At 33.3% G+C, this 72089-nt stretch overlaps 4 protein-coding genes and 1 long non-coding RNA gene across 8 annotated transcripts; all 5 read right to left on the bottom strand.

Moving 5' to 3' along the window:
• Positions 1-19885: 19885 nt before the first annotated feature.
• Positions 19886-26275, bottom strand: LOC114182133. 2 transcript variants are annotated; one of them, XR_003604035.1, is made up of 6 exons: positions 25988-26275; positions 25619-25755; positions 25271-25315; positions 24587-24650; positions 21880-21956; positions 19886-20106 (listed from the first exon to the last, which is right to left on the bottom strand). It is a non-coding gene; the product is annotated as an uncharacterized LOC114182133 (long non-coding RNA). The 2 variants fall into 2 exon arrangements; XR_003604034.1 differs by lacking the exon at positions 25271-25315 and having other exon boundaries at positions 25988-26272.
• Positions 26276-38524: 12249 nt separating this feature from the next.
• LOC114181765 (receptor-like protein EIX2) lies at positions 38525-42522 on the bottom strand. The gene is made up of 2 exons (XM_028068310.1): positions 39036-42522; positions 38525-38856 (listed from the first exon to the last, which is right to left on the bottom strand). The coding sequence occupies exons 1-2, from the start codon at positions 42003-42005 to the stop codon at positions 38842-38844; spliced, it is 2985 nt and encodes a 994-aa protein (XP_027924111.1). The 5' UTR covers positions 42006-42522; the 3' UTR covers positions 38525-38841.
• An 807-nt stretch (positions 42523-43329) lies between these two features.
• LOC114181112 (biogenesis of lysosome-related organelles complex 1 subunit 2) lies at positions 43330-45066 on the bottom strand. 3 transcript variants are annotated; one of them, XM_028067463.1, is made up of 4 exons: positions 44949-45066; positions 43922-44104; positions 43531-43769; positions 43330-43435 (listed from the first exon to the last, which is right to left on the bottom strand). In XM_028067463.1, exons 2-4 carry the CDS (start codon positions 44030-44032, stop codon positions 43432-43434), a joined length of 354 nt encoding a protein of 117 aa, XP_027923264.1. In that variant the 5' UTR covers positions 44033-44104; positions 44949-45066; the 3' UTR covers positions 43330-43431. The 3 variants fall into 3 exon arrangements, with proteins under 3 accessions (XP_027923264.1, XP_027923262.1, XP_027923263.1); XM_028067461.1 differs by having other exon boundaries at positions 43330-43769; XM_028067462.1 differs by having other exon boundaries at positions 43330-43769; positions 43922-44836; positions 44949-45054.
• A 948-nt stretch (positions 45067-46014) lies between these two features.
• Positions 46015-51125, bottom strand: LOC114181394. Its single transcript, XM_028067838.1, has 6 exons — positions 50938-51125; positions 48694-48801; positions 47897-47970; positions 47705-47808; positions 47455-47520; positions 46015-46465 (listed from the first exon to the last, which is right to left on the bottom strand). The coding sequence occupies exons 2-6, from the start codon at positions 48756-48758 to the stop codon at positions 46199-46201; spliced, it is 576 nt and encodes a 191-aa protein (XP_027923639.1). The 5' UTR covers positions 48759-48801; positions 50938-51125; the 3' UTR covers positions 46015-46198.
• A 6729-nt stretch (positions 51126-57854) lies between these two features.
• LOC114181532 (ribosomal RNA-processing protein 8) lies at positions 57855-60487 on the bottom strand. The gene is made up of 9 exons (XM_028068006.1): positions 60274-60487; positions 60124-60185; positions 59958-60009; positions 59223-59337; positions 59033-59127; positions 58540-58646; positions 58337-58451; positions 58178-58222; positions 57855-58068 (listed from the first exon to the last, which is right to left on the bottom strand). Exons 1-9 carry the CDS (start codon positions 60394-60396, stop codon positions 57997-57999), a joined length of 786 nt encoding a protein of 261 aa, XP_027923807.1. The 5' UTR covers positions 60397-60487; the 3' UTR covers positions 57855-57996.
• Positions 60488-72089: the final 11602 nt, after the last annotated feature.

Raw genomic sequence — 72089 nt, 5'->3', positions numbered from 1 at the left:
TTGTGGAAGGACTGAAGCACAATCTTCTCAGCATAAGTCAATTATGTGATAAAGGACTAAAAGTAATATTTGATAGTGACTACTGCACTATTCATCAAAAGGACTCCAAAAAAGTAGCCTTGAAAGGTATCAAACATAATAACATCTACTTGATTGATCTTGATAATGCATCATTTAGTGATATAACTTGCTTAGTTGTTAAAGAAGAAAATCCATGGTTGTGGCATAAACGAGCTACTCATATTCATATGCAACAATTAAACAAACTGATTTCTAAAGAATTAGTAATTGGATTGCCAAAAATAAAGTTTGAGAAAGATAAACTATGTACTGCATGTCAAAAAGGAAAACACGTAAAATCATCGTTTCATTCAAAAAATGTGATCTCCACATCAAAACCATTAGAACTTTTGCATATGAATTTGTTTGGTCCTTCAAGGACAAAAAGTTTTGGGGGAAATTACTATGCTCTTATTATTGTTGATGATGACTCACGATATACTTGGACTTTCTTTCTCACCTTAAAAAGTGAGGTTTTTAAGGCTTTTAAGAAATTTGTAAAAGTAGTTCAAAATGAAAAAGACTTGAAAATTAAAGTTTTGAGAAATGATCATGGTGGAGAATTTTAAAATGAATTGTTTGAAAAATTTTGTGAAGAAAACGGAATTATGCATAATTTTTCTGCACCTAGAACTCCTCAACAAAATGGAGTCGTAGAAAGGAAAAATAAATCCTTAGAGGAACTAGCTCGCACAATGTTGAACGAATATGAAGTGGCTAAATATTTTTGGGCTGATGCTGTAAGCACGGCTTGTTATGTACTAAATAGAATTCTTATTAGACCAATTTTGAAAATTACCCCCTATGAATTGTTTAAAGGAAGAAAGCCTAATGTAGCACATTTAAAAATATTTGGATGCAAACGTTTTGTCCTAAACAATGGAAAAGAAAATTTGGGTAAATTTGACTCTAAAGCAGATGAAGCTATTTTCTTAGGATATTCATTAACTAGTAAAGCCTATAGAGTTTTTAATAGAAGAACCTTGAATGTAGAAGAATCTATGCATGTTGTTTTTGATGAAATTGTGGACCTTGAGGAGAACCCTCTTGAGTCAAATAAAACAAATGCAGGTGATGAAGAATATTTTAAAGAAGCTCTTGATGAGATGTACCTAAATGAGAACCCATTGGCTGAACCTAAGGATCTTGCCAAAAGCTGGAAATCACCTAGAGGATTGTCTCTGGAAAATGTCATTGGAGATATATCAAAGGGAGTAATAACTAGAAATATGTCAAATTTCTGTATGACTGTTGCTTTTGTTTCACAGATGGAACCCAAAAATGTAGAAGAAGCTCTTCAAGATGATCAATGGTGTATAACAATGCAATGAGAGCGGAATCAATTTGAAAGGAATGAAGTTTGGAAACTCATTCCTAGGGATGATTCACACCAAGTCATAGGAACAAAGTGGGTGTTCATAAACAAGTTGGATGAAGATGGAAACATCACTAAAAACAAAGGCAGACTTGTAGCAAAATGATTCAGTCAAGAAGAAGATATAGATTATGATGAGACATATGCTCCAGTTGCCAGGTTAGAAGTTATACGTTTACTTCTTGCTTATGCTTCTCTCATGAAATTCAAACTGTATCAGATGGATGTTAAAAGTGCTTTCTTAAATGGATTTTTTTAAAGAAAATGTGTATGTTGAACAACCACCTGGTTTTGAAGATTATAAGTTTCCTAATCACATTTATAAATTGAAGAAAGCATTGTATGGATTAAAGCAAGCACCTAGATCTTGGTATGAACAATTAAGTACATTTTTGTTAGAAAATAATTTTGAAAGAGGTAAAATTGATTTAACTCTGTTTATTAAAAGAGTAGATGAACATATTTTACTAGTTCATATTTATGTGGATGACATAATATTTGGATCTACTGATAATTCTCTATGTAAGGGCTTTGCAAGTATAATGTAGGGAGAATTTGAAATGTCAATGATGGGAGAATTGACATTCTTTTTGGGTCTACAAATTAAGCAAATGGAAAATGAAACCTTCATTTCTCAATCTAAGTACTAGAAATTTGGAATGGATACTGCTAAGGAAGTAAGTACCCCTATGGGAACCTCCTGCTATTTAGACAAAGATGAATCAGGAATAGAGGTAAATCAGACTATGTTTAGAGGCATGATAGGTTCTTTGTTGTATCTTACTGCAAGTAGACTAGATATTATGCAATCTGTATATGTGTGCTCGATTTCAAGCCAATCCAAAAGAATCACATCTTACTGCCATGAAAAGAATCTTAAAATATTTAAAAGGAACGACATGCTTTGGACTTTGGTACCCTTCAGGAGCATCTCCTAGTTTGATAGGCTATTCAGACGCTGATTATGGTGGTTGTAAAATAGATAGAAAAAGCACCAGTGGTACTTTTCACCTCTTAGGAAGTTCATTAGTTTATTGGCACTCTAAGAAACAAGCTTGTGTGACTTTATCAACTACAAAGGCTGAATACATAGCAGTTGGAAACTATTGTGCTCAAATTCTTTGGATGAAACAACAATTAGAAGACTATAATATTTTTCTAAATCATATACCTCTGAAATGTGATAATACCAGTGCTATTAACTTAACCAAAAATCCCATAATGCACTCTAGGACAAAGTACACTGAAATAAGACACCACTTCTTAAGAGATCACATAAATAAAGGGAACTGTGAGATACAATACGTAGATATAAAGCATCAATTAGCTGATATCTTTACCAAACCATTAGCTAAAGATAGATTTTATGAACTAAGAATAGACTTAGGCATATTAGAGATCTCTTATAAGTGCCAAAACTCAATTTCCTTCAAAAATTTGAAAAACAGCGTCAATAGTCGATTATCAGTGTCAATAATCGATTATCAGCTTCCCTTAAAAATTCCAAACCATTCTGGAATAATCGATTATTGGATGTAATAATCGATTATCATTAATTTTGCGCCAAGTTTCAAAAAAACTCTGGAATAATCGATTATCACTTAGGATAATCGATTATCAGTTCGTCAAGATTCATATTTTACACAGCTTTTGAAACAATAATCGATTATCACTTTCGATTATTACATGTCGTTGGACCAAATTATTTCAAAAACTAGCCGTTGTAACGGCTAGATATCCATTAAACTTCGTGTATATGGCCATTGGAGACATTTCTCTATAAATGTAAGCCATTTTTGTCACTGGTACACTCTTTTCTCACCTCACAAACTCAAGAACCTCTCATTTTCTCAAAAACTTTCAAGTTATCCTCTCCTCAAAATTCGACAATGGCTGAAGCTTCTCGTAGAAAGATTCCTACCCACAGAAGAACTGCATCTCGTGCCACTCAACCCTCAACTACACCTAGGACTGCATCCATTGAAGGCTGGATTTCAGATGAAGAAAGGAGATCTGAATTCATCAATTTATGGAAAAACAAGCCTCTTATCACTCTAAAATTCATCAAATCTCAATGGTTTGTAATTTCTGCCTTTCTTGCTGAACAAAGGGTCCAATTCTTCACAGAGATGCAGGGTACCTACTATCCTGATCTGGTACGAGCCTTATACTTCAACTATAAATTCAGAGATGGAGTGGGGTTTACAAAAGTGAAAGGGGTAGACATCATTCTGGATGATGATATTTGGGAAAATGGTGCTCAATTTCCCATTCATGATGGCACCTCTCCAATCCTCACTGCTGCCATTAAAGGATTTAACAGAATATTTGCCTATAGATCATTTCTGCGAAGACTAGATCAAGAAATAGGCTGACAATTGCTAGCAGGACCTCTAAAAGTTGATGAGCGTCTACTTCACTATCTTATTGTCTGGATTTTATCTCCACATGGTACAAATTATGCACAGTGCAATGAAGTTGATCTCATAATTATCTATGTTATGCTCAATCATATTCCTATTCATTGGCCAAGCATTATTCTTGACACAATGCTCAAAGCCAAGCGACTGCCTCAATATCCACTCCCGTATTCTCTGTTAATCTCTCGCATTTTTTAGTACAAAGGTGTCAATGTCTCTGATGAACAATCTCATAACACCACTGATGCAAACAAAATTGTGGAAAATTCCTTGAAGCAAATGAAATTTATTCCTTTTGGGAATACTTACATTCACAAGGATAATATGCCTCTCTCGGACCATGAAGAAGAAGAGAATCCTCCCACTGCTCCTATCCATCCTGTTGACACCAATATTGGCTCATCAAGTGGGGTTGGTGGCTCATCCTCTTCTTTAGAGGATCACATTTTAAACCTAAACTAGAGACTTGAAGAATTCTTTCTCATCTCCACTACCCGACATGAAGAAGTCACTAGCTTAATTAGAGGACTAGATTCTAGGATTTCTAATCTAGAACATAAGTTTGACAAATATGATGAAGATGATGACATGAGTCCAGAATTTTAAATGTCTGCATCATTGTTCTTATCTTTATTGCTATTGTAAAGTTTTTCATTTCTTAATAAAAGTCCATTTTATTTACGATTGTCTAATTGAGAAGGAGTTTTTCTCTTAAACTTTTTTGAAATGATCAAAACAGGGGGAGAAATAGTTTAAAATTTTAAACCAAACAATGCTACTAACAAATCTACTTGTGAGATTTTTGATTGTAGATACTTTAGACATATTGTTTTGATCATCATCAAAAAGGGGGAGATTATTGGCAAAAGCAAATACAAGTCAAATGCTGAAGCAAGATTTTGATGATGATAAAAGAAGCCTAAAAGCCATTTGGTAGTCAATATGAAGTACATGTGTTTTTATGTTTAAAGCTATCTTGTAAATTGTACTTAGATTAGTTAGAATCAACATGCAAAGATAAAAAAATCTTGTATTTCTTGAAAAATCAATGTAATAATCAATTATCACTTAGGATAATCGATTATCCTAAGCTGAGTCAATTTTTTCAGAAAAGCACTGGAATAATCGATTATCACCTCTGATAATCCATTATTTGCTCAAAATATTGTTTTCAGAAAATAGAGTGGAATAATCGATTATCACTAGTGATAATCGATTATCCTTTTCAGTTTGAGCGCGATTGTTCAGTTTTTGACCTAATTTTTGGAACCCTATTTAAGGAACATCAGAGTTACTTCGAAGTTACCTTTTTTAGAAGCTATAGTGCTAGTGTTGTGACTGCAAAGAGAGTTCTCTGATTGTTCTCAAAAGAAGCTTTGAAAAACCTAGTGTGGGTAGAACAATAACTTTTCCTGAGAGATGTTGGCAAAAATAAATACAAGTCAAATGTTGAAGCAAGATTTTGATGATGACAAAAGAAGCCAAAAAGCCATCTGGAAGTCAATATGAAGAACATGTGTTTCTATGTTTAAAGCTATCTTGTAAAATTGTACTTAGATTAGTTTAAATCAACATGGAAAGATAAAAAATCTGGTATTTCTCAAAAAACCAATGTGATAATCGATTATCACCTCTGATAATGGATTTGCTCAAAATATTTTTTTTAGAAAATACACTATCGATTATCCTTGTCAGTTTGAGCGCGATAGTTTGAGCGCGACTGTTCAGTTTTTGACCTAATTTTTGGAACCCTTATTTAAGGAACATCAGAGTTACTTCGAACTTACCTTTTTGAGAAGCTAGAGTGCTAGTGTTGTGACTGCAAAGAGAGTTCTTTGAGTGTTCTCAAAAGAAGCTTTGAAAAACCTAGTGTGGGTAGAGCGATAACTTTTCCTGACAAATTTTCTAGGAGATTGAGTGTTGTTATTGTTGCTAGGAAAGCTAAGGTCAAGGTTCTCTGTGTGATTTAGAGAAAGGTGTTCATCTCTTGTGTGTTCAAGAGAGGTGTTTTCTTTCCCTACTCTTTTATTATCTGATTGTAATCTTATATTTGTTAGTGATTTAGTTAATCGCTTTATTTGAAGAGATTAACAACTGGACGTAGGATCTTTTGATCTAAACCAGTATAAATACTTGTGTTCAATCTTCTTCTCTATCTCTATATTGAATCTACTGTTGCATATAAAGGAACTAATATCAAATTAATTGGTAAAATTTCTGAAAAATTTTAAAGTATTAATTTTATTACTTAAAACAAATTCACCTCCCTCTTGGTTTTTGTTCGAATGCTAAACATTCCGCTGCGCGATACCAACAATAAGTATAAAATCGCATTTATGATAATTCATTTTTCCAAAATGCGGGAAAATTTAAAACATTTATTATACAACAATAAACCAAAATCCACAAACTATAATTATCGATTACAAATTCCGAGTCTGGTAAGATAAATGTTTACAAAATATTTAAAATGCATAAAACAAGAAAACATTATAAAGGCTTTTCCCCAAGCTAGTCCCTCTTTGAAACTATGCTTCATCAGCAATACCTACAACATCATCTACTCTCGTGTAACGCATATCGTCAACCACAAGTAGATAAGGTGAGCTCAACAGAATAAAAGTGCACTACAAAAAATAATAATAACCATTCAATATTCCAACACTTCTAATACTCCCAAGTCTCATCACATAGTATACTATTCTTTCATAACCAACTAGTTTCCTTTCTTGGGCCCCAACGCCTCTTGGAAAGAACTAGCAACAACCCTTACTTGTTCACCAAAACCTGATAAAAGCATTACTTTTCTTAGGACTTACAAGCAACCACCCTTGCCTGCTTACCAAAACCCGATAAGAGCACAACGCTTACCTGTTCACCAAAACCTAATAAGAGCATTGCTTTTTCTAAGACTCACAAGCCACAACCATTAATCCTTGACCTAAAAATCTTCCTCTAGACACCTCTTGATTCTACACCCTTTGATGATTACATTGATCGATCTTTGTTGCCACGAGTGTCTGCTCGCCCCTCCGACTTCAGGCCACCACCAAATAGTCCACACACGACAATAAATTTATCACAACCATAATCCGTAACACCAAGTGGAGTTCCCCGATACGAACCGCAATCTATATTTGACCCAAGACTACCAAACTCGTTGGATAACACTAAGGAGGGATATCTTCTAGAACCCATCCGTACGAGCCGCGATCTCACACACTCCACTGGACTTTCAAAACCACCAGGCTACAAGCTCGAGTAGCCACGTGTTACCCCAATACAAGTTGCACTCGTAACTAGGCCCCCAGCAAAGCATCGCATCAAAACCTCCATCCAAAGGTATGTAGAATCCTCATTGCAGTCCAATTCAACACCTACAACCTCTTGGCGCCTTGTTCGCATGGCCTGGCGAAAACTGGTTCCAGATCACTTGGCAAGACACTTAGCATTATCGGGCGCCAACCCACTACATTTTGGTCCAAGCCCAATTCTACAACACACTGCTTGCCAGGACCACTTACGTCGCCAAGCACTAACTCTCGGGTTTTGCTTCAAAGTTCACTTTGTAGCCTATCTCCTGGCGGTTTACACCGTTCTGCTAGACACCACACAAGTAACTGGTAATTTACTAGTTTTTGGCACTCTAGAATAGGTTCCAACAAACCTATTTACACAAGACACTCAATTCACGCAAAACATGCATCCATGACAAGTAAATATACTTTAATATCATTAAGTTGAAGTCAACTACACAATATCACATGGTCATACATACAAGAAAACCATATCCTTGTTTTCATACATCTTAGAGAATCACAATAATGCACATAAAACCATCAAAACAAAGTGTTATACACAACACATAATTCTGGACGACCAAACAATATACAAACTAGAAAGAACACATAACCATTGCCCCAAAATACCACACGAGCAATAAAATAGTAATAATGATAATAATAATAATAATAATAATAAAAACAACAAAAACACCAATAATGATAATAATAATAATAATAATAACAACAATATTGATAATAATAATAATAAAATGAAATCATAAAAATAAAAAATAATAATAATAAAAATAATAATAAAACAAAATGAAACAATAATAATAAATCAATAATACCAATAAGATAAAATAATAATAATAATAATAATAATAAAATAATAATAAAACAATAATAATGATAATAAAATCATAAATAAAATACACAACGATAATAATAATAATAATAAAATAAAATAAAATAATAACAATACTAATATTAAAAATAATTATACAATAAAATTAAATTAAAATAATAAGAATAAGAATAATAATTACAATAATAATAAAAAATAATAATAATAATAATAATAATAATAATAATAAAATAGTAATAAAATAATAATAATAATAATAATAGTAAAAATATAAATAATTATAATAATAATAAAGCGAAATTTTAAATATAAATATAATAATAATAAAATAAAATAATAATAAAACGATAATACTAATAAGATAAAATAATAATAGATTAATAATAATGAATAATTATAAAACAATAATAATAATAAAATAATCAATAAAATAAAACAATGATAATAATAACAATAATAATAACAACAATAATAAAATAATAATAAAATGAAATAGTGATAATAATAATTATAAAATAATAATAATAATAATAATATAATTAATTATTATTATTATAATAATAAAATGAAACAATAAAATTAAAAATAATGAAAATGAAAATAATAATAAAATAAAATGAGACAATAATAATAATAATATAAAATAATAATAATAATAATAATAATAACAAATCAATAATAATAAAACAATAATAATGATAATAAAATCATCATTCAAAAAATAATGATAATAATAAAAATAATAATAAAATAAAATAATAATAGTAATAATAAATAATCATAAGTTTGTTGTATATAAATGAAAAATTTTAAACATCACGTCAAACAAAAAGAATAATCATAGATAACGCAATTGCATATAATATCATTCAAACAGGAAATGGTAGCTTCCCTAACCACAAATAATTCATACTGCCCTAGTCTCAAGCATACACATAAACTAATAAAACAATTTAAATTAACAAACAATTGGCATACACAAGACTTGAACCCACGTTCTCTCAACACCACTCCACATGCTCAACCACTTAAGCCCTCGCATTTATTAAATAAATATTTATTTATTTATTTAATTTTCCTGAGTCTTACACTTTTAAGAGATTTTGATCATTAAAAGAGGCATGTTTTTGTGTATGAACCTTCTCTCTTATCACGGTTTCTCTCTTATCATGGTTTCTCTATCTGCCAAATATTCCTTTTCAGGGAAAACCTTCAAAAATCAATTGGGATTCCCAAATTTCCATCGCTTTCAGTTGAAATTCCTTTTCCATTTTTATTATAATCAAAACTCATATTATTGCTATTTTGGTAAATTCGTATCATCATAGTTCCACTGTTTCATTGGTGCTTTCATTGAGATCAACGAATGAGAACACTCGTATGAAAGAAATGCAAGCCCAGCTCACTTCAATTTTGAATTGGATCGATAAACAACCTGCTCATGATAAATATAATCGTGAATTGATCATCCAATTTCAAATAGAAAACAATGATCAAATGGACCAGATGTAGAAATTGTTATATTTTATGAATCAAGGGACGACTCAGCACGTTGATGCTTCGAACTCCAATGAATCACCGTTGGTGGTGACACCGTGTGGTTTTGTGAGGCCGGTATGCGATATCTCCCTGGGATTCCCTCATTTTGATGGCACAACTCTTGTTTTAGAATGGATCTTTAAGGCGAAGAAGTTTTTCAATTGTCATCCTACTCCTGAATAAGAAAAAGTAGATATAGCTTCAATTCATTTTGAGAAAGATGTGATTTTGTGGTTCCAAATCTTCCAGCGCATGTCCGTAGTTCAGACTTGGTTTGATCTGACGTGAGCCTTGGAGAGCCATTTTGGACCATCTCCTTTTGACTCCCCCATGGCAGAACTTTTTAAAATGTATTAGTCACGTATTTTTTTAGAATATTACTTGAAATTCATGGCCCTAGCAAACAATATGAAGGTTTTAATGATGTCACTGTGTTGAATTGTTTTTTGAGTGGCTTAAACTATGATGTTAGAAGAGATGTTATGGCTCAATGTCCTACCAATCTCCTAGGAGCAGTTTCCTAAGCAAAATTGTATGAAGAAAAGTATACTCCTGTTGTTCAAGAGCGTTCTACCAATTACAATCAGAGATATTCTCCATTGTCATCTACTAGTACCAATCTTAATCCAACAAAAACTACACCTAAACAATCCTTACCACCACTATTATCCACACCCTTCATTCCACCAATCAAAAATTCAAATATAAAAAAAAATCACACCTGTTGAGATGCAATTGAGGAGAGAAAAAGGTTTATGTTATTTTTGTGATGAGAAATTCACCTTTAATCACAGATGTCCAACATGCAATTGTTGATGTTGCAAACTAAAGAAGAGGATTCTGAATTTGATAATGCTACAAAAACTGTGAATTCTATCACTCATACAAATAGTGACAAAGGATTATAAGATAATCATCACTTGTCCTTAAATTCTATGAAAGGAGGCTTAGGAGTTGGCACCATTCGTTTTATTGTTCATATCAATACTTTGCCAGTCATAATATTAGTGGATGGAGGCAGCTCAGATAATTTCTTACAACCAAGGATTGCTAAGTTCCTTAAATTGGCCATAGAACCAGCTCCACTGTTCAAAGTCATGGTGGGAAATGGAAATTACATAACTGCTGAAGGAATGATTAACGAACTCAATATTCAAGCTCAAAGGGCTCAATTCAAACTGCTTGTCTTTTTGTTACCTATTTCAGGAGTTGATTTGATCTTGGGGGCCAATTGGTTAAAAATTGTAACATCGCGGTCGGATATACGGATTTAAATAAAATAAAATAGAAACAATAATTAAACATCATTTATTACACTGTCTTTTCCCAAAATGTAGGAAAATTAAAAGCTTTATTGCATTGTAAAATAACTCAAATCCATACTTTAAAAAATTCAAATACAATAACCAAGTCTGGTAACATAAAAGTTTACAAAAATTATTCCAAAACCATGAAACATCAAAACTCTGGTAAAATTTTTCTCCTAGTCTAGCCCCGCTCCGGCTCTATACCTCACCAAATCCACTTACAACATCATTTGCTCACGTGTAATGCAATACACGATCATCGTCAAACACAAGCAGATAGGGTGAGCTAATAGTATAAAACATATACATACATACAGTTCAGATATATGCACACATATCAAAGGAACTCACATCCTTTGATTCCGCACAACATGGTCGCCACCATGTCATCCATGCTCTACGTCTCTTGATGATTACCTTAAGATGTCTTGTTGCCACAACTTGTAGAACACGTGTAGGAAACCTGCTACAGACCATACTCTGTAACGCCAAGTGTAGTTCCCAATACGAACATAGGTCGTAACGTCCCAAGACTACCAAACTCGTCAGCTTAATGTTGAGGAGGGCAATCTATCTGGACCCATCCGTATGAGCCACAACTCGCACACTCGCATCGACAACACTCGCCAACCCGAGCCACAACTCAAGATTTCCTCATGTTCATCGGTCATCCCGAGCCACAACTCAAGAGATATCATTATGAGCCATAACTCAAGGGATACGTTCCGAGTCACAACTCAAGGAACATTCAACAAGTCAACCTTTAAGGTATCACCAAAGCCTTGTAGACCACGCGCATCCTAAGCACCCAAATCGCAAGCCTTGCCTCTGTATTATCGCCTGGCACTGCTCTTGAGCCGCCAGGTGAAATACGCTTCCAGACCACCTAACAGGGGACACGTGCCGCCAGGTGCTAAGCGCCTATGATGCCACTGTTTGCAGATATCGCCTGGCGGGACAACCCTCACCGCCAGGCGCCACGCGCTTCCAGAGCCCACTATGATTGTAGCTTTCACCTGGTAGGTCAAACATCACCGTTAGGCGCTACACCAATACTTGTGCAGTATTGGTTGTTAATTCTGTTCTGACATAGTGACTCACACACCACCGACATTTCTACTCTTCCAGAGTACCATAAACTTGGTAACTCAATGCCTAAAGGGATTCTAATTAGCATAACTCCTTTCTTGTACCTTCAATCCCTAAACGTTGTCACATAGGAGACCTCATGTATTCACTCTTATCATTAGTTATTAACTAATACAAATTGCCCTCTCTATTCTAATACAACCACATCATTGATCTAACCTTACTATAGAATGACATATATCTCATGTCCAACTATTACATCTTCACTTAGGAACTCTAACTCCTACTTGTACCATATCTCTCAACCCAACACTACTTTTGGCTTAATAAGACTCTTTACTGCACGTTTATTTTTGTCATGATTCTCCAACTCCCTATTAACTCTCACATTAATTCATATTGCTAATTTAGGTATATCATCCCTCTAGACCTCTGTCTAGATAATTTATCAATCCCTCATTCAACATTAACATGATTCACAAAAATCTCAAGCTCCCCTCTGCACCTCACAGCCAGGCAGTTCTCTTAATCTACGATGGCGCCTGGCAGCACATAGCTTGCCACCAAGCAATGCAACCAATTCTGGGCAAACCAGAATGTCTCCCTGCACCTACGAGAACTCTAACTTTCCCATTCCATACCAGTCTCTCAATTTTCCACCCAATACACTTCTATCATACGCTTATTAGTACTATCAATATATTATGCATCCAATACATAGAATTATATTACTTTTGCTCACGTAATTTTGTCCAACACTCAAAATCCCCAAATGTTCAAACCCCAACATACATACCTATCGATTTCATCCAATTAATTTCGATTATCTGTTAATTCGCACCACATTAGCATTCAACATTTGATTTTCAATTAGTAATCCCTTTCCTTTGAATCAGAATTGCCCAGCAATTACCGAAACATAAAAAATGAGCAACTTGGCTCGTGTCGCCTGGTGGATACTCATCACTGCTAGACAGTTCATACAAAACCCAACAATCTGGGTGAAAAAAATTACATCGCCTGGTGGCCAAAAGCATGCCGCAAGACGGTTCCTCACAAGAACCCAAGAACAAACAACAAACACATGCACGCCTGACGGCTTTGAAGGCCTGCTAGGCGGTTTCTAAAATTTTCCAGAAACATAGAAATTTAAGTGTGGACAACAAAGAATTCAAACCCAAATCAGGCTATACATCATGCAATTAAATTCAAACTATAAGATTACAAGTTCCAGCTCCCTTAACCCGGATATCTTTGCTGAAAAGACAATTTTAGAGTTCCCTTTTGATGTTAGCACGTGACTCCATTTGGTTAGCTCTAATCCTCTCCAATTCGCCTCCAAATTCACCCTCACACTAAAATTCTAGCACAATTTGTTGTTCTAAATCCATAAGACTTATCTCTCTCTCTCTCTCACTAGTTTTGCCCTTAATCCCAATTTCAACCCTACTTTTAATTGGTTTAATGACTAAAACGAAAATCAACATTACACTCACTTAATGCTCATTGAATTATTGTTTTATGATGGTTTTCCAGCTCCCCTAACCTGGATATCTTTGCATAAAAGACAATGTTAGAGTTCCCTTTTGATGTTAGCACGTGACTCCATTTCGTTAGCTCTAATCCTCTCCAATTGGCCTCCAAATTCACCATAACACTAAAATTCCAACACAGTTTGTTGTTTTAAATCCATAAGACTTATCTCTCTCTCTCTCTCTCTCACACACACACACACACACACTAGTTTTGCCCTTAATCCCAATTTCAACCCTACTTTTAATTGGTTTAATGGCTAAAACCAAAATCAACATTACACTTACTTAATGCTCATTGAATTATTGTTTTGTGATGGTTTTCCAGCCCTCTTGGTTACCCCTAGCTAGGGTTTCTGTCCTTTCATATTCATGCCAAAACTAATTTTAGTAAAAAGAAAGCTTAATTTGAGTCTACCAAGGTTTGAACTCACAACCATACAATCTCAATGCAAGTGCACAACTAATTCAACCAATTCATGTTTCATGATAAATCCTATAAATCTAGGATTATATTATTACTCATCCTGCTCAAGCACATTATTAAAATAATAATCAATGAAACAACACATAATAGGCATATGCAAGACTCAAACCCAAGTCCTCTCAACACAACCAAGTACTCTCAACAATTTGAGCTAATACTTTTTCACGTCATATCAATTAAAATTTAATGCCATATGGTCTCACATTTTTTATTATGATTCTTTGCAATTGAAGTTTTTACATGAGTGGAAATTTATAACTCTACAAGGGAAAATTGATTACTTACCTACTCTGGCACATTTACATCATATAAGAAGAATGGTTAGCACTGATTCTATAGTTAAGGTTTTTAGTATGCAGCTTGTTGAAGATAGCTCTTATCAGTTTCCACTCATGAATTAGGTATAGAACAGGAATTGGCCTTGTTGTTACATAATTACAGCTTAGTTTTTGCGACACCTACATCGTTACCACCTCCTCGATTTCAAGATCACTCAATTCCTTTGATTGAAGGATCTCAACCTGTCAAAGTTAAGCCTTATAGGTATCCACATAGTCAGAAAGAAGAAATTGAAAAGTTAATGCAAGGAATGCTTGATGAAGGCATAATACAACCCAGTAAGAGTCCTTTTTCTTCTCCAATCATTTTGGTCAAGAAGAAGGATGGCTCATGGAGGGTATGTACTAATTATAGAGCCTTTAATGCTATTATTATTAAAGATACATTTCCTATTCCTACTGTTGATGAACTTATAGATGAGTTATTTAGAGCCAATTTCTTTTCTAAGCTGGATTTAAGATCTAGCTACCTCCAAATTTTGTTGAATCTACAAGATAAACATAAAATTGTATTCCAAACCCATCATGGACACTATGAATGGCTTGTAATGCCATTTGGGTTAACTAATGCCCCTGCCTCTTTCCAAAGCCACATGAATGAGATTTTCAAAGAATACTTAAGGAAATTTGTCCTAGTTTTTTTGGATGATATTTTGGTGTTTAGTGCCACGTGGAAAGATCATTTGTATCATCTGAAGTTAGTATTGAAAACCTTACAACAATAGCAATTATATGATAGACTTTCTAAATGTTCCTTTAGTATGAAGGAAATTGATTACTTAGGCCATACATTATCAGGAAAAGGTGTTGCAATGGAAACTTCTAGACCCACTACAATGAAACAATTGATATGTTGTAATAGTTTCCCCTCTAACCGACTTGCTGAAAAAGAACTCATTTAATGCATCTCTAGCTTTTGCCAAGTTGAAGGACGCTATGACTTATGCCCTTGTACTTGTTATTCCTAACTTTAAAGAGCCATTTGTTTTGGAAACTAATGCATCAGGGTTTAGAATTGGATTTGTCCTTAACCAAGCTCAACATCCAATTGCTTATTTTTCCAAGAAAAATTCTCTTAGAATGCAGCAACTGTCTGTTTATACCAGAGAATTTTATGCCATCACAAAGGCTTTGGCTAAGTTTTGACATTATTTGAGGGGAAACAAGTTCATCACTAGAACAAATAAAAAAGCTTGAAAGAGTTGTTGGAACAACAATTGCAAGCTCTTGAACAACAATAGTAGTTACCCAAGTTTTTAGGCTATGACTTCACTATCCAATATAAGCCTGGTAGAGAGAATATACCAGCTGATGCATTATCTCGAAGCTATTTTATGACTTGGTCAGAATCCAAATTTAAATGGTTAGAGCATATTACCAAGATGACAATAGAGGATGCAGAGTTAAGCAAGTTGATGATACAACATACTTAAGGCACATTACCTATTGACAAGTTTGTTGTTAAAGATGGAATGATTTTTAGAAGAGGAAGATTGATATACCAGCTGAAATGAATTTGAAGAACCAAATTATGCAAGAATTTCATGACTCTAAAGTGGGGGTCATGCGAGAAATACTAAGACTATAGCTAGAATCTGAAATCAATTTTATTGGCCAAAAATGCAAGAAGATATCAAGGCTTATATAAGAAATTGTAGCATTTCTCAACAAGCTAAAGTTGATCAAGCTTTGCCTTATGGTTTGTTACAACCATTTCCAATACCTCAACAGATTTGGGAGGATGTTGATCTCCTGGCAAGCGTACCAAAAATCAACTATAGTATAATAATTTTAAGTAAGAGTGTCAAATCTACGAGGAACAGATTCAATTAAAATAGATAATTATCTCAATTAGCATATGTACAAAGATTTTAATTTGAGTTATCATTGACTATTGCATAAAAATAATATAGTAAAAGCGGAAAAGTTTAGAAAAATTCAGTAAAAGAAACTAGGATTGAATTTCATCTATCTCCCTTTTTTGTAATCTGGATGAATATAATACATAACATCTGAAAATACCAATATTGATGCAACACCCAAAAATCATTTATATTGATTCCTCGTGTATAAAATTCATAAGATTAGTTCCCTGAATATTGATTCCTCACATATTCAGCAAATTATCCAGCATTATGGTCGAGTGTTATAAGCAATTGATATATTGAGATCTATTTCTAACATCACACTATATTAAGTATCGTTTTTCAAATCAGATTTTCAAAAATACTTTCCAGTCAGATCTAAAAATCAAAATCAAGACATCTATTGATCAGATAGATTCAAGCATTAAGAACAGAACAATAATACTAATATTGAGTAGAAACAGAAAGGCTATATATAAATATCACCAAAGTACATCCAAGTTCGAGTCGATTATATTCAATCCCAAGGAAAGAGATTAGTCACTCATGGTAGCCATCAAAATCCTAAGAGCTAAAGAAGAAGAAGAAGAAAATTGATGAACGGTGTTCTCTGCTTCGTGATTGCAGCTCTCCAGATATGTTTATTCTCCAAAAACCAGCCCACTTCACTCTCTGATTCCAGGAACATATATACTCCACAAACATCTCACTTAAGCCACTTGAATCTCACTTGGGCGAGATAGAGTACTTCATGCTAAAGAAAGGCTCTTGCTTAGGCGACCACATTCTTGCATGGGCGAGAATTGTAAAACTACATGGGCTTCTTCGCGAACTCTCGCTTAGGCGAGAGCATGCTCGCTTGAGCGAGAATGGCGGCAAGTGTCTTGCTTAGGTGAGATGGCTTTAGCTTGAGTGAGATTGTTCTAGCTTGGGCGAGAGTCCTTTGCTTTGAGCGACCTGTTGCACAAATTCTTCCATTTCTTCTCTGTTTCTTGATTTATCTTTTCCTCTTCTTTAGTTCTTTCCTCCTTTACTTTAATTTACCTGAAAAATACAAAAAATAGGGATCAAATGATTTCTTTAAGTAAAAACTTGGAGGCATGTGATTGAAGCTCATTTTTCCTAGATTTAGGGAGAATCAACATGATATAAACACAAATTACAAACAGAAGTGCCAACATTTCATATGAAAATTACTTATCTTTGGCACTTATCAGAGGACATACCCATGGATTTCATTATAAATCTTCCTCCTTCACATGGTTTTTCTACTATTCTGGTGGTAATTGATAGGCTCTTTAAGTTTGGGCATTTCATTTGAACCCACTTTGGCGATGAGCTCTACATATCATCCCCAAAGTGACGGACAAACTGAGGTACTTAACAAGACATTAGAGATGTATTTGAGGTGTTGTGTTTTTGAAAACCTCAAGCTTTGGTACTTTATGCTTCCTTGGGCACAATTTTAATACAACTCTTCCTATCACCACAGCATAAGAATGAGTCCCTTTAAAGTTGTATTTGGTAGGGAGCCTCCCTCGATTATTCCTTATGAAGTCAATTCTACATACCCTCCTACTATTCAAGCGTCCTTAACCACTATTAACAAATTGTTGCAAAAGCTCAAAAGCAACTTAAAGATGGCTCAAAATTATATGAAACTGCAAGCAGATAAGAAAAGGAGAGAATTTCAACTGCAAATTGGTGATCTAGCATTAGTGAAATTGCAGCCATATAGACAACATTTGGTGGCTCTTAGAAAGAATAAAAAACTAGGCATGAGGTTCTTTGGACCATTTGAAGTAGTAGAGAAGATAGGTTCAGTGGCTTACAAGTTAAGGCTTCCTGATACAACCCGAATTCATCCTATTTTCCACATTTCCTTCTCAAAAGGTTTGTGGGAACCCAGTCTAAACAATATGTACCTTTACCCTTGACCACCAATGAGTTTGGACCTGTCTTAAGTCCAATGAAAGTGCTGGATAAAAGAGTTATAGGGCGTAATTCCACTAAAATACAACAGGTGTTGGTGCATTGACAATCTACTGAACCTAATGAAGCTACTTGGGAAGATCTTGATGAATTTCAACAAGCTTATTCTCAATTCAACCTTGAGGGCAAGGTTGTTGTTAAAGGGAAAGGTATTGTAACAAGCAGAATGGAGAAAACAGGTTGTGCAGGAAATTTGGGTTGAAAGGATTGGACAAGTGGAAGAGGATCCGCAAAAGAAAGACACGAGGAGAAGCACGAGGCCACGCAAAGAGAATGTGCTTTTAATGGATTTTGATCATTGAGAGAGGTATGTTTTTGGGTATGAACCTTCTCTCTAATCACTTTTTCTTTATCTGTCGAATATTCCTTCTCTCTTTGAAATTTTGTTACCTTACCTCATCTTTTCATTCTCTTCAGGTAGATCCTTCGAGAATTAGTTGGGATTCCCAAATTTCCATTGCCTTGAGTTGAAATTCCTTTTCCATTTTTGTCGTAATCAAAACTCATAGTATTGTCGTTTTAGTAAATTCGTAATTTCATAGTTCCACTATTTCAGTCGCCTAACCATCGCATTTTGTTTTCACTTTTTGTCCTAGTAGCATCATTTGTTTTTGAGAAATGATATTCTAACAAAGTTTTCCCTGACAAAGTTGACAAAGTCTACGTGTTAGGTATATGAAAAACACGTTTTTAATTTTTGAATAAAGATAGCATAGGGGTTTTATGTAATTTTACTCCCTTTTTTTAAGAATGGCGGTTTCATTCTCCATTCTAATTTCACTTCTTCGCTGCACTTCTCTTATCCACTCTTGTTCTTCATTCCACAATTGTGTTCCCATCTTCTTCACTCCACAACTTCCTTGCATTCTTCTTCTTCATTTTATCATGCAAAAGCAGGAACGATTTCTTCCACATGGACCGTCACAATGATTAGGGTTTATTCTGTCACGCCTTAAGTCGTGGGCATCATTCTCTATTCCACAACATTTGTTCCATCTCATTGTGTCCATGGCTTTCAAAATCATAATTTAATTCACATGGCTCGCATGGGTATGTGGAAGTCTACAAATTGAAACAATTCTGAGTTTGACCATGCTATGATATGTGAATGATGTGGACAAGGTAGAACATGATATTTTCAATTTCTAAGTACCAAACACATTGTCCATAAGTCGCAAACGTAGTTCCAATTTTTGCAGAAAATATCAGGCACATCAAAATGCATAATTTTATTCACCTAGGTTACATGGTATGTGAAACTCTACAAATTGAGATAGTTCTTCATTTCCCCAGGTTGTTATATATAAATGATGTGGATAAGATAAAACATGATATTTTTAATTTTTAAGTACCAAACACATTGTCCTTAAGTGACAAACGTAGTTCAACTTTCTGCACACAATGTCAAGCACATTAAAATGCCCAATTTAATTCACCTGGCTCGCATGGGTATGTGGAACTCTACAAATTGAGACAGTTTTGGGTTTGACCCTGTTGTGATATATACATGATGTGGACAAGGTAGAACATGATATTTTCAATTTCTAAGTACCAAACACATTGTCCTTAAATGGCAGACGTAGTTCAAATTTTTGCACATGGTATTAGGCAAATCAAAATCATAATTTAATTCACCTGGCTCGCATGGGTATGTGGAACTCTACAAATTGAGACTGTAACGTCCTAGCCAGAAATTACTATTTAAAAATAAATAAGAAATAAGATTTATAAAACATCGCATTTATTCTCGTAATTTCCCAAAAACGCAGGAAAATTAAAAGTTCAACATCGCTTTCGTAGTAATTAAAATCGTACTATTCAGTCATTACAAAAGAAAATTATAATAAAACTGAGTGAATAATCCCGTCGTGATCCCCACTTCGTCTCTATGTATCCGCCTGCTCACCTGTATTAGCATCTGCTCCCATGTAACAAGTTACATGATCATCGCTACACACACACAGATAGGGTGAGCTCATTTAAATAAAACCAAACAAATATAATATTAAATTCAACGTCGCGACATTAAAACCCCGAGTTAGTATTCTTCTTCCTTTTTCCTTTACTCTCCACTTCCAGTACTTGCATTTAGACATCTATCATTTCTATACCCTTTAGGTGAGAACAATGATCGATCTTTGTTGCACGAGTGTCTACTCGCCCCTCCGACTACAGGCCACCACCTGATAGTCCATACGTGGGAATAACCTTGTCACAGCATCTCACTGTGACACCAAGTGGAGCTCCTCGAAACAAACATAAAGTTTGTAGCTGTTCCAGGCTACCAAAACTCTATCAGAATACTCTGAAGAGGGCAATCACCCGAACCTCGCCGTACGAGCCACAACTCGCACACTCCACTGGACTTCCTAAACCACCAGGCTACAACCTAGAGTGGTCACGTGTTACTCCAATACGAGTTACACTCGTCACTGGACCCCCAGCCAAAGCCTCGGATCATGAACATCACCTAAAGCTGTGTAGAAACCACTCCTCGCGCACAATCACTAAACCAAAACCGCTTGTGCGTATCTCACGTCGCCAGGCAAACACACCGCCACACGCCACGCGCCTGCAGCATCATCACTGCAATGTCACCGCCCGACGAACTCCACCACGCCGCCGGGCGCCACTCGCCGCCACCGCCTGGCACACCTGTCTCGCGCCGCCAGGCGCCACTGCACCTTCAGGATCTCTGCTATACCATACCGCCTGGCGGAACTCCCCCTACCGCTAGGCGCAAAGCGTCAACAATGGCCATTACCACTGATTTGTGTTCCGTCCGCCTGGCGGCTCGCTCTCGCCGTCAGGCGCCATACCAGTAGCGTAGTGCTACTAGTTTTTGGCACTTAAAACAGATCCCAATGGATCTTAAATCATACCACACACCAACTTATAGAACAATTAGGACACACCAAGCATAGTTCTATTACTAGAATATCATACACACCCTTTTTTTTATTTCATCAATTAATCATGCCAACATTTAAATTTGGTTAAGCATACACAAAGCTTACAGGAATCTATAAGGCAGCAGCCGATTAAGCATATAATGTAATCCAATTAAAAACACAAATATCTTAATATAAACCAGGAATCCATTCCAAACACCAATCAACATTATATCGGTTCCCATCCAACTTTACGTAAATATTAAACCTAGTATTTTAATCTATTACAAGTTTTCATCCATTTACTTTACGTTTTATATATATATATATATATATATATATATATATATATATATATATATATATATATATATATATATATATATATATATATATATACTTTAATAAATAAAACCAACGTATTAATAATACTTGTTAACATATGTATTCATATGTTAATTTATATACAAATTAAATTGCTATAGCCAATAATTTATGTACATTATTTTAGGATAACAATAATGAATATAATAAAGGAGAATAATGAATTCTCCTTTCCTATCTAAAGTAAAAATTTGTTGAAAAAACCATATGTATATATAATTTTTGTGTGAAGAAAGCAAAGGTGAGAGACAGAAACATGTAGAACTATTATTACTGGTGTTATTATTAGTAAATATTAAGACCAAAATGGTTAACTAGTTGTACCGGTAGATAGAAACTTAAACATTATTACAAATATGGAATGAATTTGGAATATATAATAAAATAGAAGGATAAAATATAATGATTAAACTATAATACATAATATATAAGGATAAGAAATTCTTACATTAACTCTATTTCCAGAAACTGAATTAGTTGGTGAATTTGCAAAGAGTCTTCGTCCTTTTCCTTCTTCACGTATTGCTGTATAATAAAGATGAAAAGGCATTGATGATTAAATTAGAGTCCCAAGAGAGAGAAAATTCCAAATAAAGTTCAAGCTTTCTTTGCGTTTGACATCAATGCTTCTTCTGCTACGCTCAAACACAAAGCCAATGTTCAAGGAAAGAAAGTTTGCATGTGTGAACTTTGTTTTCCAACATCAGACACAGACAAAGATATATGGAAGGTTATGAATGTAACTATAATTCGAATGTTTTCTCTGTACAAATGACATAATACACAAAAATAAATATTGTTTTTTAAATTTTACAGTTAAAAAATAATATCTTAATTGTGTCATCTATTCTTACTGCATTTATATATATATATATATATATATATATATATATATATATATATATAAGGTTATGAATGTAACTATAATTCGAATGTTTTCTCTGTACAAATGATATAATACACAAAAATAAATATTGTTTTTTAAATTTTACAGTTAAAAAATAATATCTTAATTGTGTCATCTATTCTTACTACATTTATATATATATATATATATATATATATACACTAATGTTAGAACAGATGTTGAAAGTATTTGTTTTAAAAGGAGATGCCTATTTTGGAGACAACACACTTGAAATACAAAATATTTATCATAGCAACATATATACAGTTTTTAACATGGGGAGTGATGTTAAATAGGAAGTCTATCAAAGATAATTTAATTAGAAGGGAATCACATTATACAAAACAGAGCATGTGAAATGTTATGAATGTAACTATAATTCGAATGTTTTCTCTGTACAAATGACATAATACACAAAAATAAATATTGTTTTCTAAATTTTACAGTTAAAAAATAATATCTTAATTGTGTCATCTATTCTTACTGCATATATATATATATATATATATATATATATATATATATATATTAATATTTAATTGTGAATTTTAAATATTAACAATAATTGAATGATATATAATTAAGATTACCAGAAATTTTTTTTAGAAGATGACAAAATGAAGTAATACTCGATAGAGATTTTAAAAGATTAAAAAGATCTATCTCATATTAAAAATCATGCATATTTGAATGTTAGAATTTTTGATAAATTTGACTGATTTTGTATTTCATGAAACAATTTCCCTGATGTGGGACTTTTTTCTATTTACATTAAAATGATAAATGAAATAAGAAAATAGTCCTTTTTCCAAGTGATCCCAACCATTTATTCATTGTGCATGTTGCTTTCATCTCACTTCTCATTTAACCACATATAAACAACTAAAAAACCATTATCTTCTTACACAGAAATGAAAGTTCAAAATACTCATTTTTTCTTTCATGAAAAATTAATTAATCAGTTCATTCCCACTGATTAAATAAATTAAGTTATATGTTCGCTGATGAAATGATTCAAAACATCATTTTTTTTTCTCATTCATAGGAAATGCCAATATTGAGAATAAAAAGATGGGTTCCACTACTACTACCAATTTCTAAGAAAAGTACTATATATATATTATACAGTTTGTTTTTGCATAGCTTCACTGAATTAATAAAGCTTAAAATAGAAAAAAGTGGAAACTATCTAAATTCAAGAAAGTGTTCAAAGACATCATATAATCTAGATGAACTGTTTTACCAAACACGTCATAACAGTCATAGCAATAATTATAATAATAGGATGTAACAAAAATGATTATTATATTGAAATGATGCTTTTAAAATCACAATAGTTAATTATGGTGTTAAACCTTCTTCAGTATATGGTTTCTGCCTTCTAAGTAGAAGCAGTAAAAGACAAGGCATTGAATCTATGCATAAAAATCTCATAGTTCATGAAATGGATATTGCAAACATAGAGGAGCTGAAGCCTTTCATGTCAAGATCTTTAATGTCTTGTTGAAGAACTTTGTTTCTTCTCTTGCTTTGTTTATGGGGTTGTTATCTTTAGTGTATTCTCTAACTTTTTGGCTGGCCTCATATAAATTATATACCCCAATATATTTTGGAGTTGGTGTGGATGTTTTGAGTGTCCTTCAATACATTTCCCATGTGCTTCTCTATTGTTTCATCCCTAACATAATTTTCAAAACGTTAACCAGATAAGATAAGTATCTTACTATCTCCCCCATGTGCTCACTCACCTTCTATGTTAAACAAATTCTCATACTTTCAAGTATGAGTATTGTTCGATCCAAAGTCTAACGAGATATTATTGGATATAGTAGAGTAAACATTCAAATATGAATATAAATCTCACTTATTTTCTTTAAGGTTTTGAATAGAAATCGATGTTAATTCTGATGTTAATTAGGCTTAGATCACAAATGTGATTTCTCTTTAATGAACCACTTTTCTTTCCTTTTTTCCTTGTTTTCATTTTCTCCTATCTGATAGTACTTTCAGAGATAGTGAAACTCATTGCTACCACCACTACTGTAGTAGCATTTAACATGGTACACATGCATGCAAGGACTTGGAAAATGCATGAGAGTGTTATTATTAGTGGGATTGGTCCTAACATGAAGGCTAGTATAACATCCTAGACAAAAGAACATCCAATAAAGAATAAATGGGCAATTAATGTGAGGTAGTTGACAATACCAAAATCTGTAAAACAAGGAGAATCCACTAAAGTACTCACCAAGTATCCCTTTATTGCAAGGCGTAAGCAACTTCGTGAACCATGCCAACGAACATTGTACCAACTATTTAATTTTTAGAAGTCAATAATAAGCGTAAATAAATGGTGGACTATTATGTCTCTATCTTTTTATAACAGATACATTAAGAACATAATGAGAAATATAATATTCATGCATTTCTTTCATCAATCCAAATGTAGATAGGTTTTTCCTCATTGTTTTCTAAGCTATGCTAGGATGATATATATGCAGATTCTGCAGAAAGTTATAGGCCTATGTCCTTCATATTCTCTGTTTTTTTCAGAAGTTTTATTCTACATTAGTGATCTTCATTGTTCTTTCTTCCCTTTTTCTAACTCCTAGGTGAAGTTATTGTAGCAAAAAATCAAGCACTTTCAGCTTTGTATAGAGTTTCAGGCTAGGGTAATATGAGTTCATACTAGATAATAGGCAAATGTTGTTAAAATGTTGTTGTGCATCAATAAATAATTTTGAAAATAACTATAGGTAAATCTAATTTCTTCAAGAAATATTGCTGTGCATTAATTTGTAATTAATATTTCTTGCAAATTTAAGAGATTATAAATATTTTTTATACAATATATATTACAGACAGGAGGAATAGGCAAAAAAGTGTGATAGGATAATTGATCTATGCATTAGTTACTCGCGAACAAACTCACAAATTCGATGGTGTTCTTGAATCTCTTAAACAAGCTAGAATATCCCTACAACACAAAAATATTTTATTGGAAAGCTACTGTGCAAATCCTTAATAATCAATTACGATTGGAGATGAAAAAAGAGTTGAACAAAGAAATGACAAAGCAGAAAAAACTTTTTCAGTTTTCTCCATGTTCGTGAATGCTTTGCTCACAGTTTAGCAATTGAGTAAAGAATCATAAAAAAACATATATGAAAGGTTGAGTAGCAGAAAAGAAGTTGAAGATGATGATAGTTAGAAAATAAAAATGAACAGACCTCATCTATGATGCAAAACAAAGACTGAAACTGATAATTAAAGAAAGTACCGGAAGAGCAAAAGTTGAACGCACTCCGATTGAACGCACAAAAATTGAACGCACTCCGATTGAACGCACGAAAAGAGGAGCACGAAAATTGAACGCAATGGCAAATCTGAACGCACTCCGATTGTATGGCACGGTTACTTGGCAAAATCGCACGTAGTGACAAAATCAAAAAGAGAAATGAAATTAGAGTAAAATCGAAAGCAAAAATCGAACGAAATAGCAAATGAAATGAAAACGAAAGTGAGATTGGAATGCTGGAAGACGAAATCGAGAGATCGAGACAAATCGAAAGACGAAATAGGGAAAGACGAAATAGGGAGATGAAGTATGAAAACGAAATTGGAAGTAAGGGAGAGTAATATTTGTTACCTCAAGCGGCGGTGGAGGAAGTTTCCATGAAAGAACGGTGGAGAACGATGTGCAGCGGTGGTGGAGGACGGTGGAGAGTGGAGAACGATCTTCTCCTCTGAGAAACGACCACGCTACAAAAGAAAGTTGCAGCTCTGAGACAGTGAAGAAGTGAGCAAGAATGATGGAAGATGTGCGACGGCGGCAGAGGACGGTGGAGACACGACCACGACAAAGGAAAGCAACACCGCACTGAGACAACACTGCACTGATACACTACTGATTCTAAAACATTAAAATTTACAAAAGAAAAAGAAAATAAAAAAATTAATTAAAATTTAAATTTTACGAGAGTTTTTAAAAAACCCGGTACTTAATTAGAATTTTTAAAACCTCCGGTATATTATATCTTAATGAAGGTTATTATAACCCCAACTAATTAATCCCTTCTAAAATTAAATATTTTTGTAGTGCGTAAAGCACTTTGATTTATTATATAACATAAATCTTAATATAATATATATAAAACCCGCAAGCACACTTTGCAACATAATTCTTGTGTCCGTAATATATGCTACAGAACATCACATATGGAACCCAATTCACGTGTGGTTTCAAGCAAAAGAATTTCTACCCAAAGAACAAGGCCTTTATGTTTGGTTTCCACTCAAAAAAATCAAGGAAAGGGAAAAGTAATATTATATGTGGGTTCATGGTACCACCAGAATTCAAGCTTAACGTTTGATTTAAAAGTGGTAAAAAGAAAAGAGACCACAAATTAGCGTTACTAAAAGTGAGCACGAAACTTTAATTCTTGATCAGCAAAACATGAGAACAGCCATCTACAGACCAACCCGAGATTACTATGCTAACGTGAAAGGATTGAAACCCAAAATTTACTAGTGCAAAACCTAGGACCCATACTTAGATTGTGCCCTCAAGAAAACTATGAAAATTCCAGTGCAAGTCCTTGATTTCCCACAGAAAGATGAAACGTGTGACGCAAAGATAAGAAGGAAAAACAAAAAGGCAAGGAAGAAAGACCCATGCATGGTTACCAAAATGCTTAAACACCAGAGATGCACGTCCCCACCTACGGCGATGCACTTTAATCATGAGAATGCAAAACAAAGCGCATGCGATAAGAAATTCCAAAGAGAACAGACCAGATGTACTGCAACCGCAACCAGAGAAAAAAAAGAGAGGAAGAAAACACATATCCATATTCAGATGAAGCGATGAAGGAGCATAAACAAAAAAAAAATGAATAAATAAATAAAGAAGCACCAAAAAGGGTACTATAATATATGAACGGAAAAGAAGTTGTACTCCTCGCATAGACGTGAAACAACGAGACCCGAAGGAACCTTATCCAATGTCTACACCTATTCACCGAAAGGCCACACAATAACAAGTATGCATCACGCACGTCCCAAAAGGTTCAAGAATAACCAACCGACCCACAAGTAAAAGGGTTTTCTGAACCCAATAGCCAAAGTAACATCAGAGAAATTAACGAGAGAAATTAACGAAACCATGCATCAAACCACAACCAAATAAAAGACAATGCTCAGCTTTCCCTAGTCTGGATTCTTGCTCGAGAAAAACTAAACTCTGTCTTTGATATTGGCACCGTGAACCCCGCAACTGATCTCAGTCTCTCTGCAACTAACCTCCCAAGGCAACCCCCGCGTCCTGATTTCTCCCTCTCCCTCTATTCACAATTTCCAGCTTCGAAAGTTTCTCTCTCTCACCCTAATTCTCTTTTAATTATGCCTTAAAATGTCTTAATGGAGGCAAAAAGGAAAATGGCTTTTAAATGGGGTTTTATTGGCATTCAAAGAATAGTTTTTCCAACCCTTTGGCTTCCTCCACGCAGCTGCTAGGGTTTTCCTCTACCCTTTCATTTTCAATCCAAAGCCAAGATAGCAAAAAAATAAGGTTTAATTTGGGTTCTCCAAAGTTTGAACCCACAACCATGCATACACCAAGTCAATGCCACACCATTAAACCAATTCATTTTTCTTACTAACTAACATAACTCAAATAGTATATTCTTACTTAACACGCACATTCATAATATTAAAACAATAATAATTAAATTACACATAATTAGTATATATAGGACTTGAATCCAAGTCCTCTCACACAACCAAAATACTCTCATCCACTTAAGCTAGCACTTTTTCACATCATAAAGGTTAGTATTTAATGCTATAAAAGCTTCTCTTACCCGCATTTATTAAATAATTATTTATTTAATTATTTAAATTTCGTGGGTCTTATCAAGACAGTTTTGGGTTTGACCATGTTGTGATATATACATGATGTGGACAAGGTAGAACATGATATTTTCAATTTCTAAGTACCAAACACATTGTCCTTAAGTGGCAAACGTAGTTCAACTTTTTGCACACAATGTCAAGCACATCAAAATGCCCAATTTAATTCACTAGGTCACATGGGTATGTGGAACTCTACAAATTGAGACGGTTATGTGTTTTTTAGAGAGAAAAGTATTTTCTAACATTGCTTTTAATGGCTAACGACAATGTTAGAAAATGATTACTCAAATAATACTAATAATAATAAAAATATAAAATGATATAATAATAATTATTAGATCAATAATAATACTGAGACAATATATAAAACAATGAACATTAATGAGAGATCAACAATTATAATAACAATAATAAATAAAAGATAAAAGGAAAGGAGTAGAAATATCCTGGGTTGAGGCATGCATAGCGCTATCCTTAGAGAGAAAACGCCTCTACTGCACAGGGCTAAACAAATATATCAATACATAATCATATGTGTTTCTTATCATATGCGTTTCTCTCCCAAGAGACAACAACCCGTCAGATCGATCAAGTGCAGCGAAGGATCTCCGAACCTTATGAACACCGCTGTCTTAAAGATAATATAGAGAAGAAAAGAAGAACATTTTAGAAAAAAACTCTAATGTTTGTTTTCTTTGTTGTTATGTCTTTCCCCATGCACCTAGGTGGTATTTATAGGTAGAAAATGGAAACAAAGAAGTAAATAGTAATAAGAATATAGTCGTTAGCCATAAAAAACATTAATCCATAAATTAAAGGTTTATAAATACATGAGTAACAGTAAGTTTTTTTATTTAATTATTTATTTTTTAAATTATATTAAAATATTTCTAACAATCCCCCATATAATTTAAAAAAAAATAAAACAAAAATATATTATCTTTTAAAACAAAATATTGTAGTTCAGTGTAAGGAACCTTCCAGGTTTGACCCTTACACCTAGTGCTTATAAACTTCCACCCGAGAAAATACAAAGACTTGATTGTCTTGAACTACATTCCCTGTGACCAGGTTTTAGTAAATAACACATACAATATCGGTGTTCATTATAGGTTCTAATCAGTGGGTGCACGTTACGGCTTTGTCCATGTATCTTGTTTCATGAGTGTCACTTGGAGACTTGCCCATGTCTCACAATGGCGGCCCCACCATCACACTCACTAGGTAAACCCTCAAAGGGTGGTTTGTGACTCACACCCCTACAATAATTGTCATTGGGTTTATTAAGAGATATTTTATAAAATAATTCACATACCTCAACCATTAGGTTTATTAAGAGGTATTTTATAAAATACGCATAATAATGCACATACCTCAACCTTATTATTGCCACAATTTATATAGTACACCTCGCCATAGGAATGAGACATAAAATTTAATCAAATTATTTGGTGTACTTTAGTCAACAACAACTTCGTTGTTACCCATTGAACTCCATTCCATGGGATCACCATTCATGTGGAGATGGGTGTCCATTATTGCAACTAATTTATGGGCTATAGTCTCATTCACCTCGACGACTCAAATACTTGTTGTTGATGCATCAACCCTTTGATAAGCAGATTTCTTTCTAACCTGACAAAGTCAAAAGAGACAATACCATGAGTAATTAAGTTTCTAATATATTTGTCTCTCATTGTCATATGTCAAATTTTCATTGACGTTTTTACTAAAAACTTTAAATATAACAATTTAATTGTCAGGATGCATTGGAAATATGAATAATTTATGTTTGCATAGTAGATCATGACAACAACTTTTTAACATATTTCATGATAAGACACCTTCATCCAAGGTTAAAACATAACCATAACCAGCAGTTGATATTGTGCCACCAGAATCAATATCCAATTTACATTAAAATATCATTCAATCATCTCAAGAAATTGGACATATTGCCATAACTAGAAAAAACACAAATAATATTACACTAGATGGAAAAACAGTGAGGTATATATTCATTCACTTTATAATATATAACCAAGATTTTTTTTTTATTAACATGTATGTTAACCATAGCAAGACACTCCCACCAGTGCAGGAAGGGGCAAGGCCAAAAGAGCATAGCTTTTGGCCTCGATTAAGAACCGAAGCCATAGAGCCCCCTTCTACCTCGATTCAATGGAACCCAAGCCCATAGAGCTCGGCCTTTTGGCCTCGGTTTAGGTTCCACCCGAGGCCATATGTGCTTCTTTCTTTTTTTTATAAATTCGATCCCCTTTTTGACCTCGATTTTTGCTGCACCCGAGGCCATATGGGCTTCTTTTTTTTTTAATTCGATCCCCTTTTGGCCTCGATTTGGGTTGCACCCGAGGCCAAAAGTATGCTTTTTGCTTCGATTCTGGTATGAACCGAGGCCTAATATGCTGTTTTTTTTTAATGCAGTTTCTGTTTTGGTGTTATTCCCACATTTAAACCTGCAAATTTTGTTCAGCACCCAGCATAGACCAGAATAGACCAGAACAGAATATTTTATAACACATCAACAATTCGAATTCATTTAAAAGATAATTACAAATCATTTACAATCAAGATACATGTCCTAATCAATAGTATTGTACATTTCAATTATATATTTGGCACATGCTATCCTACCAAACTTGATTGACTTTGCGGGAATTGCTGCAGGACTCTTGAATGTCTACAAAATAATAGATTAAGTTAAGTTAGTATATAAAAAGGAAATATTGCAAAGTATTCATTTTAATTCAAATATATATTACCGTTTCCTAAATTTTTATAATACGAGCACGCACAGTGGTTGTCATCGATTGCATTATATAGTAATCGCACTCATATGAGTCGGTTTGTCTATTACACTACATTATATTAACAACATTACAATTAATAAAGGAAGAAAATCAAGCAAACAATTATGAAGATATGGATAGAAATATCAAACCTGGAGAGAACACCATACAAGACCTTTTGCCTTAGTCGTTGATCTCCCTAACAACATGTTATGTGCAGCAATTGAACTATGATATAGGGAATAAGTTAGGATATTTTTATATAACATGTCATATTCATAAGATTGATATTGAGGTTCTTACCAATCTATCACTTGTCTAAGATGGTTGGGGGGAGGGCAATGCAAAGAGCAAAACCACACAGCAGGTTCTCCCTTAGGGAAACCACAAGTAACTGCCAATGACGCCTGATAAGAAAATAAATTCATTGTTATGCATTAAAATGACTGATTATATTCATAAGTTAACAAAAATGACTTACCCAACAACATAAGGGACAAAATAAATTTTTTTTCCACGTTGAAAGCATTTGGTCACATATGCTTGGATGTCATCAAACTTGTTGCCTTCATGGGTGAGTTGGGGGTCTATAAACCCATATAGATCATTCAGCCCCATAGTTTTAGTGACACCAGACAGATACCTAAACCAAAAATTGATTTGATATAAGTAAATAGATAAATATATCAAATAACTATATATAATAACTAAAAGACTTACATCATCCATAACTGAATAATGGTAATATTGAGTTCCTCTTGTCCCCGTGCAAGCTCCAAGACATCTTGGGAATGCAAGTAAAGTGGGATGTCAAGATCTCTCCAAAAAATGTTAGCATCCCAAGGAACCTGCATCGGCTTATCAGCTATGATTTCTGCAAGTTGGAGCAATGCACCAAGAGGATCGTCCAAAGAGAGAAGAATCTTCTTTGATTGAGGTTTTTCCTATATTGATGCAATTTCAGTTAAAATGGAATATAATTTAAGTTTGAATATAATAAACATGTAAACTTTAAAATGTAGTATATTTGTGGGTTTAAGAGTCTGTACCGGGGGGTCAGTATCAACCAAATCTCTAGGCCAGGCGAGGAAACACTGGAATGCTTGTGTCACAGTATACACCTCATCTGTTGGCACAGGAACTAAGGCATACGGCATGAGAACCTCTTGTACCGTGACCTTAACCTCATCCTCTGATAACTCCATGCCATGAAGAATTGTGGTTGCCTCAAATACTTTTCCACGAGCCACTAGTGTCTTCTTTGTACCATCCCAAATATATAGCTGACATGGATGAGTGTCATCCATGTCATCCCTGGGTGGAGCAGAATAACTCCCCTTTCCGCTTCTACCTGTTAGAGTCAACGATTTATTAATGTTATTCAATTACTTTATTAAATATCATTTATTCAATTCATAACTTATAGAAAACAAATTTACCCGTGGGAGGCACAAATGGGTCTAGTTCTGGCGGATAATCCACTGGCGAACGAATACCATAATGCTCAAATTGGCGCATTAGTTCTTCTCTCACCTGCGCCGTGATCATTTCCTTTAGTCTTTGTTCATAATCAGCACCATGACTGCATGAAGACTAACGAGAGGAGGAACAAAAAAAATTGGCGTATGCCGACTCCTGATCTAGCACCACGCACACGTCCAGGGTGCTCAGGCCGTCCAATTGCAGCAGCAAGTATGTCATGACGACCTTCTGGAATGAATCCTCCTTGGGAGGTCTGCTCAACCAACGAATCCTACAATGTAACAAAAAATTTATAAATAAAAATACAATATAAAACATGAATGAGCAATTTAGATAAGAATTGTATCTTACAATTTTCTCAAAGATTTCTCGTGCAGAGTCAGAAGCGTAGTTGCCCGATAAGCGTAAACGGGCTAACTTCCACTTTTGATGACGTGATGGTGGTGAAGGAGGCTCAGTATCTTCACCCTCAGAAGGTGGGGGCCTAGATTTTTTCTTTTCTGTCATTATCTTCTCTTCAAGTTTTCTATACCCACCACGAGATAATATGTGCAGATTTTTATTTTGAACACTTATGTTTTGAGCCTTTTTCCTCTTTACCTGTAACATATAAAACCCACTTTATGAATTACTTAAAATTTTGCATAATTATCAATTGTGTTATTCATGATTTCAAATAAACATATTTGTCATCCCTCAGATGTCCGAAGCTCAAGAAACTGACGCCATGTGTCTTCATCAATCCAAGTGTAGTTCAACAATGGATTTTCATTTTTTTTATGTCCAAAGACATACCTTGGTCTTAAAACCACAAAATTTCTCAGCCACCGATGACAAACATTTTTTTCTTAGCGTCGGCACATTTGGAATATCAAATGTTAGCTGCAATATAGAAAATGTCATTAACAATATTTATCATATTATCAACAAAATCAAAGTATAACTTTAATAGCATTAATATTAGTTACCAATAAATCTTGCCATATCATTTCCCGATCAACTTCAGTGACATGATCAAAATATGGCATAAGGATTGATATTCTCTCTCGTGCCAACATTCCTAAATAGCTTTTGAAGACGTCCCCATAACAACCACTAGGCTCACCAGTGTCGACGTTAATATCAACATGTGTTTTCTGACTTTTAGCTCTTCTAATTAAGAGCTCTCTCAACCTAGTGGCTCCTCTGGTGGGTCTCTTAGTAGGTGCTTCATCCTCTGATGAAGTATAATGTTCAGCCATGTATCTGTGAAATGAAAACATAAAAAAACATTAATAAGCAACTGGCACATTAATATATAAAACATTATTTAACAAAACACCTAAATTTTAACAAGAATATGAAATTCATACATAAAGTTATTGATTGGTCATATGTATATTCCTTCATCGTGATCTTCTCGAATTGCATGTACATCATCAACTAGATGGATTTCATTAACATTTATCGTTCTTCTAAATGGGTGGGTGACAGCAATATTAAGATCACTCATATTCTCTTCATTAGGATCAATCTGTTTTTTCCATGAAGAGCGACAAACCAATGTTCAGATGCAGGATCTTTAACATAGAAAACCTGAGATGCCTGTTGTGCCATGATAAATGGCTCGTCTCGATAACCCACTTTTCGAAAATCCACTAGAGTCCTTCCTGATTCATCTATTTTGACACCACTCTTATTGTCAATCCACTTACATTTGAACAGTGGAATAGTAAACATGGTATAACCAACCTCCCATATCTCTTGTATTACACCATAGTATGTCATTGATCCTACTACGGGATTTTGATCTTTAGATGTAGAAAATTGTAGCGACTCAGCTTCAAGACTGGCTCCACTATTTTGTACTGTGCTTTTATCATCAAGAGACTTTGTATAGAATGTGCAATTATTGATTTCATAACCTGTACAACAAATGACAGCAAATTTCAACCCATTTGTTAACCACATCAAAGTCTCAGAGCATTGCGAATCTTTCAAAACCTCAGATTTAAACCAAGGCATGAATATTCTATTATGCTCCATTAAATGCCATTTCTCTGATTGTCTTGGATTGTTCTCTTTCACAATGACTTTGTGTGCAGATAAGTAAGGCATTACCTCATTTGTGTTGTTCAATATGTATAGGTGTGCTTGCATCAACTCTTCACGATTTTTGGTAACCACACTCACACCTCGTATGTTGTTACTTATAGAACACCTGTTCAACCATGATCTGTGAGGAACTCCTATCGGTTTTGCTTTTGCCATGTAATCTGAACAAAACTCGACATTTTCTTCAACAATATATCTTTCGATCATTGAAGCTTCTGGACGATATTGATTTTTCACATACCCTTTCAAAATCTTCATGTAACGTTCAATGGGATACATCCATCTTAAGTATACTGGTCCACAAAACTTGATTTCTCTCACCACATGAACAAGTAAATGTACCATGATGTCAAAAAATGATGAAGGGAAAAACATCTCTAGCTGACACAAGATGATAACAATTTCAGCTTGAAGTTCATCTAACTTTAAAGGATCAATGACTTTGCTACAAATTGAAGAGAAGAATGCACATGTATCCCCTTATATCTAATTTTAAAAAAATGTAGTTTTTTCCAAATGAAAACTCGGGGACAATACATAATTTTCGTATTGAATCTCAAACGGGAAACTAAGGCTAACTCACAAAATAAGAGACCGTAAAAATAGCAAAAGAACAACGCAAAAATCAACCAAAAACCTCATCAAAATGCAAAACAATTACCTAAATCATAAAAAAATATACAAAACGAAAGAAAAAAATACCGCGTTTTGAATTTACCCCGGGCAGAATTGGCGGTGCAACGGTGGCTGGAAATGGCGAACGAGGCGCAAGATACTCGCCGGAGCAGTCACACGAAGCAGCAGTGCAACGTAGTTCGCCAAGTGGTGGCTGTGGGGGACCGTGGCAAAGTGGGGCGACGGAGGCACGACGGAGGGCGCGACGTACGCACGAAAGAGGGCGTAACCAGGGCGCAACAGAGGCGGCATGACGGTGGCGCGCAGGAAGGCACAACGGAGGAGCGACGGTGGCACGACGGTGGCGCGACGGAGGCCGCAACGAGGGCTGGACGGTGGCGCGACGGTGGCTGCTTCCTTTTCGCCTACTGTTCGGTGGCGGAGCAAGACCGGCGACCCTAACTTCGTGGACGGAGGCGCAATCGGCGATGGAGGGCAACGGAGGGTGAATCGTGACGGAGGGCACGGTGGCAGAGAGCTTCGTGAGAGAGAAAATGATGAACAGTGATGGGTTCGCGCGATTTGGGAACCTAAATAAAGGATATGGCCTCGGTTCTGTAAACACCCGAGCAATAAAGCATTATAGGCCTCGGTTCTTCGCCACCCGAGGCCAAATCGTCTGTTATAGGCCTCGATCCTTTGTTACCCGAGGCCAAAGCATGCGCTGTCAGTGGCAGTTTTGTAAATCTGGGGGCCACATAAGGGTTATAGGCTTCGGTTGGTTGAGAACCGAAGCATAAAACCGGTTATATGCTTCGGTTGATTTTGGACCCGAGGCAAAATGCTGAGAAAATTTTCAAAAATGCCACCGCCTCCTTATAGGCTTCGGTCCCGCAGTAATCGAGGCCTATAAGGCGAGTTAAAAACCCCATTCTGCACTAGTGTCCCACACTTTGAAATATTTTAAATGTGGTTCTTTTTTCATTCATAACTCATAACAAGTTTTATCATAATCTTTTGTGTTCAAAATATGGTAAGCAGGATATATAAAATTTCACTAATATAATCTTAGGCAAGCTAGAACTTGTAGAATAACATTTACCATATCAAACCTTTTTTTTTTTTTGCTTTCTTTCATCAACATATGTGATAATCAAAGAATAACTGCTAAATATTTTATTACAAGATAAATGTACTTAACTCAAACAAATCATCACAAATATATCATTTACCAACCAAACACATGTCTAGAAATAATATTCTTATTGCACTTAGGAACCACTTCATAACCTTGTTGAGCAGCAAGGAGGTTTCTAAATTCAGAAACATGAAAAACTCCTTTTTTATTCACAAATCTGATAATTTATTAGTAATTTTTTTTCTCATATAAATATCAAGCTAATTTTTTTTCCTTTGCAAATGGAAAGTTTAGTTCAAGCGTTTTCCATAACACAATAGTAGTTTTAGTAAGACAAATTATTTTATAATTATTTTCATACAAAACACTTAAAATATATACATGATATAAAACAATTTTATCAATGGTAAGAATAGACAATATTAAAGCATAAATTAATATAACAAAAAAATATTAATTATAAACATCACAAAAAATTATTCAATGAGCATGAAATTTATTTATCCATAATTTCATTTATTGTTACCAATAGAAATAGAAATAATTATACACATCAATTTTTAGGCTTAGTTGAAACTGATTTAATTATAACCATAAGAAACACATTGTTCACAAAATGTGTTTTTAGTCTTTAGCTCTATATTATTTTTAATTTTAGAAATGAATACAGATGAGTAATCAAAAATAGAAATAACAAGATAATACTTTTCTCTCTAAGAATGTTAGAAAATGATTACTCAAATAATATTAATAATAATAAAAATATAAAATGATATAATAATAATTATTAGATCAATAATAATACTTAGACAATATATAAAACAATGAATATTAATGAGAGATCAACAATTATAATAATAATAATAAATAAAAGATAAAAGGAGAGGAGTAGAAATATCCGGGATTGAGGCACGCATAGCGTTATCCTTAGAGAGAAAACACAAAGCTAAACAAATATATCAATACACAATCATATGTGTTTCTTATCATATGCGTTTCTCTCCCAAGATACAACAACCCGTCAGATCGATCGAGTGCAGCGAAGGATCTCCAAACCTTATGAGCACCACTGCCTTAAAGATAATATAGAGAAGAAAAGAAGAACATTTTAGAAAAAACTCTAATATTTGTTGTCTTTGTTGTTGTGTCTTTCTCCATGTACCTAGGTGGTATTTATAGGTAGAAAATTGAGACAAAGAAGTAAATAGTAATAAGAATCGATAAAAAACATTAATCCATAATTTAAAGGTTTATAAATACATGAGTAACAGTAAATTTTTTTATTTTCATTATTTATTTTTTAAATTATATTAAAATATTTCTAACATATGGAACGGATGTGATGTTGTGGAACAGATAATGATACCCACGAATGAAGGCACGATGGAATAAACCCTAGTTGGTACGAAGGACCATGCGGAAGAAATAGTTCATACTTTTGCCTGACAAAATGAACAAGAAGAATGCAAGAGAGTTGTGGAGTGAAGAAGAAGACATGTACATAATTGTGGAATGAAGAACAAGAATGGATGAGACAAGTGAAGCGAAGAAACGAAAGAAAAATGGATAATGAAACCACCATTCTTTAAAAAAAGGGGTAAAATTACATAAAACCTCTCTGCTCTCTTTATTCAAAAATTAAAAACACATTTTTCATATGTCTGACACACGTAGACTTTGTCAACTTTGTTAGGAAAACCTTTGTTAGAATATCATTTCCGTTTGTTTGTATAGATCATTGCTTATTTTACACAGTTCTTTTATTGGCCAATGATCTTCTTTGTCTCTTGTAGAGAAAATTAAGACCTCTATAACAGGATTCATACGAAATATATAAATCTTTAAATAGTCAAACAGCCTAAGGGCTTCGTATAAGTCATAGCTAAAAATATAAACCTCCAATAAGAAACAAACTAGACTTACATTTTGAATAATTTAAATAAATCAATTTGGTTAATTTTTTACTTTAGTAGTGTATGAGATTTGCATGATTATAAGTATCTTCTACGAGAAATATATATAGTTGAATATTGTATATAGTGGTTATAAAGACTAATCAAATTCGGTACATATTATTTTAAAAAAGCCTTCTCCCTCCACTTTGTACTTACAATAAAAGGCACATTCTCCCCACTTTACTGTCCACACTTCCCCTCTGCTACATTACATGCCTTGTGCTGCTCCATCAATATTTCATTCAGTAGGTCATATTTTCCATACAAGCTATATTATTAAGAATTCAGTACTGAAATAACCCATATTTCTTTTCTCTTTAACATCAAATAACAAAACATACTACTTTAAAAATGTTTTAACCACATAAATAATAACAAAAACAAAACAGGACAAACAATAAAACGAAGTGCTACTACTAAAAATTAACTTATTATAGCTCGAAATGGAATTTGATGTCCTTCTTCAAATTATTCAAAAGATTGCATCAGATCACTCTCACCATAAGTTTTCCTATCAAAAATAAAAAACAAATTGAGTGTCATCATTTCAAATTCTAAACCAGCATCACTCGCAGTGAACAAGTTTACGAGTAGATTTTAAGCTTTTCAAGAAATTTTTGAACTGTGGACAATAAGAAATTAATAAAAAGTATGGTACTATAACATAATAAGAGATACCGAAAACATTACCTTCGGGTCTTGAATTTGGAATCTTCTTTTCATTCTGGCCGTAAAGACAACAATTCTCACATACATCCAATCGATCACGTTGATGAACAAGTGAAAATAAGCACGTCTCCATGAAGATTTTACTATTAAAGTTCCACAAACACCCCAAAATCCAACACCAAATCCCAACCCCATGCTTAGATAAAACTCAAAACTTAAGAATTTATCTTCATTTTTGTGAATTATTCTTCCTCTAGGTGGAATCACATCTTGGCATTGGTTTCCTCTTGGTGGAATCACATCTGGGCATCGGTTTTTGAGTGGTAAGCCACAAAGCCCAATGTTTCCAACATAACAAGATACATCAAAGCTTTGTAGTTGGGTGCCTAGCGGAATCATTCCTGAGAAGTTGTTGAAAGACAAGTTCATATAACCCACAAAATTCAAATTTGAAAAGCTTATTGGAATTCTACCATGAAAATGGTTTCTTGACAAGTCAATTGATTCTAAGCTCTTCAAACGACCAATGTTGTCGGGAATTAGTCCTATAAGATTATTTCTTGAAAGATTTAAGGTGGCTAAAGCTACTAGTGATGTTATACTTTCCGGTATCTCTCCAGTTAAGTTGTTATTAGAAATATCAATAGATTTTATATATCCAAGAGCTCTTCCCATTTCATAGTTTCTTCCTTTCCATGTCAATGATATTCTATCAAAGAAAAAACCAATTCCACTATCATGGAATATTAAAGGTGCAGATGTTCCGTAGAAAATGGTGTCTCGTTGAATTTCTGTATCTGACATCGCACTTATGTGACCAATGCATTGTGGTATTTCCCCTGTAATGTTGTTTGATGAGAGATCCAATACTTTAAGAGATAACATATTACATAGACTGGTAGGTATGCTTCCTCGGATCCTATTACCTCGTAGACGCAATACAATCAAATGATCAAAGTCTAACCATTCTAATGTTCCTTCAAGATTATTATCTCCAAAATCAATGAATCTTAAACTTCTTTTGCAAAGAGTCAGAGATGGAACCTCACCAGAGAAGTTATTATTATTTAGATGCATCGATAAAATATTTTGTAAATTGCCAAATGACTCTGACACTCTCCCTGATAAACTGTTATTTGCCAAATTCAGAACTTCCAAACTTGGAAAATTCTGCCAACAATTTGGAAGGAGGCCTGTGAGTGCATTACTAGACAAGTCAAGATAAGTCACAGACATTGAGGATGTTTCACAGAAGGAAGATACAAACCCTGTGAACATATTATTTGAGAGAAAGAGTTCATATACTTTTAGAGGAAAAGAAGGCAATGGACCAGATAGATGGTTGAAACTAAAATCCCATGTACTTATAAGTCCTGTTTTAATACCTGATAATGATTTTGGTAATATTCCACGAAGATTATTATGGGAAACATTTATGTATAACAAACTTGATGATATGTCCCCAAACCATTCAGGAAATGAATCCATAATGTACGTATTAGAGATTTGCAACACCTGAAGTTTCCTTTGTTGTTTAAGCCACATTGGAAATTGAGGCCCCAAATTGCATGATGATGCATATAATGCCACTAACTGGAAAGGTGGAACCCAATCTGAATCCAAGTTAAATGAAAGAGAATTTTTACTTACATCAAATATCTTCAATCCAGATAGGTTTAATATATGTTTTTCACTAATGTTCCCTTTCAACTCATTTGAGGAAATGGATAAAAACCAGAGATTAGAAAGTTGTCCAATAGTATATGGAAGTGTCCCACTCAATTTGTTGTGTGAAAGATCCAAAAAAACCAAGTAGGCAAATTTAGTGTCCTCGAATACAGGCAATGATCCATTCAAACCGTTTAAACTAAGATCCAAAGCTTTAAGATGAGGCAAGTGGCCAAATGATAATGGCCCAACAATACTAGTGTTTTGAAGTGATAGTCTTTCCAAGGACAAACACAATGAAAAATCAGGAAGTGACCCATTACTAAAGGGGTTGTGGTCGAGATTCAACACCTCTAAATCCTTTGCAGAACAAAATTCTGGTAAGTAACCACTGAGTTGATCAGACAATTTATTGAACCCAAGGTACAACTTCTTAAGATGACACAAAGTGTTAAAGGACTTTATGATGCCATTATCAAGTTCATTATGTGAGAGATCAAGAACTGTGAGGACTTTGCTAACATTCACCACCCATGACATAATTGAAGAGCCAAAATTATTTCCTGATAGACCGAGAATTTGGAGGAAAGTGGAAGAATTGAGATGTGAGATTGATTTAGGATTGACTTGAGTGAGTCTGCAATCATTTAAATAGAGTTCAGACAGAAAAGGGATTTTACTTATTGATGATGGCCAATCAATAACTGCACCAAGATTGTTTTTTGAAAGATCGAGGTATGTCAAAGAAGACAAGTGAGAAAGCCAGTCAAGGTCACTTACAACAAAATCATTTTTCCCAAGATCAAGATATTGCAAATTCGAAAGATTTGACAGAGTACAAGGAACAGAATTAAAACCATTCCATGCAAGTTTTAACTGTGTCAGTTGACCAAGTAAACCAATGCATGTTGGGATTTCCCCCTGTAAGTAATTATGACTGAGATCTAAGAAAGTGAGATGTTGCAGCTCACATATTGAAGAATCTATATTACCTCCCAATTCTGTAGGGCCACGGAAAAACTCCATCATTGGCATTGCGTCTACAAGATAGTTTAAATCTTCAACTATTGTAAAATTTGAAAGTCTAAGATCAAGTGAGGTTACATGGCCTGTTAAATTATTGCATGAGACTCCTTTCCATCTGCAACAATCATCACCGTTCCAGGAAGATAGAAGCTTCATTCCATGAACAAAACCTTCCTTTAACTTGAGAAGAGCTTGCTTTTCTGTCTTCACACACATCTCTGCATGCGAACTTCCATGACATAAAAGGATGCATAAAATGGTAGCCACACAAAAGTGAGAGATTCTGTTACTAAGCATGGTGATGAGCTCTTTATTTTTTGTGAAAATGTTTTGGGATATCAGATGTGAAGAATGTAAGATGGAGATATGAAGTGAAAACTAACAAGGGCGAGGCATTTATAGAAAGCAATTAGAAGGAGCTAACATCAAGTCCATGAAAAATTTTCATTTACATCACACTTTTGGCTTTTAGTTGTATTGTGGATTTTTCATTTTAAACCAATGAATATCGTCCCTCATGTAAATTCTCCCCATTCTTCTAACAAAAATGGTATTTTCCAAGTCTTATTAATTAGTATAGTCGTCTAAACTTGGGCTGAGGGGCAAGACTTAGTGCAATATTCTGTAAAACATGTGATTATGGCCTCCACTACAAAAGTGTGTATTATTCTTTTTCCTTTTGAAAAAACGGATAAAGTGCTTTGAGGCAATTCCTTGTTACTTCTGCTTATGCTAGGCTTGGTACAAATAACAGGAAGATGGGGTAGTTATGAAAATCTGCAATAATGTGCAGTATTTGCTCCAAGTTCATAAATTTGGCGTTACTCACCATAATTTTTGTTGTTATGTATTATTAATGTTTTCCTCAATCATAAATTCATAAAAATTTACTAGTAAATCAGCATATAGAGTTCACTATTATCTTAGAAAGTAAACTTTAATCTAATTTAATTACACCAACCAACTTGTAGGGTATCGATTGGATTCACTTTTGTAACATTATAATTTGATTATATATGATCAATGTGAGATAAAAAAAAAAAAAATCAGTCAACATTCTTTCTAATGATATTGACTACAATTAAAAAGTTATTGGCATCATTATTCTGAAAGTCAAGCCTAGGGCCCTTGCCTAAGACTTCTTTTGATGTTTTTCTTTTATATTATATATATATTGTAAAAAATTGTCTCCCCATTTTGAATTTATCTTGAGCTATATTTTCATTATAAATTTTAGTAGCTTTAAAAAAAAAACAAAAACAAAGGTTCAAAATGGGATCAATCTTACATTACAAAAGTTCACAACAAAGTTTTGAATCAAAAGTTTACAAATATTGGTGTGTTCACTATAATGTAAGAGATTTATTAATGTGATATGAATTTCTTTCTTTTTTTCTTCAAATGTACATATGTTACTTTATTCATCATCTAAGTGTTTGACTGTTTTTGCAAGGATGATCACTAGTGGAGGAAGAAAAAAGATGAAAATCATGGTTTGATTAACCATGGTACAATTTTGGTCAGGTGATTTACATATGAAAAGTAAAATTGATATTTAAACATGATTTTCTTGAAGAATTTAATTATACACTCTGTTAGATGCTAGTGCTTGGATCTTGAATGAGTTTAAGAAAGCAAAGATTATTGAATACATAAACCATTGTAGGCCTTTCAAAACTTTTTGTTGTGACAAAGTAGAACATATGTAAATCTAGCAATTCATTCACCTGAGACAAGGAAATAATGTAAATGTTAATAATGAGAAGTAAAAGTTTTACACTATTGTTGATTAGGAAGATGGATTTTGGGAAGGTACACATACTGCACTCTTGATTCCAACAAAGCAACATACTTATCAAGCATAGATACCACAGCTTCAAACTCAGTCACCTGCTTCTCAATGTTATCAATCTGCTCAACATATTCATTGAAGCTACCACTCTTGCATTTCAACTGCTCCACAAAAACCCTCAACCCTGAAGCCAAGTCACCAAACCCTTTGTACTCTTCTGCCACTCTTACATTCATCTTCTCCAACAGCTCTAGGTGATTATTTGTCCCCTAACACAAAATCTCATCACATTATAACAAAACAAGTAAATAAAAATCACAATCAACTTTTCAAACAATGCTACATTTCCATTCACCAAGTGTTCATTGAACATATAAAAATAGGATGTCAGAGGGAAGGAAGAAAGAATTTGGAGTTTCACCTGAAGCTCGGATTTGATCATGGTGGAAATGCTACAGAATAGATCATCCAGCGATTCAGCAAGTTCATCTTGCTTCTCATCTTGAGGTTCATCTTTCTTCGTGTTATCCATAGTTGGAGAGCATATATATTTCACCAATTGACAAGGTGACAATCAAACCAAAAGCTAGTTTTCAGGTCCAAACTGCAGTAATTTGAAAACAACCAATGTAATTGCAAGCTCAGAAATCAAACACTAACGGTCTTCTCATAAATTGGATGAAGAGTTTCCATATTGCACCACAGATCCCCATTCTGCCTCCAAAAATTATCCGGTTCCCCCTCATTTTTTCAACTTAAATTTAGGACCATTTAGAAAGACAACACCAGAAATAATTTCTCTGTTGATGAAATCCTTTAGTTCAGTGATAAATAAGATGCAACGGAAGCAAATCAAGTATAGCTAAAAAGATTATATATAGCCTGGTTCCATCAACAATAAAACCGGACCAAAGGATTGAAAACAACAGCATATATTATATGTAGCCTTGCAACAACCAACCAATACCAATATTAGATATTTATGGAACTTGTGAACTTTACTCCTTGGAACTGTGATAATACTTTAGCATAGATTCACATTAAATATACATAATAAAAAATTGTAATGAGTACAACGAGGATAAAAAACTGAGGAAGCGGAACTCAAATTTGAAAACCAATAAAAACCCAAATCTGAGACGGGGGAATTGGCCATGGCCGCGACGGGGCGATCAGCCGCAGGCCTGTCACGGCGGAGCGGGAGTGAGGGATGCATGGAGAGAAGAGGAAGGGATTCGATCGAAATTGTTTCAAAAACAGATCTTTGGAATCGAATCAGTGAGCCATAAAGGCTTCACTTCCAACCCCATTAATCAAACTAAGGGAAATTCATTCCCTGAAACGATGATATCAGAAACGAATGAGCATAGAGCAGAAATCATTTCAATCAGTCTCAGAAAAGAAACGAAAATTGATTATGCTATGAAATGCAGGGAAGAGGAACTCACAAAAATGGGATGAACGCAGTGTAACTGGAAGAAGACTTATGATGTTTGTAGGTTTTGTCCAATGAGTTAGCTATTTTCTCCTTTGTTGTTTTTTGTCTACTTGTTGTTTTCTTTTTCAGTCTAAAATTCTACTTATCGGTTTAACACGTGGGATTTTTAGCGATGATTTAATGGACTATTCTTTTAAAAAACAATATTTTTATTTACTGAATATAACCTATAGATTGAAGGTGAAAAATCGATTTCTCATCCTCATGAATCTCATTATTTTTAAATTACAGATGAGAAATCAGAAAGGATTCATTAATTATCTTTTTAAAGAAAAACTATTTCATTCATATTTGGACGTTTTCTAAATATTCTATTTCATATTTTTATTTACTGAAATAATCTATCTTTAAAAAAATTATGAAACTATAATATACTCTATACAATAAGAAGTCAGCTGTATAAAAAGTAAACATTTAACCATTGTAAGTTATTCTACAAAATTCAATTTCGCTTGTGAATGATAAATTTGTTTTTTTTTTTTAATTAGGTCCTTCATAAATTTTATTTTCATGAATAATTAAGTTCTCAAAATTTTAAAATTTTTCCATTAAATCCATGTTATTACATATTTATGTTAATTACGTGATATAACTGTTATTTTACACTATTACCTTGTTTTCAGATTAAAAAAAACTATGATAACGTAATCTTCATTAAAATTTTAATCTATTTAAAGAAAATTATTTATAAATTCATTTAAATTATAAAATTAAATAAATAAAAAATATAAATAATCATAAAATATAAATTATAAATTATAAATTATAAATTATAAATTATAAATTATAAATTATAAATTATAAATTATAAAATAATATGTAACAATAAGTGAATAAGACATAACAAAATAATAATTATATCATTTACTTGTCACATCATCTCGTTAACCGAGAAAGTTAATCCGGAGACTGAGTTGAAAAAATTAAATTAAATTTATTAAGCTAACTTCAACCTTTTAAGTTTTCAACACGCTTTGCAAGCTTTGCAGCTCGTTTTTCCCATCATAGCCAAGGTCTCTTTAAACATAATTCACTATAGTTAGACGAAACAAAAATGCAATAAATCTTACATTCTACACCATATACATCAAATATCCATGCAAAAAAATAACTTCAATGACACTGGAATTAACATGAACACTAATAGGCATGTCCTACCTTATATGAATATTATTATTAATCGTTATTATTACTGTAGTCTCAACAAACCCAGAGGCTTCCAAGGGCTTCTTCATATGCCCGTTTCCGACTTATTTCCACAGTCCATCCTCCAGCCCTTGCTCCTCTCTCATCTCGTAGCTTCTTTGTTTCCTCATCATCACCTCCAAGGCCCAGCATGTCACCTCCTCCAAGTGGTAAAGGTTGTGGAGCCATGCCTGTGGGTCTTGGCTGTCCTCCTGCAAATGTAGGTGCATACTGTCCCTGAGCAATACCACCAAATCCTGTTTGAGAATTTTGGTTTGTGGCCTGCATCAAGAGTATAGAGAATAATAGAAAGTTAGACGTCTTCTTAAAACCGTAAATCCAGTTGAAAGGACATTCTCCACTTTTCAATGCAAAAGAGTTAAGGCAAGAGTAGTGCTAGATTAGGTTTACCTTCTTCAATGTAACTACAACACAAACACTCTCAGAATCTTTCCTATATTTATATTACATTTGGAAAATGTGCTCCATGACTTTGTAGCACAAACTAGATATTTGAACAAAACAGAGAAAACAATTTAACGTGCAAATGGTATTGGCTAATTCAAACATGGTTAATCCCAACCAAAATAAGAAAGAAAAAGCCTTCAAGCAAAGTTTTATTGGTATTGAAGGCTAAGGCGATCAAAACTTTAATCATACGGGTTATTATAAAAGTTTCAAATTAAAAATCTCACCACTAGAGGGTATCACAAACAACTGCCAGAAAACCACAGTTATCATGTATGTTATGTTATACACACTTGCTTCTACTATGAATCCACATTTTCACAATTGCTTCATAAATATAGACACAAGCAACCCATCAACCATTATGTCCAAGAGTTTGTTACGTAACTATTGGCCCATTTATGCCCCAGAGCTTGTTATGCAGTGAAAAGTTTGGCTGATTTTGTTATTAACTTTACAACCATATGCTTCTCTTTTTGAAAGAATCTGATTGCGATTTATTACTTTATTTGGGATTTCAAGGATTCATACTTTTTCCCTGTCAAATTTGGATCAAAAAGACATCAAATGCTGACTTAAGGAAAAACAATCAACAATTTTCACAAATGAAACATAAGAAGTAGTTGTATTAATAATCAAATTGAGCAAGTAATATATATATATATATATATATATATATATATATATATATATATAACATGATAAAACTAAAGCCCAAAGTCACATAACGGTCTAAGCCAAATAAAGTTTGAATACTGTGCCAGAAAGTAATAGTAATCAATTTATATAAGTCCAAAGCTCACCGCATCGTTATCAGTTACTGCAGGCTGTCCCTTACTTGCTGCCAGAGCTGCAGCCAACTCTTCAGCCTGATTAATTAATATCAGCATAAAAACAGATTAAAAAATGAGAGGAAACTTGTACTTGCATAACACACTTAAGTTGCACTCTTCTTGTGATTAAGAAAAAGACTCGTGATTCTACATAATACTCAGATGTATAAAGGGCATGTATGAAAGAGACAATAAATGAAAAGTCTATTCTCAGATGTACCTTCCTAGCTCGATTAATCATTATTTGTTCTGCATTTTCTTCCTGGTATTTAGCAATTTTTTCTTCAATGGCTGAAACATCTATTCCTTCAATCAAGTTAAATGCTGCAATGGGGGAAAAAGTGGGTAAATCATGAAAAGAAAGCAAAATTTATCAAGTGAAACAGCTGTTAACATGACAATAGAAGCTTACTCATGTCCTCTACTTCCTCCAAGTAATCATTATATTCCCTCAAAGATGGGAAATCGTCTTCACGTTTATTAAATCTATAAATTTAGAGTTTAGTTAGCAAAATTAGATAATTGGCTGAATTTGAATTAAAATGGCCAAACACGTTAAGAATTAAAATGCTGAATATAGTGCCATGATCATGATACTTATTTCTATTCTACAAAACATGTGTAATTTAGTATATGTATTCAATAAGGCTCTAGAATATAAGACATTAAATTAGAAGGCATGGCTCTTGAAAGAAACCAAAAAACTCTATATTTCGTGCCAATATCCCAGCTCTTCTTTTCCCAGCCACAAATAGTAACTAAGCATATGGTCCAATGCCTTGCTCAATTGGATCCTTCAGCAATGAGTAAATATATTCTGTAAATTTGTATAGCTTTTTTCTATTTGAATTGAAAAATTTAATTGGAATTATTTGATGTGAAAAAGGTAGGAAGTAGTGCAGCATAGTAATGTACCCTATATGAACTAATGCAATACTACCCACTAAAGATGACATTATAGTTATGTACCCTATATTAACTTCTCCAACTACTGCAGCTTCAATATTTTTTTCATAAAAAAGGCACAATTTATCCTGAATTCTGCAGGATTATTTTAGTTTAAATTAAATGTATTAGTATTATTTTCATACTACAAGATGAAAACCAGAAAGACACTTCACATTCACTCATTATTATTCCGCATGTCAGATATACGAAACAAGCAAAGATACATTCACTACAATGCAGTAAAAGATTAAAAAAAATTACATGCTAGAAATCCTCCTTCTGATGGCTATCTCCTTGCTGTGGGGATTTGTACTGGAGACCACCATACCGTTACTGTGAACTTCTTGTTGCCAACTTTATATTTCTCACCTGAATTTTAAACAATAGAAAATTTGCTAGTAAATAGAAATACTTTTTTCTGTCTATGAAACAATGAAATTTAGTGATTATTAAAATGAAATGAAAATAATCAAGATATAAAAATATAGTTACCAAAGGCCTCAACTAATTAACAGAAAAGGAGAGCACAATACATTGACAATTAGTGCAAAATTTGAAATCGTACTCATAAAAAAGCTAGTTTCAAAAAACAACTCAAAAAATTGATTGACATTTCCTCAATGTCTTTATAGAGGAAATGAGCTTTGAAAATGGACAGGGTGCAAAAGGTTAGTGCAAAATTTGAAACTGTACGCATCAAAAAGACAGTTTCAAAAAACAACTCAAATTGAAAAATCTCACTTAATATTAGAATTCACACTTCCATATGCTAGTGAATGAAGTCTTATGTTTCAGCAGTCATCTGACTGCAAATTGTTAAAGTTTCAACCAAATAATTCAGAGAGACTTATTTGTTTTTTTGAATGTGTACTATGAGGTTAATGAATAAAAATTACCGACACATCCAGAACAAGATCAATTAGCTTTTGAATTGAATCTATTACTGTGATCTGTGAGTGCTAAATCTTGGAGATTCTTCCATAACTAATGCAGCAACCACAACACAATTAAATACACCTGTTAATGCATAGGACTTACCAAAATGTCTGAGTTCTGAGGAGTTAGAAGAAATCACATTCAGCTAATTCTATTGATGCATTCAGGTAAATACACTAGTTCATGCATAGAGGATTTTCCTTACGCACATTGAGAGAGTTTTCTACCTTAGATTTTTTATTATTATTTTATTCGTACACATTCCCATTTGAGTTGACAAAAGGGAATTCATATTCATAATTCCCACCATAGAAACAAATAGTGAAATGGGAAGCATACATTCTAAAGAAAATATGATAACAAAAAGATTAGCAATACAAAATAGACGGCAGTAATGACAAGTGAAAGTGAAACACTGGACCATATGCGAAAACAAATAAAACAAACCCTATCACACCTACTACGCCCCTCCCATGATATTCAAACCCTATTGCTATCCAGTCCCATAAAGAGGCCATTACCACTACCATCCACAAAATGTTACAAGAAGGAATCACAATTCCTACCCACAACCCCTACTCCTCCTCTCCTATTCTCCTTGTTAAGAAGAAAGATAGATCATGGCAATTTTGTGTTAACTATAGGGCCTTAAATGTTGTTACAGTCAAGGATAAATTCCCAATTCCCTATTCCCAATGTGGATGAACTTCTAATCCGTATCTTTTGGGTTTACTAATTTTCTATCCACCTTCTAATCAATAACGAATGACTTGGTTCATTAATTTCAACCAACAATTTGCCCTTGCTTTCTTAGATAATATTCCTATTGCAGTTCTTATCTCCCTGAACATTTAACACATTTTGGCTTAGTTTTATTATCTAATTATTGTATCTTTGGAGTTTCAGAAGTTGCCTACCTAGGCCACATATGTTAAAGTGTCCCTCACCCTGAAAAGATCTCAGCATTCACCACCTGACCTCACCCCAAGTACCCCACCGCATTTCATGGATTCTTATGCCCCATGGGCGTTTACAGGAGGTTTATTCGCAGTTATCCCACCCATGCCTCTCCTTCCAGAAATTTGTCATAGTCCAACAAGTTCCACTGGTCCACTGCCACCACACGCATGCGTTTATAAAATTAAACAATGCAATAACAAATTCATGTCCTAACCCTTCCTGATTTATCTTGGATTTGTTTTTTCCTCGAAAGAATGCATCTGCACACACAGTACAAAATATCCGCCAGCATCTTATCCAGCCTTGAGTTTTTTGCCCTCACCCGCAAAAAAAATCAATACATTGGCACAAACAGAGAAGAAAAAACTACTCAATCAATGTGAGCATGAAGGGATCCATTCCCCCACCCCCACGCACATATGTTAAAGTGTACAACAACACAAAGCAGAAAACAATGAAGTAAAAGAAGAAATTTGGCATACAAATTCTAGAATGTAAGAACATCACCATGCTAACACCAGAAAGCCATATACTGCTACTGTCAATCATTTCAGTGTATTATCCATGTTTATAGGGGAATTACAGAAACGAACATAGAAGGAAACAAACCTAGAGAAGAGGACTCCACGCGGCGCCGCGCGGCGGAGGGAGGGCGGCAGAGGGAGAGAGCGACGGAGGGAGAAGAGATGAGTAGATATTACGAAATCAACACTTTGCCATCTACCACATTAAACCCTCGAAATTTGTCTTCCAGATAAACCTTTTCTTCAAAAAGTTTTCCCAGACCCAGATTTACCCAATTCAATTTTTCTTTTTTCCAGCTAGATTTTAAACTAAATTAACTTTGAATAAATTTATTGATTTCTAAAATTCATCATTGCGTCTAAAATGAAAAAAAAAAGTTATTTAATTTAATTAACATTACAGTTTGTAAATTAATATTTTTTTCATATAATGTTCTTCAGAATTTAAAACATTTTTATTATTATTATTATTCTATAATGTGTATTTATTTTTAAAATATTTTAAAATTACTTAAATTTTAAAAGTTGTAATTAAAAGAATAAAATTAGAAAAACAAAAAACGTATATAATTATAGAATAATAGAAATATAATTATAGATATATCTATAAATAAAATAAGTTTTAGTTATTGAAATAAAAAATATTATGAATAATTATTAAATTTAAAAATATATTTATTAGAATAATAAATTATTATTATTATCAAACTATATTTATGAAGTAATTATTAATGTTGAATTATTGACATAATTATCAGTTTAATTAATTTATATGACCGTATCAATTCTTTTAAAAACTAATTATTATTATTATTATTATTATTATTATTATTATTATTATTATTATTATTATTATAAAGTTATGCGTATATAAAAATAAGAGTGTGTAATGTTAAATTAAAAAATATAAATAATAGTTAAAAATATAAATAATAGTTTTAATATACTTGAATTTGAAATTTGTCTAAACAAACACCTCTGAAAAATACTAAAATACCTCATTTCCAATCATTAACACCTATCTATTTTACAGGTTTTTTCGTCAATTATACCTGTTTTAAAGATGTTTTTTCGTCTTTGATCTGTGATTAATTATTGCTTTAACCCTTCTGTCAACCTCCTTCTCGTTTGAGCATTTGAGTTAAATAATCATTTGGACTTTCCCGCGCTTTTGAGATTGGTGGAAAGAGGGAGTACTCTGAGTTGAGTTGATGGATGTTACATTCATTAATAAACGTTACGTCAGTTTCATATGTTCATCAATCTTGAGCGCCAACCTTTATTTTGAAAGACCATATTATGAATTATCGTGAATGAATAATTGTGGGAAAAATCAAACCTTTTTGGTTAGCTACCCACCATGAAGTTGGTCATTTCTATAATCCATAGCTCTCAACAAATGGATCCACTTTCCAACACCGAAGAAGTAATTGAACTCCATACAAGCACATGAAGATCCTTTCTGGTGGAGCAACCGAGTGATGGGTTTTCTTCTTCCTGTTAAGCTTTATTTTAGTTTTAGGTTTTGTTTTCCTATTTGAACTTATTTCATGGTTTTTTATGTCTTTTTTTTATGAAGTTCTACATATCAAAGAGAGTTATGATATATAACGAGGATGACGAAGACAATGATAGGCGTTGGCTCCGGTGATGGTGGTGTTTGGGATCGTGTTATCGTTTCTCTTTGTTAGTTTGTTTCTTCCTTTTAATCTTCTATTGCTCTCTTCTTTTGGTGGTTTTCAATTTTTTTTCTTCTAGGATTTTGTTGATATGTTGTTGATAAATGGTAAGTTGAGGATTTGTTTGGTTCTGCAAAGTTGATTTTGCAGATTTAGTGGTATTTGAATATTGGTTTATGAGATTTATTTTTACTTTTTACTTTTCTCATTTAAATTTTTTTACGAAAGAAAAGGAACATGTATGTTAGGAATAGAAAAGTTTTTACCCACATGTTGTTTGTGTTTGATCAGGGTTCCAATGGCCAGATTGAGTCTACTGGGGCATTACAGATGATGGTTTGGTAATGACTTTTGAAAATCTAGAACTTATAAAAGCAAGTTGTGCTAAATCATTAGCGTTGTTTCCAACTGGTATGTAAATGTGATTTATCTTTACCTTTGCAATATCTAATTTTGTAATTTAGCAATTGGAAAAATTATAACTTACGAATGATTATGTAATGTTAGAACATTGATTCTAAACTACTATTGAGATTACATATTTTTGTCAATGTAATACACTTATAACACATAATTGTGGCTAGAATTGTAGGATGTATGTTTCATAGTGAACATGGTCTGATAAACTTTAAACATCCAACGAGGAAGATGAAAGCAATGCCAAGAATTGATAGAAGAAGGTTATGTATGGGGCTAACTTCAATGTTGACTCTCAATGATGTCGCGTGTTGAACTTGGATGATAAGCTAACTGGATTACTTGGGGCTAATAACAAACCAGGTTGCATTGTTAAACATGACTACGGTAGTTTCTTTCTTATATGAATAACACGAGATTTTAGTTTTTCACTTTGAAACTATCAGGCGAGTATTTGTTTTCGTTGTATGTTGTTAATGTTTCTTCACAAAATTAAGTGTAGCCTTAGACTTTAAAAGTTGTATTGCATCTTCTATTCTTATTATGTGGTGAAGGAGAGAAAGATTTCATGAAGGAAGAAAGCATTGGTTTGTTGGGAGCATTCCAGAATTATGTTGTGATTCATGACCCCAAATGACATACAATCCCCCAACCATGCATTGCTTCAATCTGCTACTTCTTCTGAAGTTAAACGTAGTGTATTTTAAACCAAAGGCACCCCTTTATCCCCTTGATCTATGCAAATAAATAAAATAAGAAATGTGACATAAATGGTCACTTTTGCTTTTTTTGGATATAGTTGGTATTGTTCTCATTAATTGAAAAGTTTATCTTTAGAAGCATGAATAACAAAGTATGTGAATTGTTTAGAGTGGTGGGTCGATGGTCCTCCAGTTTTCACTCTTGCTCAGAATGGCTTAGTGATTGTTTTAAATGCATGGTTAGGATGGTGAATCAGGTTAGTTGTGTTATCAAAAATTGTTGAACATTGCTTCTATTTAATTTCATCTTGATTAGGTGTGATCATAATTGCTGGAGGAGGGTTCTTAGAACAGTCGGCCTCAAAGGATGTCCTTAGGGTTCTCAGGTTTTCTTAAACTTATGTGTTAGAGGTACCAAAAACTAATGTAGACATTTTTAGTCATATATTGAATTTTATTTCATTATAGAGATAATTCTCTTTGTTCTTGGCTTAGGCTTCCGGTTCTTATCAAATATTAACATCTTTGTAGCGAATCTTCACTTGACTTATCAATATGCTAGATTGTGGCGTCCTCCATATCTATCTTATTTCACGTTCTTCTCTGATTTATTAATGTCGTGCCTCTTGAGAATTTAAATTCAGAAACAATCATACTTTTTTCTGTATAAGATCGTATCATTAACATTATTATTATTATTATTATTATTATTATTATTATTATTATTATTATTATTATTATTATTATTATTTTTAGTTTAAATATTTTTATAAGTCGCCAATCTGAATTGATATGAGAAGTTAAATTTTTAGCTTAAACTTTGTATTTGACAACTACATTTTAACATTAATTTCATGTTGTATTTATTTTGTACGAGACTATATTATACAATATTCTTACAATTTTTTTTATGTTTCATTGTTACTTAAAATGAAACTACTATGATTAAAATTTAATTATGAATAGAATTTTGAAAATGTGGAGAATACCTTTCTAAACATTTTTTTTTCTGTAATTATTAAAATTTATTTAAAATATGGAGAACATCTTTACAATTTTATCTATTAAAGATAAGTTGTTTCATCCTCAAATTTATCCTTAAAAAAAACATCGGTAACCACTAATTTTATTTATTAAAATATTTTTTTTTATTTTATAGTTTTTATTGGTTAAAATAATTATATTTTTATTATAATAATCACGCCAATTATTATACTCAATAGGATAACTTTTACATCTCAAAAACATTTAATTTCTAATTGCAATAAATATTCGATTATTCATTTATCCCAACATTACGTGAAACATTTTTTTTAAATTTATAATCATGCATATTATTATATTAATCTACATATAAAAATAGTTTAATCTATATTACAATATACTAGCATAATTATTTAATTATTTTTTATTACCATTAGTATTAATATATTTTTTATTTTTTATATTTTTATTTTATCTATTATTATTTATTCAATATCGAAAACAAAATTAATTATTATAATACCTTCATAGGAACCATATCATCTCACAATATGTTTGTATTTTTTCATTTTTCTTTACCTTGTGTTTGGATGGAGCATTTCAACAATGCTTAGAAATTGAAATGTTTTGTATTTGAATTGCTTGTAATTAAATTTCATTCATTTTTTAAATAACTTGTTTGGATAAGGAAATTAAAATACCTGACATTTCAATTTCTTGTTTGAAAAAAAAATTGAATTTATTGTGAAATAAAATTTAATTTTAACAGTATTTATTTTACGCTTAATTATGTTTTGAGTTCATGATAAATTTGGAAACATGCTCGACAACCCAGATGGGTCGGGCAGACCCAACTACGCAACCGGATTGGTTAGACCCGACGACCCACCTGAGCTGGATCGACTGGGAAGCCCAAACAGGCTGGGTGGCCTGACGATTTAGAGGCCTGACGGCCCATACTGCACGATTGTGCCATCAAGTTCGTCAACATGGCCCGGTCCAACCCGTCTAGGTCATTGGCCCAATGCTCCAGACGGGTCCAACGACCTAAACGGGCCCGATGATCAAGACGGACCCAACGACTTAGATGGGCCGGAAGACATGGACGGGTCCGACGAGTTGGACGAGCCCGACAATCTGGACAGGGCCGAATACCCAGACGGGTTCAACGACCCAGACGGGTTCAACGACCCAGACAGGCCTGTACACCCAGACGGGCCCAAAGACCTGGACGGGTCCGACGACTAGGATGAGCTCGAGGACCCAAACGGGCCTGACAACTCGGATGGGCCCAATGACTTGGACACGTCCGACGACTCGAACAAGCTCGACAACCTAGACAGGCCCGAGACTCGAACGGGCCCGACAACTAGTACGGGCCCATTTAAACCGTCAGGTCCATCCGAGTCATCGGTACCGTCTGGATAGTCGGGCCCGTACGAGTCGTTGGGCTCGTTTGGATCGTCGGGACCGTTCGGGTCATCGGGCCCGTCCGGGTTATCAGGCTCGTTCGGGTGGTCGGGCCTGTCCGCATTGTCCCGCACTTCCAGGTCGTCGGGCATGTCCGAGTCGTCGGGCTCGTCCCGGTTGTCGGGCCCAATGATTTGGAAGGGCTAGTTTGGGTCGTCAGGCTCGTTTGGGTCGTCGGGTCCGTCCAGGTCATCGGGCTCGTCTGGGTTGTTTGGCCCGTCTAGGTCAGGCCCGTCCGGGTCATCGGGCCCGTCTGGATCGTCGGGCTTGTTTGGGTCGTCAGAACTATTTGGGTCATCAGGCCCGTCTGGTTCGTCTTGGCATCTCCGGGTCGTCGGGCCCATGCGGGTGGTCGGGCTCGTCCGGGTCGTCGGGACCGTTCGGGTTGTCGGTCCCGTTCGGATCGTCGGGTACGTCCTAGTCGTCGTGCCCGTCCAGATTGTCTAGAATGTGAGGTTGAGTGAGAAGAATTTCAAATTCAACCTATTTTGAGGGTATTTGAATTTCTACTAATTTAGCTAATTGAAATCCTTCAAAAAAATTGCTTGCATTTGAAATGCTTTTTAATTTCTCTATCCAAACAAAGTATTTCATTACAAAGAAATCTAAATTCTTCAAAAAAATGAATTGTTTTATTAAAATACTCTGTCCAAACACACTCTTAAGGTAATTATTCATATGTGGACAATACTTTTGCACGGGACCAAAGTTCATAATATACCTACATTTTATTTTAACAATGATATGTACATATGCATTTTATTTTAATATAATATATAACTACTAACTCTAATCATAAATCATGTGTGTACACATCAAACAATTAACTCAGAGTCATGTTAAATTTTTAATAAAATTACATTTTACAATATATTTGCATTTTATTCATATTTGTATGTTACTTTTTATTTAAAATAATTTAAGTTTAACTTCTTTTTTATCCCATAAGTCGATACCTTCCAATATTATTTCTCTTTTAACCTCACTGTATATAGATTTGCTTTTGTATACTCTTAATTAATTCGTTATAAAAAATAATAGTAATTAATTAATTAATTTTTATTTTATTTTTTAAATATCATATATAATTATAATTATAAAATATAATAATATAATAAATAATTTACTCAAATATAACAATAAAAATATTATTTTTCTTAATCTAAATTATAAAAAAAAATACCCGTGCACGGGTCTCATACTGGTATTTAAATAAAAAAATTGACATTGCAGCTGTTATTAATTAAAATTATTTGTAGATTATTATTAAGCTAAATTCGATTCATGTATTAAATGTGCATTATTAATATCAATGTTAAAAATATTATGATAAACATTGTTATGAATTTAAAGATTTGATCATTATTATCAAATTACATTTTATAGGTTAATTACAAATAATTTTTTATTTAAGCTAAATTAAATTACTTGACTACGTGTCATTTTTAACCTGATATCAAGTAAGTTGTTTTGTGTTATGCATATATGGTTAAGCTTTTTCATACTAAAAATTGTTTTTCTTTATTGGAAGTTGTTTTCATTTACATAATATTTATTTTCCTACTGATACGCAGATGTAATAACAGAATCGGGTAGTGGAGGTGCAACATGCATGAAAAATGCAAAATGTAGAAATTATGGGAAAAAGTGTAATATATTATGTGTTCTAAACATAAAAATATATTTGCAAACTATATTTATGTTTAACAAATAACTAATTTATACATTTATTCATAAAAATAAAAGTTAGAGAATTGTAATAATAATTGTTTATTACGTTTAAAACTATAAAAAATGGTACATATGCTAACATTAAAAAAGATGAACGATTTATAACTCATACAGATAACATTTGAGTACATCATAGAAAAGGAAAAAATAAATGTTATAACATCATCGACGCTTGTACAAACAAGGTTTAAGTATTGGCCATTCTATCTCCTTCCTCTTAGAAGTTTGTTTTTCCTACACACATAACGGTAGGCTGAATCAGCAGTGAGGATTATATGCTGCAGATATAAAGAACAAAAGAGCAAAAAAGATGAAAACATGTTCACTGCAATTTGCTGCATACCTTTTTGGTAAAGTAAAACAAAATAAACATTTTATTTGAGAAGTCCTGCAAGGGTGTAAACAAGTTAGCAAAACTCAAATCCAAGTTCATTGCAATAAACCCTAAATTTTAGACCCTAAACCCAAGTTAATTGCAGTAACAAAATGAACATATCCACACCTTCTTTGCAGAGTTGAAACCTAGCTCAGAAATAGCATTTGAAAACTTTTCAGGGTCTGCTCCTCCAGTATTTGGATCAAACCTACTCTTAACTTCTGCTATCAAAAGCCAGCCACTGTTAAAAGAAAACTATACAAATCAGATTCTCAGTAGGGATGCAATGTGCACCAAGAGAAGTTAAGATCATACAAAAGGAAACAAACCCTGGCTTTAGCACCCTATTTGATTCTTCAATGTAACTTTGGTAGTTGGTTCCCATCAATGAAAGACAGAACACAGCAACGTTAACAGATGCGGAGGCAATGGGAGTCTGCCAATATTTCACAAAAGCACTTATAAGTAATCTGGTTTATAAACTTCAAATAAGTGCTTTGAGACCGTTCTCACTTAAGGACTCTATTTCATTTATTTTGAAACTAACAAAAAATGCAAGAAGCCTGACCAGTTGCATTTTCTTTGCAATTTTACCAATAATAATAGCATATCATATTATATTATAAAAATATCAATGATCACATCATGTTTATTCTCCAAATAAATGAAATGAATGCCAAAAATTGATCAATGCTATGAAGGTCACAAACTGACTTTTGACATAACTATGATGACAAGGATATATGACAGATAAAACTACTACTGTCTAATGCTATAAAAGTAACTTCCAATGTGTACAGGCTTACAAGAAGGAAAACATACATTTGCCATGTCACAAGCAATTACATTTGGATCGTTGGAGACAAGATCCAGAGAGAAGACTTTATTCTTAACACTTTTAGCAATGAGTGCTTCCCCTGGAATAGAAACATGAAGTCACTAAAAATGACTAAAAGAACTTAGGTATCAGGTAAAAGTTAAAATTTGCTATAAGATCAGAGTAACCTCTCACCACAACCAAAATCAGCAATAACAAAAGAAGGGCTCTGTTTTTTCAGCCACTTGATAATTACATTAACCGGCTGTTCAGGCCAATTTGACATCTGCGATTTGTATCCTGCATGATACTAGCCAGATAAATGAAAGATAAATTGAGACAGACAATAAGAATGGACTAAGAAACCATTAAATCCATGCCAGAAAAATTGAAACAAGTTTCAAGGATAAGACTAAAAAAAAGAGGTTATGGACTCCAATCACTAGTCTAGCAAAAACATGACTCAAAAAATTAATTTCTCTGTGAATTTCAAATTCAACCAAAACCCCTCCCTTCTTTGACTCTACACACACCTCTTTTTAATTTATATAATAATAAACACAGCATACTGCTCCCACTAACAGAAATCACTACTTATTTCAAGAACTACAAGGACTGTGCAAGGCCAATGTAATGTAATCGGTCAAAGTTTGAATAAACCTCAAGGAAAGTGAGTTCACAACATACATTTGTGTACTTTAAACAAAAAATAGAGGTCATTAAATTTCTAGAGTCTAAAATTGTCACAACCTTTCAGTATAGTGTTGTTCCATTGATCAAACAAGCTATCCCTTTTGAAGGCTAGGGCCTAGCCTTAGATTCAACAAGGTGATAAGTAAAGACAGCAACCAAAGTTGGTTCAATTACACAAGAAATCATGAGTTTTTTTTTTTTTTTATCTAAAGAATGTAAATTAAAACAAACCCTTACCATGTCAAATAGCGATGGTTCTTCCTTGAAATAATCTAGAGCCTCCTTCCCACTGAAAAGACATGACACAACATAACAAACCACATATAACAAAGAATCTAAATTTGAAATGCAGAAATCAGAGAACAAAATAAAACATGCGAGCAGATAACATGACATAACATACGTGCAAGTGTAGAGCTTCTCGTTAATCATCCTGAAATGCCCACCAGACAACCTCGCTCGCATCTGGGACAAAACAAAACTTTCTCATCAAACCCAGAAAAAAAAAACATAAATTTACAAATACAATGTTGTGTTTTTGGTTATTCAGTACCTTTTCCAGAAAAGTGGAGGGTTCCTTCAACTTTGTGCGCTTCGCAGAAGGGGAAGGAATAGCCGGTTGCTCCTCCTTACCCTTTTTGCCTCCGCGTCTCTTTCGTTTCTTACTCTCACCCATTGTTGAGATTTTGATTTTGCTCTGCAAATCCTTCTTCTGTGCCTTTTTCTCTGCTCACCACACTGGTGCTAGGGTTCTTTGATTGAAAATAAAAAATTATTATCTTTTATTAAAAATAAAAGTTGCATGACTTATTATCACTACCAAATCTGTTCTTTTTTTCACTTAATTTTGTTAATGATAGAAGTATATATTTACTGTAGAAAAAAATTATGTCATGCATTATCTTCAAAATTTATTTATTTTATCTATATCTTAACAATTTTTAATTTATAAAAATATAACTATAATGGAAAACATTTTTTTATAATAAAATGTATACCTAATTAAATTAATGAATTAAACCTTTTAAATAAAACCAATATTGATTTTGTGATTTTTATAATTTTTATATCACAATTTTATAACAACTTATTGGAAAAAAAAAAACTAAAATCAGGTTAAACATAAATTGATTAAATAAATCAATAAGTCTTTGAAATTATCTTTATTCATATATTATTGAAATAAAATTATAATATTTTAAAAATAATATATATATTCTAAAGACCTAATGTGAGTGACTAGCATAGTATAACCTATGGTAAAAGAGTAATGTGACCAATGCTATAAAGGACCATATCTTCCTCGTGATGGCAATTTTGAATCATTCTTGCAAACAATGTGACCATCATTCAATGTTTTTTTAATTCCATAAAATAAAATAAAGTTACAAGGCAATATATATTTTACTTGGCGAAAAATTCAAAAGAAATTAATTTAGTTTTCTTTGATAAGAAGTAGACAACATTCATATTTGTAAGTATTTAATATTAGATTGATAATTTAGTGGGATAAGTACGATCTTTATTAGATTTAAATAAATAAAAATGTTTGTTTGTAAAATATAAATTAATTTGATTGTAATTTTTAGAATTAAATTAAATTTTTTTTATTTTCTTTTATTTATAAAATTGGTATAAATAACAACTTTTATTTGTATTTGAATTCATTTTTAGATTAAAGTGTCAACCAGACGTAACACTGGGTGGTTATATATAAAAACAGCCCACTCCATTGTAAACACATTAGATAAAATGTTCACTTTTTTAAAAAAATAATTAAATTATATATAATATGTATTAAAATTGATAAAAAATAAATGTATATTTTTATTTCTTGTATAATGCATAATATTTAATATTAATAAATAATAAAAAATAAAAATAATTATTAAACTTTTTTATGTTTTATTGTCTTTTATGGTTTTCCACACATTGTGTCTCAGTCTTATTTGTTTTCTTTTTCTTTTTGTTTATAAAAAGAAAATTAGACACATTCATTAATTTTATTCTTATTTTTTACTTGTTTTTTTTTATTATTGAAAAAAAATAGCTCGTTTTCATCTTACTTAAAACTAAATATTTGTTTGATAGTTAGTATTATTTTTTTTATTTATTTTTTGTATATTATTGTTTATGAATATAGAAGAAAAAGTAATGTATTATGTATTTTTTTTGTAATTGATTTTTAATTGTGGCTTTATCATATATTTTTCTTTTAGTAACTCAATTTTTTATTAGATTATGATAAATTATTTTTTAATCTCCATTTTTTAGAACATGTGTAAAAACACATTTCTTTCTAAAAACAAACACCACAACCTCAATTATTTTCTTAAAACGTTTGTCTCTTCTTTTCTCTCAACTTAGTGCTTTTCCCACCTAATGCGACCTTGATTCTTCCTCTTTTCTCTTCTGATCTTCGTCTCTTCTTGAATAGAGGTTAGTTTTTTGTTCGTGGCAGAGTCCTCTGCAAATCCATCCGAACAATTTTCCCATCCGTGTTGATTTGGGGTTTTATAGCTAGGTTCTTCTTTTAGATTTTGAAATAAATATTTTATCCTGGTATTTGATTGTATCTTAATGTGTTGGCTTGATGAGTGTACTGAATTGGAGAGGTTGTGTTGTTTTTGGTTTAGGGATTTTTTGTTTTGCATGCTGAAATAAGTGAAAATATGTTATTCTAGCTTAAGCGAGAATTTATAGTTTAAGCAAGATCAATCTCGCCCAAATGAGAAAAATCTAGCTTAAGCGAGAATAGCAGAATGTCACTTTTCTCTCTGTTCGAGTTCTAGCTTAAACGAGAATTTCTATCTTAAGGAAGAACAGTTTCGCCCAAGCGAGAAAAATCTATCTTAAGCGAGAATGCTGCAGAATTTTAAATCCTTATTTTTAACCTGTGATTAACTAAGTAAATTTTTAAAATATGATGTATGAAGCTATGTATGGATGATGTTGGTATTTTGATAATTGACTTGGTATGTTTTTGTAAAATATGTGATTGTTTTGATGTTTGCAACTTGAGATGGAATTATTGATATGTGAATATGAAAATATGATTAAGGATGTATATGATTGGGAAAGTATTGCATATGTTTGATGTAATTCCATGGGTCTCATGGAGAGATTTTATGGTGGTGTTAATTTAGTGTATGCATCGGACTATAGATTTGAGTAATGTGATATCATGAAACTCTAATGATCATTCACACTCAAATAGAGTAAATGGTTTATGTGGTGAGAGTAGTAGGAAGTCCTAGTCTAAGGCAGGATAATGGCCTTAGATGATTATAGACTAACCTTGTGTGTGGTAGGGTGAAACCCATTGGCAATGGCTCTACAAAGCAGTAGAGGCCATCACAAGTGCAAGTCTCTAGTAATCCAATTCTAAATGCATGTATTCGGATAATCGAGTTTAGTGTTAACTATTTATGTGCAGTGATGTAAATTAATTCTAGTTACCCATGTATGAATTATAATTGATATGATTTAAATGGTCTTAGGACAACTATTTTGCATACTAGCTTACCCTTGCACTCTGTGATTTTGTATTGTTTTCTTTTGCGATGATCATCATTTTGGTGAGAACAAATGAAGACGCAGGTTTAGAGGCACTTCTAATGGATGAGGAGTTTGTAGTTAGAGTCATGAGATTAGTACGTTTAGTATAGGAATACCTTTAAAGGTTTGGTGTTGTTGTATAAATAGTATATTTTTATAGTCTGAACTCTTAAAGGACTGTATAATTATACTTATATTCAGTTAATCTGTCTTTGAATATTGTTGTGAAATGTCTTATTTATTAGTTTTATATTAGTAAAATGGGATGTTTCAATTAATGGTATCAGAGCCTGCTTCATCCCTAGGATGACTTGAGAGTTGTGGGTTTGTCATGTCTAGTTTGTTTAAGAGTTCAAGTTTAGTGGAGTTTGTTTGTGAAACTGGAAGTATTAAGAATAGAAAATGTCTTTGTAGAATAATGAGGGTGCACACTCATGATTATAGAAGATGTAGTTTTCCTTTCTTAATTCTAAAGGTTTGGCGAAAGGAGAATAGAGTTATAGTTTGAATTTTGTCTTTTATACCTTTTGATGTCTGTAGTGGTAGGGGAATACAAATTCAAGGTCAAACTTGACCTATTTAGCTTTGCAAGGGTGTGGAAATGCCTTTAAGACAATTCATTTCCTTAAAGATGTGAACATGTAGAATGTTGTATATCGATGAACGAGGAAACTAAGTTGGAGTTTAGAAGCAACGCTTTGGATTGAGGGATCTTCAAGAACGAGTTCTTGGGACAAATACCACAAGTTTGCAAGAGGAGTTGAATTCAGAGGTTAGAATCATGGAAGATATCGGTGAACACTTGGATAACAAGGTTTGATAAATCAACTTGATTCTACATTCTGGCAATGTTGATGTTTAAAGTGGAAGGTTGTGGAAGGTTCGAGGTTAAAGCTAAAAAGGTTAGAGCAATGAAGGGTATAAGGAAGGCAAATCTCAAGTGGGAGGTTATGTTAAGGCAGAACTTGGAAGATTAGTCAAGCAAGGTAATGTTTATGAGTAAAAGGGAAAAAGCAATCATGTGATGAAAAATAAGTATATTAAGGTTTTATATTAAGGTTTTATACCAAATCAACAATAGTAGGAGGTTGTTCAATCTTCTCAGCAATAACAACAATTTAAGTCAAGAGTAGAAAGGATGCTCTAAGTAAGGTGGCTCACATGAAAGAAAGGTTTGACCTTGGATATGAGATGGAAGGTTTCCGCGTACCAAAAGGAGAGACACATCTTTAAAGATTATTCTTGTAGGGAAGAACAACAAGTGATGTCAGAGCACAGTGAAGGAGGAAAGGGAAAGAAAAGTATTGAGTAGCCAAAAAGGATGTTCGTCATAGCTGGTGCTAATATGGTTAGAATGAAGGGTCTAATTCAAAGATATTGTTTATAAAGGTGGTGCTTGAACTAAGGATTTTGGTTCCATTTGGGGTCATATACGCCTTGGTGTCACCAGTATGGTGGGTGAGTCATGGTTGTATGCAAGAGGGAGTTGAAGTTGAGATGGTGGTTTCTCTGCAGTTGTAGCCAAGTGAAGTCTGCTTAGGTGTGTGGTATGTCTTGTGGTGATCAAAGGATTCAAATTCAAAGTCGATTTGAATTGTTTACTTTGTAAGGTTGGGATATCATATCAAGGATAATTGGTTGTTTTTCAAATCTCATTCCTATGGGATGTGATACCGAACGAAATGGTGTTTTTTGATTTAAGGAGATAAGATAGTGGTTGTGTATCAAGTAAGGAACAAGCTGAAAGGTAGGGTTAGAGTGACATGTGAACTAGGGATTTTTGACAAAGGCAAGTGAAGAATAGATGCAAAGGATCTCAGTTATGGAAGAGTTTCTAGACGTGTTTCCAAAGCAGGTATTAGAATTTCCACCTAGGAGAGGTGGGGTTCATTATTGTATCAATGTCTGAAGCATAACTAATGCCAATAGTTCCTAATGGGATGGTTCCTGCTGAGAGTGTTATCTTAAAGAAATAGGTGGAGGAGTTGTTAGAGATGTAGCGGTGTAGACTTAGTGGAATCACTGGAATAATTGCAAGTTTGGTGGATCTTAAAAGAGAGATAATGGTATGTTAAACCATTCAAGGGTAAGTGTTGGATAAGGGAGTGGTGACTTTTGTAAGACCCGTGAAAATTAATTAATTAATGCGGGTAGTGGTAGTCTTTATGGAATTAAATGTTAATGGGGTGATGTGAAAAAGTACTAGCTCAAATGGTTGAGAGTACTTGATTGTGTGAGAGGACTTGGGTTCGAGTCTTATGTATGCCTTTTGGGTGTTATTCGATTTAGTATTATTTTGGTACTATATTGTGACTAGGGAGTGGTGTTATAATTATATAATTATAATAATTATCACAAAATATGAGTTGGTTGGATGGTGGTGGATTGAATTATCACTAGCAAGGTCACGGGTTCAAACTTGGATGAGCACAAATTATATCTTAATTTTTTGGTAGAATTAGCTTTGGCTTGGAATGCGAAAGCACAAAAGTAAACCTAGCAGAGGAGTAGCCAAGGGGGGTTGGAAAAATAGAATAAAACTGAAATTTAGTTTTTAAACCATTAATTAAGACACATATAAGGGAAAAGAAGGGTTTTGGCACTGGTTATTTGCTCTGAGAGAAGAACGAAAATTAGATTGTGTGTGGTAAATTTTGGGTGCACAAGAGGGAATTGGGAGAAGGCTTGAGGAGCAGCATTCTTTCTTCTCAATTTTTGACTAAGAACTCCAGGTTAGGGGAGCTGAACTCGAAATTTTGGGTTAATGTTATTGTTTTGCATGATAGGGTTGTGTGGGTACCCAAATTTTTGTGCTTAATCTGATGGGAGTTGTAATTGATTATTCTGTTGCCATTGGATCAAATTTGTTTTGCAATTGTATGGAAATATTGAGGGTTTGGGTACTATAAGTGTGAATAATGCTTTAAACTGGAATGGTTGGGATTATTTTGGGTTTGAATTATGTGTACATGTTGACTGCATGATTCTCCATTGTTTTGCATGAATTGGAATGTGGTTTGGTATTGGTTTTGGTGAATTGTGTGCGTGAACAAAGACCAATTCTGCAAGTTTCGCCCAAGCGAGTCCATCTCGCCTAAGCGAGAGTTGCAGAACCTCGTTTCTGGTTTTAGTTCGCGCTACTCGCTCAGGCGACCAGTGTCAGTGTTGAGCGACGAAGACTCTCGCTTAGGCGAGAGTGGCTCGCCTAAGCAAGTTCGCGAGGAAGCCTGTACCATTTTGAGCGCGACTTCTTGTCCAGGCAAGAGGTTTTGAGTTCTGAGCGATGGATACTCTCGCCGAGGCGAGAGTGGCTCGCCTAAGCGAGTTCACGAAGTGGTTTGACGCAAATTCTAAGTTTAATTCTTGTTCAGGTGAATGCTGTGTGTTTTTGGGCACAAGTGTGACTCGCTCAGGCGAGAAGAGCTCGCCTAAGCGAGATGTGGTGGTGAAGTCATTGTTGAACGCTCGCTCAGGCGAGGTGGGGTGGCTTAGGCGAGGCTGACGGGCTAGCCTGGGCGAAGAGCTCTAGCTTAAGCAAGAATACACTGAGTTCATGTTTGTATGTGATGTAGGACTGTTTGATTGTGAGTTTCTAAAGTATAGGAATTATATGCTTGTGTTTGTGTTGTTTGGGCTTGAAGGACTAAGTCTAATATCGGTCTGGGATGTGCTTAATGGTTGGACGCATGATGGGCATGGAACTGTGTAGTTCTCGTCGGCTGCTAAGTGGCAAGGAGTCCTTAGTATGGTGATTACATGTGTCGGACGCACGATGGGCAAGGAACTGTTAGGTTCCCGTCGGCTGCTATTGGGCGAGGAGTCCATAGTATGGTGATTGCGTGCGTGCCAGGGTCCAAACTAAGAAGGCTTGGATGTTTTACTACAGACGAGGAGTGTGTGGGGGCTGGACTATAAGCGAGATAGGCTCGTAGGGTTGGACCACGAAAGGGTTAGTTTCGTGGGAGCACGGTAAAGTCCCAAGACCTAGTTCATGCATATGACTCTTGAAGGACTATGAGATCAAGGATGGGTAATTTGAAAATAATGAAATACCTTATTGATGTTATTTTCTTTGGGATGGAGGACATATTTATTTCATGTATATATATATATATATATATATGTGTGTGTGTGTGTGTGTGTGTGCATAGCTCACCCTATCTGTATGTGTATGGCGATGATCGGTTAACTTGTTATTCGGGAGCAGATGTTTTGACGGGTGAGCTAGGAGATGCTTAGAGGCAGAGCGCAGGGGCGACCTAGGGCTTTTGAAAAGATTTTCCTTTAAAGAATTTTGATGAAATTTTTAATTATGTGGAACTATGGTAGATTTTGTAATAAAGAAATTGCATACACTTGAACTATGATACAGTTAAAGTTTTGTTTTAATTTTCCTGCGTTGTGGGAATATGTGATTATAAATGAGGTTTTATTAATATTATTGTGTTTTATTTTATTTTATTTATTCATTTGTATTTACTTGAAAGTAATATTCCTTAGGGATGTTACAACTTTTCAGACCTATGATTCTAAAGAGTGTAGACAATATGGGGGAAATAAAATGTTAAGGCTATCAATGAAAAATGGGAGTTTCAAAGGTTTCGCGGGTTTTATAGAAGTTTTGAGGGAGGTTTCTCAAAGGTGGTTGTTTCCTTGTCAAGTAGACATGAAAGGAGCATCCTTTTGAGTAAACAAAGAAGTGAGTATGTGTATGGATAAGAGTAGCACAGTGGAATGGTGGTAAGTGATGTTTATCAATCTAGGACGTGTATGAGAAGAGTTATCGTAGTCATGATCTGGTGGTTGATGTGGTGAGGAGTTCTCTAAAAATAACAAAAATGTCATTCTTATGAGGATTAGTTAAAGGTAACTAGTGATCATGTAGAGGTAAAAATGTAGAGTTGAATAAGAGGTAATGGACATGAGAAGTAAAAGGTGATCTGAGCTATAATTTCAAGTTGGGGTGTCAACTAGAGTTGTCAATTTAGTCCAACTCACAGGGCTTGGCCCTATCCCATGTGGACTGGGGCCAAAAAAGCCCACATAACCAAAAAACCACCCTATTAAAAAGCCCACATGGCCAAAAATCCCACAAAAATCCTGTGGGCCAAGGCCAGTCCATGGGCTTTTCTCCAAACATGAAAAAAAAAATATATGACAAAAATTCACAACTTCCAGACCCCAATTAATTGTACCAGTCATTGTAAAAGAAATAAAAACATCACTCACTAAAAAATGTACATAAATCAAATAAAACTCATTCCAAAAAGAGATGTGACTTCATACAACACATTCATAACCCCATCATTCATGCATTCCCAATCAAGAATCACCTTATATCAATAAATGAAGGCACCACTACCAGAAAATAAAATAAAATACACTTACTCACCCTGCACCCAAAGTCCAACAGGAGCAATACCACATTTCATAAATAAAGTATTAAATTAACTTCTTTGATGTACACAAGTTCTTGAGAAGTAATCAAGTCCCAAAATGCATTCCAACTATGACTAACCTAAAATTGCATTAAAAGTTTAAAGTTTAAACCTATAAAATCAAGTACTGGAACACATGTTTCCCATTCTGAATTTTGATTTGTCCTGGAACAACAAAAGAAGATAAACTTCAGTTTGAGTATATAAGCAAGCTCGGCCAAAGAAAATTATTTAAAAGGATCCAGCAAAATTTCATTGTTTGACAACACATGGCTCAAAGACTTTGCTTTTTCATCCAAAACTTTCATTTTTTAAGATTTTACGTACAACCTTTTAATGATTCCCTCATGGCTCAAATAGAAGCTAAAATCATGTTCATGTGAAGTAATAATTGAACCTGTCAATCTTCAACATCTTCAAGAACTTTAGACTCATCAGTGATTCTCTCATGTCCAAAAATATCATGCACAACTTCATATATCTCAAAAACAATTGATAGCAGTGGCGGATCTTGACAAAAAGTGTTGGAGGGCCAAAGTAATATAATTTTGAGATCATTAGATTCGATAATTAGTATAATGCTTCAAAAAATGACTTATTAGTATAGTACTTCAACATATGTGAAGAGGTAGAATCTATCTTGTTTTAGTCAATAATTTCCTTTTCATCACTCTTAAACGATTCATTTATTCTTCCATTCTTTATCAATATACCTTTTTTGTAAACAATACTAAAAAATAATTGATCATAATCTAATAAAAAATTAAGACACGTAATTATTAAAACAAAAATATATTCATTATTATTAATACATAATACATTATTATTTTTTCTATATTCATAAAAAAAATGAATATACAAAAAGCTCATGAGATAAAAAAAACAATGTTTTCATTATCAATTAAGACAAGGGATGAGAAAGGAAGAAGATAAATGAGAAATATAATGAGTTTATATCTATTTTTTTATCTTTAAAAACAAAAAAAAAGACATATGAGAGTGAGAGATTATTACAATTTGTGAAAAACTAAAGAGACAATGAAAAGGAAAATAAAAATTATGTCAATCAATATTTGGTTTAATTACTCTTTTGATTCATGCTTTCCTTTAAAAATGTTAAATTGGTCCTCTAATGTTTTTTTAATCTCAATTTGGTTCCGATTTTTGAAAAACTGATGTAATTCGGTCTTTTACGATAAATTTCGTTAAATTTCTCAAACCAAATCAATGATCTTTTCATTAAAATTGAGATTCTTAATATGAATAATTTACTTTGTTGGTATAATTAACCTAATCCTAGTATCAATTTTTAAATAAAAACAGGAACCAAAAGAAAAATTAAACCTGAATATTTTTATTTTTATTATATTTAATTTTGTTTTATTATGTATTTATATTAAATGTTATGTTTAAATAAAAGAAATAAAAAATAAAAAATTTAATTTTTATTAATTTCTAATATGCCGACAATTTAAAAAAAATTATATTTTTATATTATATTATATTATATATATATATATATATATATATATATATATATAAACTGGAAAAAAAAATTTGGGGGGCCAGGGTCCCTCCCTGCCCCCATGTAGATCCGCCATTGATTGACAGACAATCAAATTATTAGTCTAGAGTTAATTATTTAATGTAAAGTAATTTTAAAAACAATAATATATAAACTTACCACTAGGATTTTCAAAAAATCCGTATAACAAACTTTGAGTACAAATCAACATTTGCACATGATCAGGAAGAATAAAACTTCTATATTTGGAAAGTACACACCCACATTTGCTAAAAGCTGACTCTGAAGCAATAGTAGTAATGGGAATACTAAGCACATCTCAAGCCATTATAAACAACATAGGAAATTTTTTCTCATTAGTCTTCCAATATTTGAGCACATCAAAATCTTCACTTTCTTCATCATCTATTGTTGGTTCATCTAGGTAAACATCTACCTCGCTCTTGCCAATTATAGATTTTGATTCATTTTGATACATTTTAAAATCCTACAATTAATGTATGACATATTAATTATCAAAACAAAACAAGAACAAATGAAAACAATGAACACTAAGTATAAAACACTTACTGAAATAATCCTTGATCTTTTGGTCTTACTCTCTTCGATATTGGATTGAGACATGATCTACTTAACTTTTTATCCCTCTCTTCAATGTATTCCTTCTCCACATCTAAAACAATGGTGTTCCTACATTTCATGTCAACCTCAGGATTAATGTATTTTATCCACTCCTTAATTCCTTCATACTCAACAAAATTAAAAGGAAGACCATGTTTAATTATGGCTCTCGCAAGTAACTTACGATGAACCTTTTGATTGATTTTCCGTGTCCCAAACATTTGATACTTCTTTTTTATTTGTGGCAGCACTTTCAGATGGACCAGGAGTTTCAAATACAAGATCATCATCCAAATTCAAAGGGTTACTCTTAGAGGAATCCATATCTTAAAGTTATTCCACACAATTGCATAGAATATTTTAGTACAAATGATTCAATCTTCATTATAATGATTAAAATTGCTAAAGAATATAGATGTGACAATTTATACACAGAATATCCCAGTTAATAACACATTTATACACAAAATATGAAGGAGGAAGAGATTGATGATTGTGGATCGGTGGGGAGTACTCACTATGTTTTGTTGGAAGAAGAATAGGGTTAAAATTTGTTTTTTTCCTATAACATCTAAGCGTATATAATTAAATAACCAAATAATATAATAATCTAATTAATAGAAATCCATTTCAATTAATATTCTTTAACAATAGTGAAAAAAAGTATTTACATTACTAATTTAACATTTGTAAACCATATATCTTATATATCTAACGTAAAAAAGCTTACTGACAATTTTATAATTAAAAGCTATATATGCATCAAATGTACTAAAATCTGATGTAAAGGTCATTATTTTATTATTAATAGAATATAATATAATTATAATACAAACATTACCAACCTAATATATTTTTTGTAAAGTCTTTTTCATAACTCATGATATATGTACCAATACTACGTAAAAGCCATCGTATCTAGATAACAAAAAGGAAAGAAATTGATTATGAGCATCCTCACATCATTTAAGTTCTTTCACTGTTATATTAAAGTAAATGATTTTTTATACATAAATGGTTAAAACAAAGTTCTAAAGCAAGATAATGGACATAAGGAATTATTAAAACTGAGAATAAATATTAGACTGCTAGCAACATGGCTTTTTAGTGTTGTTAAGCTTTGTCTTTTAAAAAACAAAGGCATTTATGACTTTCACTATTTATGTCACCATCTTTCCCACTTCTCTGACCCATTTTCCCTCCTCCCCCTTAACTTGATCATACTTA

This window comes from Vigna unguiculata, chromosome 4, assembly GCF_004118075.2.
Source record: "Vigna unguiculata cultivar IT97K-499-35 chromosome 4, ASM411807v1, whole genome shotgun sequence".
Lineage (NCBI taxonomy): Eukaryota > Viridiplantae > Streptophyta > Magnoliopsida > Fabales > Fabaceae > Vigna > Vigna unguiculata.
Note: the sequence above shows the minus strand (reverse complement) of the source record. Positions and strands in the feature narration are given on the sequence as shown.

Coding starts and splice junctions, on each gene's coding strand:
- LOC114181112 (XM_028067461.1), bottom strand. CDS start 44,032: ATGGATAACACGAAGAAAGATGAACCTCAAGATGAGAAGCAAGATGAA. Junction 43,770..43,921: donor TGATCAAATCCGAGCTTCAG/GTGAAACTCCAA, acceptor ATTTTGTGTTAG/GGGACAAATAATCACCTAGA.
- LOC114181765 (XM_028068310.1), bottom strand. CDS start 42,005: ATGCTTAGTAACAGAATCTCTCACTTTTGTGTGGCTACCATTTTATGC.
- LOC114181532 (XM_028068006.1), bottom strand. CDS start 60,396: ATGGGTGAGAGTAAGAAACGAAAGAGACGCGGAGGCAAAAAGGGTAAG. Junction 60,186..60,273: donor CCTCCACTTTTCTGGAAAAG/GTACTGAATAAC, acceptor GTTTTGTCCCAG/ATGCGAGCGAGGTTGTCTGG. Junction 59,338..59,957: donor AACCATCGCTATTTGACATG/GTAAGGGTTTGT, acceptor TTATCTGGCTAG/TATCATGCAGGATACAAATC.
- LOC114181394 (XM_028067838.1), bottom strand. CDS start 48,758: ATGGTGGTCTCCAGTACAAATCCCCACAGCAAGGAGATAGCCATCAGA. Junction 47,971..48,693: donor AGAAGGAGGATTTCTAGCAT/GTAATTTTTTTT, acceptor CTAAATTTATAG/ATTTAATAAACGTGAAGACG. Junction 47,521..47,704: donor TGATTAATCGAGCTAGGAAG/GTACATCTGAGA, acceptor TTAATTAATCAG/GCTGAAGAGTTGGCTGCAGC.